The 61,803-nt window shown below is 43.3% G+C and overlaps 1 protein-coding gene across 1 annotated transcript; it reads right to left on the bottom strand.

Moving 5' to 3' along the window:
- Nucleotides 1-18,767: 18,767 nt before the first annotated feature.
- prr5l (proline rich 5 like) lies at nucleotides 18,768-38,271 on the bottom strand. Its single transcript, XM_020456994.2, has 9 exons — nucleotides 37,934-38,271; nucleotides 31,712-31,842; nucleotides 29,231-29,311; nucleotides 28,892-28,940; nucleotides 25,870-25,927; nucleotides 25,307-25,398; nucleotides 24,795-24,929; nucleotides 24,361-24,481; nucleotides 18,768-19,987 (listed from the first exon to the last, which is right to left on the bottom strand). Exons 2-9 carry the CDS (start codon nucleotides 31,831-31,833, stop codon nucleotides 19,608-19,610), a joined length of 1,038 nt encoding a protein of 345 aa, XP_020312583.1. The 5' UTR covers nucleotides 31,834-31,842; nucleotides 37,934-38,271; the 3' UTR covers nucleotides 18,768-19,607.
- Between the last annotated feature and the right edge of the window lie 23,532 nt (nucleotides 38,272-61,803).

Consider the following 61,803-nt stretch of genomic DNA (forward strand, 5'->3'; position numbering starts at 1 on the left):
GGGTTATGCCATGGCAGAAATCTTTGTGGGCTATACTCAGCCTTGTCTCAGGATGGTACGTTGGTGGTTGAAGATATCCCTCTAGTGGTGTGGGGGCTGTGCTTTGGCAAAGTGGGTGGGGTTATATCCTTCCTGTTTGGCCCTGTCCGGGGGTGTCCTCGGATGGGGCCACAGTGTCTCCTGACCCCTCCTGTCTCAGCCTCCAGTATTTATGCTGCAGTAGTTTATGTGTCGGGGGGCTAGGGTCAGTTTGTTATATCTGGAGTACTTCTCCTGTCCTATTCGGTGTCCTGTGTGAATCTAAGTGTGCGTTCTCTAATTCTCTCCTTCTCTCTCTCGGAGGACCTGAGCCCTAGGACCATGCCCCAGGACTACCTGACATGATGACTCCTTGCTGTCCCCAGTCCACCTGGCCGTGCTGCTGCTCCAGTTTCAACTGTTCTGCCTTATTATTATTCGACCATGCTGGTCATTTATGAACATTTGAACATCTTGGCCATGTTCTGTTATAATCTCCACCTGGCACAGCCAGAAGGGGACTGGCCACCCCACATATGCTCTCTCTAATTCTCTCTTTCTTTCTCTCTCTCGGAGGACCTGAGCCCTAGGACCATGCCCCAGGACTACCTGACATGATGACTCCTTGCTGTCCCCAGTCCACCTGACCGTGCTGTTGCTCCAGTTTGAACTGTTCTGCCTTATAATTATTCGACCATGCTGGTCATTTATGAACATTTGAACATCTTGGCCATGTTCTGTTATAATCTCCACCCGGCACAGCCAGAAGAGGACTGGCCACCCCACATAGCCTGGTTCCTCTCTAGGTTCCTTCCTAGGTTTTGGCCTTTCTCGGGAGTTTTTCCTAGCCACCGTGCTTCTACACCTGCATTGCTTGCTGTTTGGGGGTTTTAGGCTGGGTTTCTGTACAGCACTTTGAGATATCAGCTGATGTACGAAGGGCTATATAAATACATTTGATTTGATTTGATTTGCTGACTGGTGACTCTGGCGGCTCATGACAGACGGGAGACTCTGGCGGCTCATGACAGACGGGAGACTCTGGCGGCTCATGACAGACGGGAGACTCTGGCGGCTCATGACAGATGGGAGACTCTGGCAGCTCTGGACAGACGGGAGACTCTAGCAGTTCTGGACAGATGGGAGACTCTGCTAGCGCTGGAGAGGAGGAAGGCTCTGGCAGCGCTGGACAGGCGAAGCGCACTGTAGGCCTGGTGCGTGGTGCCGGCACTGGTGGTACTGGGCCGAGGACACGCACCTCAGGGCGAGTGCCTGGCTTCTCCTACCTGGCTTCGCCATACTCCCTGTGTGCCCCCCCAATACATTTTTGGGGCTGACTCTCAGGCTTCCTTGCCAGCCGTGTTCCCTCGTATCGCCGTCTCCTCTCTCTGGCTGCCTCTGCTCTCCTAACTGCCTCCACCGGTAACTGTATCGCAGGTGTGGCGAGGTCAGCTAGCGATCCATTCCCACCAGGATCTCCTACCATGTGTAGCAACCCTTGCCGTCCAACACATCATCCCATGTCCATTCCTCCTTGCGCTGCTCCTGCTGCCGCTGCCTGTCACCACGCCGCTTGGTCCTGTTGTGGTGGGTGATTCTGTAACGGTTTTCTTCCTTGATTCCCCCTGTTTATCGTAAGGAGCCAAGGAAGAAAACCGTTACAATAATATAGTACATAATGGAGGTCAGAATTATGACCAGCTGGTCAGATAGAGGTCACAATTGCCCTCATTGATTTCATTTTTGTTTTCATTACTACATGATAATATCTCTGGACATGTGTGCGTTTCTATCAAAGTAAGGTTATCCTTACTAAGTTATCAAGTTTCTGTGTGTCGTTTCCACTGTTGCTCACTGTATGTATGGAGCATCATATATTTGTGTGTATTCCTTATAACCACGGACATAGCCCTTATGGTCGTCAGTCGTCGTCACCGGCCTACTAGCTGCCCCTGATCCCTTTTTCCCCTTTCTGTTTATTGGTTTCACCTGTTTGTGTTTTAGGCTAATTAGTCAGGCTTTATTTACCAGTAGGCCCGCCTGCTCTATGTGCGGGATTGTTTTGTGTAACTTGTATGCACATCTGTGGGTTACCTGTTTCCCATTTTGTGGGTTTTGCTGGACTGTTTTAGTACCCGTGTTTGGGGCATTTGTTTTGTTGTGCGCCCTGTGTTTCGTGGGATTGGCATATGTTCGCCGTTTTGTGCATTAAATATAGCACTACCCTGCGCCTGACTTCTCACCCACTACACCCAGTACGTTACAGTGTATTTGTCACGTGCGCCGAATACAACGGGTGTAGACCTTACAGTGAAATGCTTACTTACAGGCTCTAACCAATAGTGCGGGGGAAAAAAGAAAAATAAAGTGTGTGTGTAGGTAAGTAAATCAATAAAACAACAGTAAAAAGACATTTAAAAAAGAGTAGCAAGGCTCTATACAGACACCTGCTAGTCAGGCTTATTGAGGTAGTATGTGCATGTAGGTATCGTTAAAGTGACTGTGCATATATGATGAACAGAGAGTGGCAGAAGCGTAAAAAGAGGGGTTGGCAGGTGTTGGGACACAATGCAGATAGCCCGGTTAGCCAATGTGCGGGAGCACTGGTTGGTCGGGCCAATTTAGGTAGTATGTACATGAATGTATAGTTAAAGTGACTATGCATGTAAGATAAACAGAGAGTAGCAACAGCGTAAAAGAAGGGTTGGGGTGGCACACAATGCAAATAGTCCGGGTAACCATTTGGTTACCTGTTCAGGAGTCTTATGGCTTGGGGGTAAAAACTGTTGAGATGCCTTTTTGTCCTAGACTTGGCACTCCGGTACCACTTGCCATGCGGTAGTAGAGAGAACAGTATACTGGTCTGGCTGGGGTCTTTGACAATTTTTAGGGCCTTCCTCTGACACCGCCTGGTGTAGAGGTCCTGGATGGCAGGCAGCTTTGCCCCAGTGATGTACTGGGCCGTACGCACTACCCTTTGAAGTGCCTTGCGGTCGGAGGCCAAGCAATTGCCGTATCAGGCAATGATGCAACCGGTCAGGATGCTCTCGATGTTGCAGCTGTAGAACCTTTTGAGGATCTCAGGACCCATGCCAAATCTTTTTAGTTTCCTGAGGGGGAATAGGCTTTGTCGTTCCCTCTTCATGACTGTCTTGGTGTGTTTGGACCAATGGGGACATGCTCGGTGCTCCTTTTCCTGTAGTCCACAATCATCTCCTTAGTCTTGGTTACGTTGAGGGATCGGGTGTTGTTCTGGCACCACCCGGCCAGGTCTCTGACCTCCTCCCTATAGGCTGTCTCGTCGTTGCCGGTGATCAGGCCTACCACTGTTGTGTCGTCTGCAAACTTAATGATGGTGTTGGAGTCGTGCCTGGCCATGCAGTCTTGGGTGAACAGGGAGTACGGGAGGGGACTGAGCACCCACCCCTGGGGAGCTCCAGTGTTGAGGATCAGCGTGGCAGATGTACTGGTCTGTAGTCATTTAGGCAGGTTGCCTTTGTGTTCTTGAGCACAGGGACTATGGTGGTCTGCTTGAAGCATGTTGGTATTACAGACTCAATCAGGGACATGTTGAAAATGTCAGTGAAGACACCTGCCTGGAGCACACGTCCTGGTAATCCGTCTGGCCCAGCAGCCTTGTGTATGTTGACCTGTTTAAAGGTCATGATCACACAGTCGTCCAGAACAGCTGATGCTCTCATGTATGCCTCAGTGTTGCTTGCCTCAAAGCGAGCACAGAAGTGATTTAGCTCGTCTGGTAGGCTCGTGTCACTGGGCAGCTCATGGCTGTGCTTCCCTTTGTCGTCTGTAATAGTTTTCAAGCCCTGCCACATCCGACGAGCGTCGGAGCCAGTGTAGTATGATTCAATCTTAGCCCTGTATTGATGCTTTGCCTGTTTGATGGTTCGTCGCAGGGCATAGCGAGATTTCTTGTAAGCTTCCGGGTTAGAGTCTCGCACCTTGAAATCGACAGCTCTACCCTTTAGCTCAGTGCGAATGTTGCCTGTAATCCATGACTTCTGGTTGGGGTATGTACGTACAGTCACTGTGGGGACGACGTCCTCAATGCACTTATTGATAAAGCCAGTGACTGATGTGGTGTATTCCTCCATGTCATCGGAAGAATCCCGGAACATGTTCCATTCTGTGATAGTAAAGCAGTCCTGTAGTTTAGCATCTGCTTCATCTGACCATTTTTTTATAGACCGAGTCACTGGTGCTTCCTGCTTTAATTTTTGCTTGTAAGCAGGAATCAGGAGGATAGAGTTGTGATCGGATTTATCAAATGGAGGGCGAGGGAGAGCTTTGTACGCGTCTCTGTGTGTGGAGTACAGGTGATCTAGAATTTTTTTCCCTCTGGTTGCACATTTACAATGTTGATAGAGATTTGGTAGAACTGATTTAAGTTTCCCTGCATTAAAGTCTCCGGCCACTAGGAGCGCCGCCTGTGGGTGAGTGGTTTCCTGTTTGCCTATTTCCTTATACAGCTGACTGAGTGCGGTCTTAGTGCCAGCTTCTGTCTGTGGTGGTAAATAAACAGCCACGAAAAGTATAGCTGAGAACTCTCTAGGCAAGTAGTGTGGCCTGCAGTTTATCACAATATACTCTACTTCAGGCAAGCAAAATCTAGGGACTTCCTTAGATTTCGTGCACCAGCTGTTGTTTACAAATGTGCACAGACCGCCACCCCTCATCTTACCGGAGTGTGCTGTTCTATCCTGCCGGTGCAATGTGTATCCCGCTAGCTGAATATCTATGTCGTCATTCAGCCACGATTCTGAGAAGCATAGGATACTACAGTTTTTTAATGTCCCGTTGGTAGGATATTCGTGATCTTACCTCGTCTAGTTTACTGTCCAATAATTCCACGTTGGCGAGTAATATTGACGGTAACGGCAGTTTTCCTAGTTGTCTTCTGCGGGTCCGGACGAGGCATCCGGCTCTTTGTCCTCTGCGTCGCTTCCTTTTGTGAATAATTTGGATGTCTGCCCTGTGGGGTGTTTGGAGAATATCGTTTGAGTCCTGCTTGTTGTTGTTGTTGTTGAAGAAATCTTCATCTAATCCGAGGTGCGTGATCGCTGTCCTGATGTCCAGAAGCTCTTTTCTTCCGTCAGATACGGTTGCAGAAACATTATATACAAAATAATTTACAAATATCGCGAAAAAACCCACATAGCACAATTGGTTAGGAGACCATAAAACGGCGTCCATCTCCTCCAGCGCCATTTTCAACAACCAATCTGGAAACATTCAGTGGCAGGCAGAAGGTCACACACAGGGGGTGCAAAAGGGCAACAGTACAGGCAGGGAAAAGGCTAGTAACATAGTCCGGGAGATCAGGCAATAGGTAGATAACAGGAAATCCAATATGCTGAAGTACAGGCAGGGAATAGGCAAAAAGCAAAGTTACTGAGGCAGGCAAAAAACTATCATACACGGGAGGAGTAAATCACAGGGAAACCAACGCTCTGCAAGACGTGTGTATATTTTATTGAAATATTGGCGGTGGTTGAACAACAAAAACTTGCTTTACTCAAGGAAAAAAAACTGCAAGAAAATACTGACAACTTATGAATATGCATAATCCATATTTCAATATTCATGCAGTGATTGAACAACAACTAAAGGCATAACATCATGGCAGGTCACCTGTCAAGTCAGTCAGTCAGTCAGTCATTTCTGCAGATGTGCTCAATAGTGCTTGAGCGTTTGGTACTCCCCAAAGCATGGTGAAACACACAGGAGTGTGTCACAAGCTAAACACATATACTTTGTCAACCTCCTTTGCTTCCTTCTCCTGGTTCCAGACAGGCAGACTTTGCAGTGTCTCTGTGTGTGACTGCCTTGAGCAGAAGTTTGAGGGACTTCACAGGGAAAATGTCGTACAGTGAGGCATAGGGAATTGTCTGCAGCAGGACGACCCCCAGTGGATCGACACTGAGGGGTGCGGTGCTCCTCCAGCAGCTCTCTCATGAGGTTCTCTCTGTACTTTTGGGAGGTAATTACTTTATATATGAGGGAGTGGGGAGGATGAGGGAGATGAGAGAATGATGAGGGAGTGGGTAGGTGGGTGAGATATTGTCACTATAATTGATTAATGCAACTTTATGTGATTTGTATGTGAACTGTATGTCCGATTACCAAAAACATATTGTACAGTAATCATCTCACCAGCTACAGTGCCTTGCGAAAGTATTCGGCCCCCTTGAACTTTGCGACCTTTTGCCACATTTCAGGCTTCAAACATAAAGATATAAAACTGTATTTTTTTGTGAAGAATCAACAACAAGTGGGACACAATCATGAAGTGGAACGACATTTATTGGATATTTCAAACTTTTTTAACAAATCAAAAACTGAAAAATTATAGCAAAATTATTCAGCCCCCTTAAGTTAATACTTTGTAGCGCCACCTTTTGCTGCGATTACAGCTGTAAGTCGCTTGGGGTATGTCTCTATCAGTTTTGCACATCGAGAGACTGAAATATTTTCCCATTCCTCCTTGCAAAACAGCTCGAGCTCAGTGAGGTTGGATGGAGAGCATTTGTGAACAGCAGTTTTCAGTTCTTTCCACAGATTCTCGATTGGATTCAGGTCTGGACTTTGACTTGGCCATTCTAACACCTGAATATGTTTATTTTTGAACCATTCCATTGTAGATTTTGCTTTATGTTTTGGATCATTGTCTTGTTGGAAGACAAATCTCCGTCCCAGTCTCAGGTCTTTTGCAGACTCCATCAGGTTTTCTTCCAGAATGGTCCTGTATTTGGCTCCATCCATCTTCCCATCAATTTTAACCATCTTCCCTGTCCCTGCTGAAGAAAAGCAGGCCCAAACCATGATGCTGCCACCACCATGTTTGACAGTGGGGATGGTGTGTTCAGGGTGATGAGCTGTGTTGCTTTTACGCCAAACATAACATTTTGCATTGTTGCCAAAAAGTTCCATTTTGGTTTCATCTGACCAGAGCACCTTCTTCCACATGTTTGATGTGTCTCCCAGGTGGCTTGTGGCAAACTTTAAATGACACTTTTTATGGATATCTTTAAGAAATGGCTTTCTTCTTGCCACTCTTCCATAAAGGCCAGATTTGTGCAATATACGACTGATTGTTGTCCTATGGACAGAGTCTCCCACCTCAGCTGTAGATCTCTGCAGTTCATCCAGAGTGATCATGGGCCTCTTGGCTGCATCTCTGATCAGTCTTCTCCTTGTATGAGCTGAAAGTTTAGAGGGACGGCCAGGTCTTGGTAGATTTGCAGTGGTATGATACTCCTTCCATTTCAATATTATCGCTTGCACAGTGCTCCTTGGGATGTTTAAAGCTTGGGAAATTTTTTTGTATCCAAATCCGGCTTTAAACTTCTTCACAACAGTATCTCGGACCTGCCTGGTGTGTTCCTTGTTCTTCATGATGCTCTCTGCGCTTTTAACGGACCTGTGAGACTATCACAGTGCAGGTGCATTTATACAGAGACTTGATTACACACAGGTGGATTGTATTTATCATCATTAGTCATTTAGGTCAACATTGGATCATTCAGAGATCCTCACTGAACTTCTGGAGAGAGTTTGCTGCACTGAAAGTAAAGGGGCTGAATAATTTTGCACGCCCAATTTTTCAGTTTTTGATTTGTTAAAAAAGTTTGAAATATCCAATAAATGTCGTTCCACTTCATGATTGTGTCCCACTTGTTGTTGATATAAAGTTTTATATCTTTATGTTTGAAGCCTGAAATGTGGCAAAAGGTCGCAAAGTTCAAGGGGGCCGAATACTTTCGCAAGGCACTGTAAATGGATGAGAGAGGTTCCTACTACCAGAGCTATGTTGTTGATGTAAATTGAGAAGAGCGTGGGGCCTAGGATCAAGCCTTGGGGTACACCCTTGGTGACAGGCAGTGGCTCAGACAGCAGATGTTCTGACTTTATACACTGCACTTGAGAGAGGTAGTTAGCAAACCAGGCCAAAACCCCTCAGAGACACCAATACTCCTTAGCCGGCCCACAAGAATGGAATGGTCTACCGTATCAAAAGCTTTGGCAAAATATATAAACATAGCAGCACAACATTGCTTAGACTCAAGGGCAATGGTGACATCATTGAGGACCTTTAAGGTTGCAGTGACACATCCATAACCTGAGCAGAAACCAGATTCCATACCAGAGAGAATACAACAGACATCAAGAAAGCTAGTCAGTTGATTATTGACAAGTTTTTCCAACACTTTTGATAAACAGGACAACATAGAAATAGGCCTATAACAGTTAGCATCAGCTTGATCTCCCCTTTAAATAAAGGATGAATCGTGACTGCCTTCCAAGCAATGGGAACCGCCCCAGAGAGGAGAGACAGGTTAAAAAGTTCAGAGATAGGCTTGGCGATTATAGGGGCAGCAACCTTAAAGAAGAAAGGGTCTAAACCATCTGCCCCAGATGTTTTTTTGGGGTCAAGTTTAAGGAGCTCCATTAGCACCTCGGACTCAGTTACCACCTGCAGGGAGAAACTTTGTAGCGGGGCAGGGTAAAAAGAGGGAGGAGCATGGGGGCTAGTCGCATTAGAAGGGGTGTGAGATGAGGAAATGTTGGATGGGCGAGGAGGCATGGCTGAGTCAAATAGGAATCCTGACTTAATGAAGTGGTGATTAAAGAGCTCAGCCATGTTCTTCTTGTCAGTAACAACCACATCATCAACTTTAAGGGACATGGGCAGCTGTGAGGAGGGTATAATCTCCAGGTCTTTAACTGTTTTCCAGACCTTCTTGGGGTTAGACCCACAGAGAGATAACTGCTCCTTAAAGTAACTAACTTTGAAAGATAGCCATAAAGAAAAAAAGGCATATTTATCTCTGTTTCAGAACCCATGCTTAGATGTCAAAACACTGATATATGACAATATGTACTGTATGTTTTAATGAACCCTGGCCTGTTGCCCGCACTGACCCTGGAACTGTGTGATAACACGGCAAAGTATTGCGTCATGCATCAAGACAAACTGTTGTGGGCTAAATATGGTCAACTATTAATGGTGATCCTCAGCAACAACCACATGGACGTTGTTTTTTGTTTAACCATCTTATGAAATGGAATGATAAGAACTTTATAACAACAATGGAACTAATTGGGAGTTAAATATGTGTGGTTATTACTGATGAATGGTCGATACTGATAGTGGCAAATATTTAAACCTCTTAAATGTAAAGTCCCCTTTTTAGGGAAACTGAGTGGTTCTGCTACCGGTTACGACAGACATTTTCGCTTATAAAACTATCTGTGTATACCGTGTATCAAAATAGCTTGCGTTGAACGGTAGCTCTGATTCTCATCGATACAGGAGTATTGCTGTGTTCGAACACTCATACTAACCGCAATAAGTGTATAGTCGTGCGTTTCAATGGACATAGTTAATTCTGGCTATCTACTCCGATTTCAGAGCACTCTTGTCTGAATGTGCCAGAGTGCAGAATAACTGATGAATTCACAAATGCTCAACACTCGTTGAATATGGCCTGTGTCAGTAAAGGTTAGCAAAAAAAACGTAATTAAAAAGTTGCCAACAGCACAGTTGCTTGCCGACCACACCGCTCGTGTCGTGTACATTGCAAAATAAATGTACACATTATTCAATTATTGCACACACTGCTCGGGTGCGCGTCTGCATAGCCTGCCGCTAAAATATAACCTGGTTCTATTTGTGACGCTTGATGCACTGCAAGTCCCGCCTCTCCCAACAACCGCCATATAAAGTCCAAAGAAGAAGAAACCTGAAGGAGAGATTATTAGAAACCAACTTGGTTTACCCTTTTATCTGTGGATTAATTGTCAGAGTAGAGGACCAAGCGCCACATCTGGAGGAACCCTGGCACCATCCCTATGGTGAAGCAAGGTGGTGGCAGCATCATGTTGTGATGTTTTTTAGCGGCAGGGACTGGGAGACTAGTCCAGATCAAGGGACAGATGAAGGGAGCAAAGTACAGTGAGATCCTTGATGAAAACATGCTCCAGAGCGCTCAGGACCTCAGACTGGGGCGAAGGTTCACCTTCCAACAGGACAACGACCCAAAGCACACAGCCAGACAACACAGGAGTGTTTTGATTTGTGTTAATTTTGCCCCAAAATATTAAAAACTATTTTTGCTCTGTCATTATGGGGTATTGTGTGTAGATTGAGGAGGGGAAAAAACTATTTAATCAATTTTACAATAAGGCTGTAACTTAACGAAATGTGGAAAAAGTCAAGGGGTCTGAATACTTTCAAAATGCACTGTAAAATGCATCTGATTTTTCTACACATCTCTTACCATTATCTTTATGAGTAACCTTGTACTATACTTTTCCAAAGGAACATTTACACCCACCGCTTGGGTTGGAAGCTTTCTCTGACCTTCAGCTATACAGGTCAAATACTCTCACCTTATTTTGAGAAGCTCAGGCCTACCAGTCTGCTCCTGAAAGCACATTACAACATGACTGGCATTCCCTGCAGAGGTTTGGCTCAGGTTTTCGCAGTAGGGGATTAAGAAAGGCTGCCAAAGCTCCTTATTTACTTTATGAACCCTGAATAGATCAGAGGTTGGTCCCAGTCCAGGCACAATGTCTGTTATACGCTTGCTTGCTCCTCTGTAGTGAAAATAAAGTAGACTTTTTATGACCGTGGATGATGTCAATTAAATGTGAACTTTTATCAACTCAGGGATGATGTACAGCAGGGTTCCCCAACTGGCAGCCCGAGGGCCAAATAGTTTTATTTAGCTCCCAAGTTTTGGCCAGCATCCCGGAGTCGTCTCTACTGTTGACGTTGAGACTGGTGTTTTGAGGGTACTATTTAATGATGCAGCCATTTGAGGACTTGTTAGGTGTCTATTTCTCAAACTAGACACTCTAATGTACTTGTCTTCTTGCTCAGTTGTGCACCGGGGCCTCCCACTCCTCTTTCTATTCTGGTTAGAGACAGTTTGCACTGTTCTGTGAAGGGAGTAGTACAAATCAAATCAAATGTATTTATATAGCCCTTCGTACATCAGCTGATATCTCAAAGTGCTGTACAGAAACCCAGCCTAAAACCCCAAACAGCAAGCAATGAAGGTAAAGAAGCACGGTGGCTAGGAAAAACTCCCTAGAAAGGCCAAAACCTAGGAAAAAACCTAGAGAGGAACCAGGCTATGAGGGGTGACCAGTCCTCTTCTGGCTGTGCCGGGTGGAGATTATAACAGAACATGGCCAAGATGTTCAAATGTTCATAAATGACCAGCATGGTCAAATAATAATAATCACAGTAGTTGTCGAGGGTGCAGCAAGTCAGCACCTCAGGAGTAAATGTCAGTTGGCTTTTCATAGCCGATTATTAAGAGTATCTCTACCACTCCTGCTGTCTCTAGAGAGTTGAAAAAAGCATGTCTGGGACAGGTAGCACGTCCGGTGAACAGGTCAGGATTCCATAGCCGCAGGCAGAACAGTTGAAACTGGAGCAGCAGCACGGCCAGTTGGACTGGGGACAGCAAGGAGTCCTCATGCCAGGTAGTCCTGAGGCATGGTCCTAGGGCTCAGGTCCTCCGAGAGAGAGAAAGAAAGAGAGAATTAGAGAGAGAATACTTCACACAGGACACCGGATAAGACAGGAGAAGTACTCCAGATATAACAAACTAACCCTAGCCCCCCGACACATAAACTACTGCAGCATAAATACTGGAGACTGAGACAGGAGGGGTCAGGAGACACTGTGGCCCCATCCGATGATACCCCCGGACAGGGCCAAACAGGAAGGATATAACCCCACCCACTTTGCCAAAGCACAGCCCCCACACCACTAGAGGGATATCTTCAACCACCAACTTACCATAATGAGACAAGGCCGAGTATAGCCCACAAAGATCTCCGCCACAGCACAACCCAAGGGGGGGCGCCAACCCAGACAGGAAGATCGCATCAGTGACTCAACCCACTCAAGTGACGCACCCCTCCTAGGGACGGCATGAAAAGGCACCAGTAAGCCAGTGACTCAGCCCCTGTAATAGGGTTAGAGGCAGAGAATCCCAGTGGAAAGAGGGGAACCGGCCAGGCAGAGACAGCTCCAGAGCCTTTCCGTTCACCTTCACACTCCTGGGCCAGACTACACTCAATCATATGATCCACTGAAGAGATGAGTGTTCAGTAAAGAGTTGAGACCGAATCTGCGTCTCTCACATGGGTAGGCAGACCATTCCATAACAATGGAGCTCTATAGGAGAAAGCCCTGCCTCTAGCTGTTTGCTTAGAAATGCTAGGGACAATTAGGAGGCCTGCGTCTTCTGACTGTAGCGTACGTGTAGGTATGTACGGCAGGACCAAATCAGAGAGATAGGTAGGAGCAAGCCCATGTAATGCTTTGTAGGTTAGCAGTAAAACCTTGAAATCAGACCTTGCCTTAACAGGAAGCCAGTGTAGGGAAGCTAGCATTAGAGTAATATGATCACATTTTTTGGTTCTAGTCAGGATTCTAGCAGCCGTATTTAACACTAACTGAAGTTTATTTAGTGCTTTATACGGGTAGCCGGAAAGTAGAGCATTGCAGTAGTCTAACCTAGAAGTAACAAAATCATGGATGAATATTTCTGCATCATTTTTGGACAGAAAGTTTCTGATTTTTGCAATGTTACGTAGATGGAAAAAAGCTGTGCTTGAAACAGTCTTGATATGTTCGTCAAAACAGAAATCAGGGTCCAGAGTAATGCCGAGGTCCTTCACAGTTTTATTTGAGACGACTGTACAACCATTAAGATTAATTGTCAGATTCAACAGAAGATCTCTTTGTTTCTTGGGACCTAGAACAAGCATCTCTGTTTTGTCCGAGTTTAAAAGTAGAACGTTTGCAGCCATCCACTTTCTTATGTCTGAAACACAGACTTCTAGCGAGGGCAATTTTGGGTCTTCACCATGTTTCATTGTACAGCTGTGTGTCATCCGCATAGCAGTGAAAGTTAACATTATGTTTTTGAATGACATCCCAAAGAGGTCAAATATATAGTGAAAACAATAGTGGTCCTAAAACGGAACCTTGAGGAACACTGAAATTTACAGTTGATTTGTCAGAGGACAAACCATTCACAGAGACAAACTGATATCTTTCTGACAGATAAGATCTAAACCAGGCCAGAACTTGTCCGTGTAGAACAATTTGGGTTTCCAATCTCTCCAAAAGAATGTGGTGATGGTATTGATCGATGGTAGTGAAAATAAAGTGGACTTTGTATGACCGTCGATGAGGTCAATTAAATGTGAACTTTTATCAACTCAGGGATGATGTACAGCAGGGTTCCCCAACTGGTACACAGCGTTGTATGAGATCTTCAGGAAATTTCTAAGTGACCCCAAACCTTTGAACGGTACTGTACATAGGTATGACTTTTATTAGTAAAAATCCATTTTTGATTAAACAAACAAATTGACACAAAATTGACTGAACAATGAGATGCCAGTTTTAAAACCTGAACTATCAAACTTGGTACCTTACAAAGCTGCTTCACTACAGGCGTATCGTAAGCATCACACCATTGTAGGCTTTGGAGCTTCTGCACTGTCATCGTATCACATGGCCACATTATCAAATGTTTGATGGGCAGGAGATGCATGCCGGTGTGTATAAAATAGACTGGAAGCATAATTTCACTCATAACTTCATTCATACACTGCTCATGCATCCAGCATAGCAGGCTGGATTCACAGTATGAGCGTACCAGTTCCACCTGACGCCTGGCTAAAGTATGTACTCTGTTAGGCCTTGCCACAAGAAAATACCACTGTTACTTCGTATGTAAAGTGTAGCTTGCTGGTAAAAATAGTCAATCACATTGTACATTGAACTTCGAATAGGCAGAAAGTAGTGTTGTGTTTGGAGACCACATAAAGTGAGACCGATTCAAGACCAGAGCAAATCGAGTCCAAGTCAAGACCAAGACCGTTAGGGGACAAGGGGTTCGAGACAGAGTCAAGTCCGAGACCAGAAAAAAGCAAGTCTAATTCAGGACAATGATTGTAATTTTGTCTAATCACCACCATAATATGAGTTAAAAATGTCCAGTAATTCTGTGTTCATATTTCAGACCAACATATGGATTATTTAGACATTCAGAAGCATTTCGCTACACATCAACATCTGCTAACCATGTGTATGTGACAAATAAAATGTGATTTGACTTGAATAATGAATAAAGGCATGTTGAGGGACAATAGAGCCACTCTACAAATTATTACTAACCCAAACACAGTAGGGAACAATGGGCCTTCTACAGCCTTCAAAGAAGGGTTATGGATTTATAAAATAATAATTAGAATTATGTTTTCAGTGATGATTAAATCACTTCAGTTTTGTTTGGAAAGAAAAGGGTTAATACTGAAGAGAAAAAAATATCTAATCAGGATTTTCCTTTGGTGGTCTCAGGGGAGATAAATCTCGAGACCACATACTCCAGACCACATAGAGTGTCTCGGTCTTGTTTCGGACACATTTTTACTCAGCCTTGACTCAGTCTTGGACAATGAGGACTCGTAATTTCTTCCTGAGACCAGCCAAGACCAGCTGAGTAAAAAACTAAATGATCAGCTTCCATTCAGTCAGCACATAAAACCGCTTTGCCAGGCCAAATATATACACTCCTTTCTTGAAACAAATATCTTATCGCCCATTGAAACCTAATCTAATCAAAGTTTATTTGTCACGTGCGCCAAATACAACAGGTGTAGATCTTACAGTGAAATGCTTACTTACAGGCTCTAACCAATAGTGCAAAAAAGGTATTAGGTGAACAATAGGTAAGTAAAGAAATAAAACAATGTTAATGTTAAGGACAGTAATGTTACGAGTAAAGTAGGAAGCTCAGGTTTCAATAGGTGTTAAGATTTTAATGTTTCAATAAAGGAGTGTATATATTTGGTCTGGCGAAGCGGTTTCATGCGCTGACTGAATGGAAGCTAATAATTGTTTTACTCAGCCGGTCTCAGGAAGAAATTACGAGTCTCCACTGTCCCAGACGGAGTGAAGACCGAGTAAAAATGTATCCGAGACAAGACCGAGACACTCAATATGTGGTCTGGAGTACGTGGTCTCCAGACAGGTTTGGAGTACTACATCACTGGCAGAAAGGGCTTTGCGGCTTCAGTCCCTAATCCCTTAGATCCCATGTTACCGAAGGGTTTGTGTCAAGACCGTTGAAAGAACTGGACCAAGGTGCAGCGTGGTGAGCGTACATATTCCTTTATTTAAAAAGATGCCGAACAAAACAATAAACACTACAAAACAAACCGTGAAGCTAAAGGCTATGTGCCCTAAACAAAGTCAACTTCCCACAAAGACAGGTGGGAAAGGGCTACCTAAGTATGGTTCTCAATCAGGGACAGATGTTTATCGTTGTCTCTGATTGAGAACCATACTTAGGTAGCCCTAACAAAACATAGAAATACAAATAATAGAACATAGAATACCCACCCCAAATCACACCCTGACCAAACCAAATAGAGATATAAAAAGGATCTCTAAGGTCAGGGTGTGACAGTTTGTCTTTTGTGTTAACTCAGCAGCACAGACATTCCTCGCAATGGTGACTCTTACACAGTGCAATTTTACTCGTTTCAGGAAACTAGGCGTTAAGTCACGCGTCACAACTTCACAGGAGAGGCGTTTGAACATATTTATTTTATTATAAAAATGCAGTTTTGGGCAGAAATGCCTTCTGGAACATGTGAACTTTCATGTGCCTTAACAATAAACTTGTATGCCATCTTTAAATACAAACAAAATTGTTATATTACGAGCATAGTTGTTAAAGCCATAACAAAAGAGAGGAACCTTCCTGTTAGCCATGATTGGCTGAGATAATGGATGTGCTGGACATGCCGAGAGATATGTTCAGAAAGGTCTGCCATGTAGTATGCTTATGTCTATATCATGAGTTGCGTAGTATGTGAAGGTAATCCTTTCTAAAGTGGCTTTTTTGAAAGGTGTCATGAAGAACTGCACAAATGTTGCTAAGGCTCTCCACGTTCTGGAGGATCGAGTTTTGAAATCAGTGGAATGACTGGTGGAAGCAGAGTATGATTGCTAAGGAGATTTAGGCGTATGATTGTAAATGCGGAGGCGGTCGAAAAGAGAACACATAAGGCTGTTGTTTAAAGCACCTGTCTGGATTACATCTTCAAACTAAACAACTCCTTTGCTCGCTTTGAGGACAATACAGTGCCACTGACATGGCCCGCTACCAAAACCTGCAGACTCTCCTTCACTGCAGCCGACGTGAGTAAAACATTTAAACGTGTTAACCCTCGCAAGGCTGCAGGCCCAGACAGAATCCCTAGCCACGTCCTCAGAGCATGCGCAGACCAGCTGGCTGGTGTGTTTATGGACATATTCAATCAACCCTTATCCCAGTCTGCTGTCCCCACATGCTTCAAGAGGGCCACCATTGTTCCTGTTCCCAAGAAAGCTAAGGTAACTGAGCTAAATGACTCACTTCCGTCATCATGAAGTGCTTTGAGAGACCATATCACCTCCGCCCTACCTGACACCCTAGACCCACTCCAATTTGCGTACCGCCCCAACAGGTCCACAGATGACGCAATCACAACCACACTGTACACTGCCCTAACCCATCTGGACAAGAGGAATACCTATGAATACCTATACCTATGTGAGAATGCTGTTCATCGACTACAGCTCAGCATTTAACACCATAGTGCCCTCCAGCCCCCAGGTGGTGAGGGTAGGAAACAACATCTCCACCCCGCTGATCCTCAACACTGGGGCCCCACAAGGGTGCGTTCTGAGCCCTCTCCTGTACTCCCTGTTCACCCACGACTGCATAGCCATGCACACCTCCATCTCGATCATCTAGTTTGCAGGCGACACTACAGTGGTAGGCTTGATTACCAACAACAACGAGGCGGCCTACAGGGAGGAGGTGAGTGCCCTCGGAGTGTGGTGTAAGGAAAATAACCTCACACTCAACGTCAACAAAACAAAGGAAATTATCGTGGACATCAGGAAACAGCAGAGGGAGCACCCCCCTATCCACATCGACGGGACAGTAGTGGAGAGGGTAGTAAGTTTTAAGTTCCTCGGTGTACACATCACGGACAAACTGAATTGGTCCACCCACACAGACAGCGTGGTAAAGAAGGTGCTGCAGCACCTCTTCAACCTCAGGAGGCTGAAGAAATTTGGCTCGTCACCAAAAGCACTCACAAACTTTTACAGATGCATAATCGTTCTGTATCACCGCCTGGTGAAAAAAGAAAAATGTGTCATAACCCTTGTTTTGTCACTGTAAAGTGTGCCGGTATAGTCAGTCTTCTGATTCAGAGGTAAACAAAACACAGACCCTGCTCAACTCCCACCTCAAAAAACAAGGACATTAAAGGAATAAAAACAGAACAATTATGTATCACCGCCTGGTACGGCAACTGCTCCACCCACAAGGCTCTCCAGAGGGTAGTGAGGTCTGCACAACGCATCACCGGGGGCAAACAACCTACCCTACAGGACACCTACACCACCCGATGTCACAGGAAGGCCATAAAGATCATCAAGGACATCAACCACCTGAGCCATTGCCTGTTCACCCTGCTATCATCCAGAAGGCGAGGTCAGTACAGGTGCATCAATGCAGGGAACGAGAGACTGAAAAACAGCTTCTATCTCAAGGCTATCAGACTGTTAAACAGCCACCACTGTACTGAGTGGCTGCTGCCAACATACTGACTCAACTCCAGCCACTTTAATAATGGAAAAATTTATGTAAAAAATGTATCACTAGCCACTTTAAACAATGCCACTTAATATAATATTTACATACCCTACATTACTCATCTCATATGTATATACTGTACTCTATACCATCTACTGCATCTTGCCATCTTTATGTAATACATGTATCACTAGCCACTTTAAACAATGCCACTTTTATATGTTTACATACCCTACATTACTCATCTCATATGTATATACTGTACTCGATACCATCTACTGCATCTTGCCTATGCCGTTCTGTACCATCACTAATTCATATATCTTTATGTACATATTCTTCATCCCTTTACACTTGTGTGTGTATAAGGTAGCTGTTGTGAAATTGTTAGGTTAGATTACTTGTTGGTTATTACTGCATTGTCGGAACTAGAAGGACAAGCATTTCGCTACACTCAAATTAATATCTGCTAACCATGTGTATGTAACAAATATTATTTATTTTTTTAACTAAGGGCAAGCATGGCATCCGTGACAGAGATGGAGAAACGTTCATCCATGTATCTTGCTACATTTTCAGATATATTTAGTCAGAAAGTAATTTTCATTGCAAGTTAAAGCTTACTGTTAGCTAGCTAACATTAGCTGTCTGGCTGGCTCGCAAGTTCATGTTACATGTATGATCTGTGTAGTAACGTTATGCATATCTCAGAGCCATTTGTATTGCTAGTTATAGCCTAATGTTAGCTAGCTAGCTAACATTGAACCCAGCTAGTTGGTTAGATTTATCTACCTGTAGATTCATGCAGGGTAGTAACGTTATGAGTTGGGATTATGGTTAATTGTTTAGCTAGCTAGCTAAAAGTCTAAACAAAAGACTCCACTATTCAAGTAACCATTTCACTGTACCGTTTACACCTAACAGGCTAGAAACTAACCAAAAACAATTGTTTAGAAAGTAGCTTTTAATTTTTAAATGGATGGGTTTAATGGTGTTAATACACACCAGTTATGCTATTTTAGACCCCCAGGCTGCTGATGTCATGCATGATGTCATTTTATTGTTAATAATTTTTCAGAACAACAACGACAAGTTTGATGTCGGACGACAATAGAATGTTCATGATGTCATTGTGACAACTGTTGATAGATGTAGTATAAACCAGCCTTTAGTCTTGAAATCTTTGGTTGTTCACTACCATACTCACTGTTTAGCACATTGCCTCACACGTGAAAGAGATGGGTGGGGCTAAGTCTTAAGAGGGTGTAAACGATGCTGAATGGGTGTAGAATAAGAAGAGCTCGTGTACCAAACATTCAAGGACCATTTTCTCAAAAGTGGGGTTACAAGTTTTTCAACGTTCAAAGCAGAATTACTTTCCCATTTGTTCCTCAACTGCAGTGTATGATATACAGTTTTTCTAGCTGTGAGTCTAGGGAGTCAACTTTTATCTAATGTAAAAACAAAATACTAAAACAATGTTACAAAACACCAAATCGAGGCGGTCAGTCACAAATATACTTTCTTTACATGAGGCTCAGATCTCACTGTCCCCTGTGTCCTTATGAGAGGGTAAAAACACGATAGGGTAAAAACACGAGCTGTTACGGTAGATGCCTGTCATCAATCAGTTCCGACCGAGGAATGCGTCCCAGGAATAAAATCATGTGAATAGATCTGACATGTTGGCAATTCGGGTAACAGAGCTGTACGGAAACAATCAACTGTTTCCACATTTTGGCCTCTGAGCACAGAGGAGGGAAAGCCCTTGGGTGACAGGGACTCCACCCAACCACCCTGCTCGCACTCAGAGATGTTTTTTATCCCCTCAGTTTCCAGGAATCAATAACAACAATGGTCTCCAGCTGCTATCACTGGTTAGCTGGGAGAATGGCAGCTGATTTCAGTCGATCTTTGCTTTCTAAAGGGCCCCACCACTCCCAGTGGGGATTCCAGGATGTCTGGATGGCTGGAGAAAGGCCTGGGCAGCATGCCGTTGCCTGCCATCCCGTTCCCACCACCGCCACCACTGTCCTCCTCCATCCCAGGCTGCATCCTGCCAGAAGCTGAGAGCAGCCGTATGTCAGAGTGTGCATTGGCCACTGTGTGGCGTCGGACTCCTCCCACCTTCTCCAGGTAGGATTCCCCCTCCTGCTCCACTAGGGGAGCCAGAGAGGAGGAGTCTGAGGCATGATGATGAGTAACAGTGATCTCTGGTTGTGCCACTCCTCTTAACCTGGAAAGTGGTGCACGGCATTCTAGGGATAGAAGAAGAGGAAAACACCTGTTTAAGTATTTCTCTTGCTATTGTTTGAAAGTAATACAGTCGACTCCTGATGAGTATGCATTGGATAAATGCAATGCAATGTAGTTCACCAGTCCTAATTCAAGAACAATTGTTAAAGGCCCAGTAGTCAAAATCATGTTTATTTCCAGTTTTGTTCTATCATATTGTATAACAGCTGATGAAACTAACAGTGCAAAATACAAAAAATTATAAGTGATATTTCCTGTGCCTTAAAGAATTACTCCTGAATTCATCTCCCAGTGTATGGTGGAAAGCAGACTCAACCAGATTTTCCTCTAGGATTTTGCCTGTGCTAGCTCTATTCTATTTATTTTTCATCTGGAAAAACATAACAATTTCAAGCACACCCATAACATGATTCAGCTACTGTACGCTTGAAAATATGTAGAGTGGTACTCAATAATGTGTTGTATTGGATTTGCCTCAAACATAACACTTTGTATTCAGGACAGAAAGTGCTTCATCACATTTTTTAGCAGTATTACTTTAGTGCCTTGTATCGAACAGTATGCATGTTTTGTAATATTTTTTATCCTGTATAAGCTCCAATCTTTTCAATCTGTCAATTAGGTTAGTTTTGTGAAGTATGTACTGTTGTTGTTGATTCACTTAGTCTTGCCATAACAAAGGGGTTGAATACTTATTGACTCAAGACATTTCAGCTTTCATTTTTAATTCATTTGTAAAAATGTAAAAAAAACATTATTCCACTTAGACAAAATCTCAATTTAAATGTAGGCTGTAACAACAACAAATGTGGAAAAAGTCAAGGGGTGTGAATACTGTAGTTGCTGGCACTGTAGTTGCTGATTGAAAATACAATTTACACAGGACCTTTTAATCAGCATGTTTGCATGGGCGGGATGCATTGGCATTACATTGTGACATCACCATGCTGTAAATTGGTTAATCGACCAATAACAAAGAGAACTCCAAACCTCTCTGCCAATAACAGCCAAATGATCAATGAACCTACCAGGTACAACACCAAATCAGTAAACACGGGCACCCTCATAGATGTCATCCTAACTAATTCGCCCTCCAAATACACCTCTGCTGTTTTCAATCAAGATCTCAGCGATCACATTGCCTGCATCCGTAATGGCTCTGCAACCAAACGACCACCCCTCATCACAGTCAAACGCTCCCTGAAACACTTCTGCGAGCAGGCCTTTCTAATCGACCTGGCCGGGGTATCCTGGAATGACATTGACCTCATCCCGTCAGTAGATGATGCCTGGCTATTCTTTAAAAGTGCCTTCCTCACTATCTTAAATAAGCATGCCCCTCTCAAAAAATTTAGAACTAGGAAAAGATATAGTCCTTGGTTCACGCCAGACCTGCCTGCCCTTGACCAGCACAAAAACATCCTGTGGCGTTCTGCATTAGCATCGAATAGCCCCCGTGTTATGCAACTCTTCAGGGAAGTTAGGAACAAATATACACAGGCAGTTAGAAAAGCTAAGGAAAGCTTTTTCAAACATAAATTTGCATCCTGTAGTACAAACTAAAAAAAAAGTTATGGGACACTGTAAAGTCCATGGAAAATAAGAGCACCTCCTCCCAGCTGACCACTGCTCTGAGGCAAGGAAACATTATGACCACCGATAAATCCGCTATAATTGAGAATTTCAATAAGCATTTCTCTACGGCTGGCCATGCTTTCCACATCGCTACCCCTACCCCGGTCAACTGCCCGGCACCCTCCACAGCAACCCGCCAAAGCCCCCACCATTTCTCCTTTACCCAAATCCAGATAGCCGATGTTCTGAAAGAGCTGCAAAATCTGGACCCCTACAAATCAGCCGGGCTAGACAATCTGGACCCTCTCTTTCTAAAATGATCTGCCGAAATTGTTGCAACCCCTATTACTAGCCTGTTCAACCTCTCTTTCGTATTGTCTGAGATTCCCAAAAATTGGAAATCTGCCACGATCATCCCCCTCTTCAAAGGGGGTGACACTCTAGACCCAAACTGCTACAGACCTATATCTATCCTACCCTGTCTTTCTAAGGTCTTCGAAAGCCAAGTTAACAAACAGATTACTGACCATTTCGAATCCCACCATACATTCTCCGCTATGCAGTCTGGTTTCAGAGCTGGTCATGGGTGCACCTCAGCCACGCTCAAGGTTCTAAACGACATCATAACCGCCATCGATAAGAGACATTACTGTACAGCCGTATTCATCGACCTGGCCAAGGCTTTCGACTCTGTCAATCACAACATTCTTATTGGCAGACTCGACAGCCTTGGTTTCTCAAATGATTTCCTCGCCTGGTTTACCAACTACTTCCCTGATAGAGTTCAGTGTGTCAAATCGGAGGGCCTGTTGTCTGGACCTCTGACAGTCTCTATGGGTGTGCCACAGGGTTCAATTCTCGTGCTGACTCTCTTTTCTGTACACATCAATGATGTTGCTCTTGCTGCTGGTGATTCTCTGATCCACCTCTACGCAGACGACACCATTCTGTATACTTCTGGCCCCTCCTTGGACACTGTGTTAACTAACCTCCAGACAAGCTTCAATGCCATACAACTCTCCTTCCGTGGCCTCCAACTGCTCTTAAACGCAAGTAAAACTAAATGCATGCTTTTCAATCGATCGCTGCCCACACCTGCTCGCCCATCCAGCATCACTACTCTGGACGGCTCTGACTTAGAATACGTGGACAACTACAAATACCTGGTTGTCTGGTTAGACTGTAAACTCTCCTTCCAGACTCACATTAAGAATCTCCAATCCAAAATTAAATCTAGAATCGGCTTCCTATATCGCAACAAAGAATCCTTCACTCATGCTGCCAAACATACCCTCGTAAAACTGACCATCCTACCGATCCTCGACTTCGGTGATGTCATCTATAAAATAGCCTCCAACACTCTACTCAACAAACTGGATGCAGTCTATCACAGTGCCATCCGTTTTGTCACCAAAGCCCCATACACTACCCACCATTGCGACCTGTACGCTCTCGTTGGTTGGCCCTCGCTTCATGCTCGTCGCCAAACCCACTGGCTACAGGTTATCTACAAGTCTCTGCTAGGTAAAGCCCCGCCTTATCTCAGCTCACTGATCACCATAGCAGCACCCACACGTAGCACGCGCTCCAGCAGGTATATCTCACTGGTCACCCCCAAAGCCAATTCCTCCTTTGGTCGTCTTTCCTTCCAGTTCTCTGCTGCCCATGACTGGAACGAATTGCAAAAATCTCTGAAGCTGGAGACTCACATCTCCCTCACTAGCTTTAAGCACCAGCTGTCAGAGCATTTTACAGATCACTGCACCTGTACTTAGCCTATCTGTAAACAGCCCATCTATCTACCTACCTCATCCCCATACTGGTATTTATCTATTTATTTTGCTCCTTTGTACCCCAGTATCTCTACCTGCACATTCATCTTCTGCCGATCTACCATTCCAGTGTTTAATTGCTATATTGTAATTACTTCGCCACCATGGCCTATTTATTTCCTTAAATTACCTAATTTGCACTCACTGTATATATACTTTTTGTTTTCTTTTGTTCTACTGTATTATTGACTGTATGTTTTGTTTATTCCATGTGTAACTCTGTGTTGTTGTATGTGTCGAATTGCTACGCTTTATCTTGGCCAAGTCGCAGTTGCAAATGAGAACTACCTGGTTAAATAAATAAAGGTGAAAACAGCTGGTTTTCCCTTCCCCACTCAGACCACTCCCAAAAGCTAGTTTTGCCCATTTTAATGGAAATGTATTACAGTAAGGTACTTAATTGTTACCCTGAAATGATTTGATATTGATATAAAAACTGCTGCATTGGACCTTTAATTACTCTGGGATATCTGCATGCTCTAGTTTAGTGCATGATGTCACGACCATCCCAAGCCATTGAATTGGTCAGGTTGACTGTAATGGCAATCGTAGAAACAACTACACTGGGGAAGGGGAGTAAAAGTGCAATAAAGAAAGTGTGTGTGCTAGCCAGTTCCAGGCCAGTGGGATAAGAAATGTGATCAAATGCAGATTTGTAGGCTCTGGTGATGTTTTTTTATGTGATTTGTCATGCCATAGAAGCCTAGTTAGGGCTTTCAAGGCTTATTTCCCCTCATAGAGCCTGGGGGCCACAGTAAAGGGATCACACATTCTCCTTCTTATTAAAAAAACTGGTCAAATTGCTGTTAATGCTTCTTTTGAAAACAAGTACTATTTTACTCTTTTATTAACTGTTCATTATTGTTCAAAATACAATATGATTAGGGAAAGAAAAAAATCACTTAATCTTACTACAAAAAGTGGGACCAAAGCTTATACTATGTTCTGTTGTGACCCAGGCCACTCACCTACGAAGCAGTTGGTGTTGCTAACGTGGAGGACATTCCCCAGGTAAGGAGAGATGACTGTCTCGACCAATCCCTCTAGCTGATAGTACTCTTGACTGGGCCCGTTAGACTCATGGATGCCCTGTGGATAGATACAATGACAGAAACATCGTGAGTAAGCATGGGATGGTGCTCAACACAGACAGTTGACACAGAGGCCTCACTTTGAACCATATTGCATTAACTTCATATTACGATGTGAGATAATGTTATGTTCATTTGCCACAGAGCCAGGCTCTGATTTGCCATGTAGTACTGCCATGTAGTACAACTGACCCAAAGGGGTTTAGAAGCTACATGTACTAACTATTATTATTCTACTATATGTGGTGACAATTGTCACATAATGTGTCTACATGTCCAGATTACAATGACTGGTGTAGAAGTAAGCTTACCTGCAGAATCAGCAGCATTTGTGTGATGGCTGGGGGGACTGTGGCAATGGGCAGTAGGTCTTCTAGGGAGAGCTTCAACAGGACCAGGTCTCTGAAGCCCAGTAGAGCCATCTGTCTGACGGTAAGCTCCTGACCCTGCACTCACACAGGAAAAAACACACATAAATGAATGATGTTCATGAGGGATGAAATTAGATGGCAACATTGCAGTAAAGGGCTGGGAGGACTTCAAGATGCCAAATAAATGAAAGAGTATGGCAAAAAGCAGAGACTGTAATTGAGAGAGGGAAGGAGAGAGATTTCTGACCCTACACTGACAGGGGCAGGAGAGGATTGTCCCTATCTGGCTGTGTGCAGTAGAATGAGCAGCCAGTTTCAGAATTAAGCCAGGAGGGCAGGATTAATAACACCCCTACTGTATAAACCAAGTGCCATGGGATTGTACTGATTACTGAGGGTCAGGCAGTCGGTTTAAAGTCTCAGCGAAAGGACGGGCTGTATGTTGGCAGTACCTGAACAGGATAGAATATAGCCTGGAGCGTGGGCAAAATCCCAGTGAAGAACCTGACCCACATCTCAGACAGGATAAGGAGTTGACTGTCACCTGAGGAGAAAGGGAGGGACAAATGAACCACCATTAGATGACACTGTGACAAATGACACAGATCTAAGTTCTTTCACAGAGCCTTCGTTCCCTGAGTCTGAATGCATTGGACAGGTGGAAAGCAATATGGCACTTGGATAAGGATTTTTACTATTGAATTGCTATTACACATAATGCTTTATGCTACACAAGACTGAATTGAGGTGGTCAATCACAAATAAACTCTCTTTACATGAGGCTCAGATCTCACTCTCATTTCTGTGTCCTTATGAGAGGTTAAATAGGGTAAAAACACAAGCGGTTACAGTAGATACCTGTCATCAATCAGTTCCAACCGAAGAATGCGTCCCAAGAATAAGACCTTGGGGAAATACCCTGACCATCTCGCTGTGAACAAAGTAGCTTCCTTAAACGTAAATGCAAACTATCCAAATTGTTTTCAATGTTTCATGGCGCAGATGGTACACTTACCCTCATAAAGTCTAATCTTCTCCAGAATATGTGACAGGCCTTTGGTCAAGAGTTGATTCTAGGACAAATTGTAAGAAAGAAAGAGTAAATGTTAGAAACGTATGTTTTTAAATTCAAGGAAACAGTAACAGTTTCAAGTTCTCTTACATGGCTGTTACCAATGACTCTATTAACATCTACATGAGAGACATCTGGTGTGCAAATGAAATGCATCTCACATGCCAGTTGGTGTAAGGTTGCTGAAAGGAGGTGTTCATTTGTGTCCTATCCAAAACACGTAGAAAAGGGGATATTTATAACCAACGTTCAGAATGAACAGGTTTCAACCCCTTCAAAAAAATCAGTTCTCTGCTGACTGAATAATTGATCAACAAATGCACAGAAAGGCACTAAGCAAAAGAAAATCTGCTCATTGCATATAGAGGAGCTGGTGGGACATCCAGTGGAAAATACGGAGCATAGTGGTTGGTAATGTTCCCTAGTTGCGCCTTGATTTGCTCAGTGTTCTTTATTGGGAGAGCTCGAAAATTCAAGCCCCTTTGGTGCTGCCATAGAGTTACATTAGAAGTGTCCATCCAAGAAGGCTCAAGGTCATTGGCCACAGAAAAAAAAGAAATCAAATCATGTTATATCTACCGTAGCTTTGATTGGACTGATGTCAACATCCTCTTTCAAAATCTTAGCTAGCAAGTTAGCAGTCATCATCATGAATGAAGTCGACAATCTACTGGCAAATCCTTTTCAATCCTTGCCATGTGAAGAGAAATTATGAAGATAATTTATAGATTAAACATATTGGTGCTCATCGGCCATTAGACATAAACATTACAGAACACATTGGAAATTGCAAGTTCAACAATGAGTGGTTTGGAAGAAATCAGTGGCTAACTGCAAGCATTGCAAAGCAATCACTAGCATGCTATTCAGTGGAGTGGGTGTGTGGTCCAAGTCTGGGTTTAAGGATCTCTTTTCCAAGCTTAAAAGGATAAACATTCAACATTTGCAATGCTGTCAATCCAGCATGGCTTCTGCAGCGTTCAAAACAACTGGAAACTCGGAACTGGGAAATCTCAGACTTCAGTGAGTTCAAGACAACTGTGACCTCGGGGAAAAAAAACTAGCTCTGACTGGGAAAATACGTTTTGAATGGTCTTCCAACTCGGAATTCAGAGTCGGGAACTCAAGCCTCTTTCTAGAGCTTTGAACTGAAGATCACTGACGTCATGATTCAACGTTTACAGAGTTCCCAGTTGTCTTGAAAGCACCATAAATCCAGAGAATGCCAGACTTTGATGACAAACTTTGCCCACGAAGGTCCGCGACGCCACTTCCTGTTCAAGTGAGCACAGCACAACAAGTTGAGTCAAAAAATGTATTGTATGCTGCTTCAGAAATGATGTAATATGCCAGGGAGATATGTATACTGTAGCTAAGAAAGTAATACTGAGTTGTTGTGTTGTAATTTGAAATACTTGCTACACCAGAAGTTAATGGTTATATGTAGGAGGAATGTTTATGGTGGGGTCAATTGAGGGCGGATAAGAGCCATGGGCCTGGGAAGTTACTAAGTAAGGGAAAAAGGCAATCACATGGTTGCGGTCACTGATAACGGTGGAGAGCTGTGTTTTAGTGAGGAATGGGGGCCGAGGTCAGGTCAGGTCACATGAAGGGAGAAGGAACAGTTTACTACCCACATCACTTAACTTCCTGCCTAGCAACAAAGATGTAGGGTTTAGAAAAAAGGAGGAGACTCCGCCTAAAGGGAGGTTTAAATACTTGTGCTGTTGGAACCATGTCTTTGTCGCTGTTTGACCCGTTGGGTGAATAAACTTCGTTTGAGCATTGACTAGTTGTCTGTTAGTTTTTCACTCTGTTTGTCAGAACCTAACAAAGTTTATGTTGTGTAGTAAGCCATTACTTGCCCATGTGCCTCACCCTAATATTTTGGTCCCTTTTCCCCTCATAATATAGCCTACTGTTCTGACTTGGTGGTGCATGTAGCCTATAGCCTGTTTTAAAGAAATGTAATCATTGAATATTGTAAGAGCTTTCATTGTCTGCATATGCGCCCCCCTTATTTATCCTATGGTTCTGACTTGGTGTACAGTGAGAATACCGTAAGAATGCCCCATGTTCTGAATTCTATCGCTGTACATTTCAAAAGTGTTTAACAAATAGTTATATTGACTACGTCCGTCCTAGTTCGCTCGTTAATGTCTTAATCGAAATTACGGATTGCCTCTCATCCACTCGTTGTCCCAGTATGCCATAATTTATACATCTCAATTGTCAGTAGAAACCACATATGTGCAAGTCAGCCATATCAGCTATGTTTTTTTTAAAGGCAGTAAATGAGGCTGAATGAACTGTTTCTCTGCCAGACAAAGCTCCGTTGAGTGATAAGGTGTTGGGACTGCTGTTGGGACTCCGTTGTTGAGAAAGCTTTAAGTAGACCCTAACAGTTTGTGGGCACCGTTTGTCACCGTTATAGTACACTTCATGTATTGTTTAGTGTTGTGTTGTGTAGTGTAGTGGCTTTGCTGGCATGCATCTCCATTTTGGGGGGGAGTTTGCCCCACCTAGATTTACATGCTAAAATTGCCACTGGCTCAACTGCTATTTCAGGACAAATAATTAAGACAGCAATCTATATGTAGTTTATTAAAACACCAAAACACCTTTCACTTCAATTGAAAAATAAATAAATATATGAATTACTTCATTTTTATTACGACATTTGACACATGTATATGATTTTCCAGGTACCTTGGCTCTTGTCAACTCACCCAGACTGTTTTTAAATTGTTCTTATTGAGGCATTTTCCTAAAACACCTTACAAACACATTTGACTGGAAAGTTTGTAAAGGGTCTTTTGGAATGATTGGGGCAAAAATCCTTACAAATCTGATATGGCTATTAAATACACTACATATGTAGCTACATGTGCATTATATTAATAAACTACTCCTTTGATCATTTTGGATGGTGAATCTACAGTACATGCAAGGGGAAAGGGCATACCTGGAAGTACTCTGTGATGAACGAGCCCAACTCGGTCTTGAGGAGCCATCTAAAAGGACACAGAACAATGGGACACTAGCTAATAACGTGAAAGAAAAACATTGATTTGAAACGTACTTTATAAAAGTATTGACATACAGTGGTTCCTTAAATCAAAGGTGGTGTAAACATTTTGATGTCTCCTTTCCTTTATGTTGATTCCACTAAGGCCTTATCTGTCAAAGCCTTACGGGTTACAAGAACAAAACAAGGAGGACCGTATCCCCAAAGCTTCCTGCAGTGTGCGGTGAAGTCACAAAGCTCTTAGTATGTCTATCTAGACTGTCAATTCAACATTACCTGATGCTCTCATTGAGGGTGTAAAGCTCATTCGCTTGCAACCCTCCACCCTGGAACACTTTGATCACGGCTGTTTGGACGCTAAGGGAAAGAAACACAGGGTCAGGTCAGAGCTCATAGGTCAGAGGGCATAGGTGAGGGAGCCTCAACTGCCTGGCAAATGGGAAGCTCTGGCTGAGATCAACAGGACAGTATTTCAACTTTTCTGAAAGATGGCTGATTGTGATAGATGGTGATTAGGTTGCCTCATTTTGTCTAATAAGTCAATCATACACTGAGTATACCAAACATTCGGGAACACCTTCCTAATTTTGAGTTGCATCCCTATGCCTTTAGAAAAGCCTCAATTCGTCGGAGCATGGACTCTACAAGGTGTCAAAAGTGTTCCACAGGGATTCTGGCCTATGTTGACTCTATACTTCCCACAGTTGTGTCAAGTTGGCTGGATGTACTTTGGGTGGTGGACCATTCTTGATACACATGGGAAACTTTTGAGCGTGAAAAACCCAGCAGCGTTGCAGTTCTTGACATAAACTGGTGCACTTGGCACCTCCTACCATACCCCGTTCAAAGGCACTTAAATATTATGTCTTGCCTAGGGTTGCAAAGGGTCGGAAACTTTCTGGTAAATTTCCAGAGTTTTTCCATGGGAGGTTAAGCCCGGGAATTAGGGGAATTTTGCTTACATTTTTTTTATTTTCTGTTTGTTTTGTCTGTGATTCTTTTCACACCTGGTTTCATTTGCGTTTATTTCTGTGTGTATATAGGGTACCTGTTGCCTGCCTTAGTTCGTGCGAGATTAGACTTGTGTGTATTGCGCTCGATTGTATTTTGATGTTTGTTGTTTCACGGTTACGCACGTGTATGTAAAGTGTCGGAACTGTGTTTGTTCCTCCTTGTTTTGAAACACACATCAAAGCACGCAACAGGCTAACCAATACAAGGGTTGAAAAATTGGGGGCCACCATTTTGGCTTTTTGAGCCTGACAACGAGCCATCCTCAACAAGGTTGAAAAGTGACAGTGAAGATGAGGCCTCAGAGTCAGATGTTCAAGGGGTGGACATTGAGGAGATCTAGGGAGAAGACATGGAAGACAAACAAAGCTTTAGTTTCTGGACTATCATTTTACAGATGTATGTTGAAAATGTTTTTGGGAGATCTGATGGATCATTGGGGATCATTCAATATCCCTTTCCTTTGTTGTTCAGTGAAATCATCCCATGTGAAGAGTCAACTTGTTTAATTAAAGTTCAATTCGTAACTAAATCGTTTTTAAAAATGTCTATTGGAAGACATTTTATGATTTGCAATTATGTCTACTTATGATAAGGTAAAAGGATTATGTTTTGATAACAACCCACCATGGACAATTAGTGCCCTGCAACATTTTCTGAATATAAAAAAAGAGGTGTGAAGTATGGGAGGGGAGGCATGGACATACTGTAAACAGTGAAAACCAGAGATCCATTTAAATCCCCTCTGCAGATATTGTCATAACATGACATAACATATTGTCATAACATGGCCTTGGGGGTTTTCTTAAACCTTTTCATTGTGTAGCAAAGCTGTGTAAAGGTACTGTCCAGAATCAACCCCTAGCCCATACCCCCTGGGCACTTTTGTAGAGCTGAAGGAATTAGAAAGGAAAATAGGGCTTGTGAAAACTTGGCATTGGCCTTTTGTCCTAGTTTAGGGACGGTCCGCTATCAGATCAAAACAGTGCAGCGTACCATTGTGACTTCGGCCCTTTGCTGTGGAGGACTGTGCCGTTCAAGCAGTGGCGGCGGCCGGTGACCATGTGACCAAGGACACAAACTCCACACCTATGGAAAGACCCTCTGCTTTCGGTGGACAAAGAGCATGCCAAGCGCCTCAGTGGCACCTCTGGGGTTTAGCAGAAGGGACCTCTTAGCAGCCGAAGCACCCGCTGCCCCATCCGCTTCCCACAAAACATCCTGTCAAATGCTCTATTCACTTCCTGAGAGAAGGGGGGAGAGCTGTCTGACACATTTCCATACCGAAATAAAGGGTTAGCTTCCGTTTCCGTAGTGAATATGTTCAAAACCGCCAGCTCAACAGTACTATCCACACTTTTTGCAGATAAAGAGTGATGGGGTGTTCAGAGAGGAAAGAGACCATCGCAGGTCTTCCTGCTCCAACCCGGACACTTACTAATATACACATATCCCAAATCCTCTAAAAACTTCCTGGTGGGATTACAACATTATTTATCCTGTAATTTCCTATCATGTTCTCTTTGGACATTTTAGGGAAATAAAGTGAGGCACAAAGAAATATGATATGTATCAAATCTAGTTGCTTCCCATTTGAAAGCAAACCAAAGTCAGTTCAGTATCTAATGACTGATATAGACCCTCTGTCAGAGATGTATGAAAAGAGAAACGTGTTTCACACACTCAAACACACACATTTAAAAGCAGTGTTGGATGTGGTTCACATAGATGAGGAGGCCCACCCACCTATTCCAGACGCTGGTGTTGGACAGCTGCTGGCCGACCGAGCTGGCGTGGAAGCAGGCGAGGTCCGTCAGCACGGGCGAGCTCATGAAGCGAGGGCGGGGCCGCCGAAAAGATCCCATCATGCACCAGGCCTGCAGAAAACACAAGTCAGTGGTTAATAATGGCTATTCAATTGGGTGCAACTAAAAGTTCATGATAAATAAATTATCATGCAGTATAGAAGTCTGTGTATGAGCTATTCAGTGCATTTCTGCCTCCAATGCTAAAGCCGTTCATTCTACTGAATAGACCGCATGGAAGAAAGGAAGACTTGGTGTGACATTGTGAAAGTTTCAGAATCAACAGCCGCTGGCATAGACGAAGACTGAAACCAAAATACTTTGGCTACAACACTCACACAAAAGTGTTTGTGTGTGTACAGTAAACCACTACAGTGAGCGAGTAAGTTCACTAAGCGAAACTGTGTCTGAGGGGGAAGACAGACACTCGCTCTCACAGCAGGTATGCATGCTTATGTTGTCTCAATACGAGAGAGCCTGTATCATTCCGAAAGCAGAGAGGTGGTGAACCCCCGCTGTGCAGTCATGTCAACTTCCTCTCGTCCATTAGCTTCCTGCCTTACTGCTCTAATCCAAACCTCAGTACTGTTTACAGCACAAACTGTGCCCTAATGAAAGGGCCAACCGCCAAAAGCCTGGGTTGGTTAGGTAAGAGAAGAGTGGCTAAGCTAGGCTACACTAGGATATAATAAGAGCCTGAGAACAGCATGGGATTTGGCGTCCCGCACAGATATATGGATAGCTTGTGAGCCAGGCCCCAAAAATAACGCTGTGTCGAGAACTTGGTAAACTAAAATGAGATAAGGGACAAGGTGACAGGAGGTGGGCCATCGCACAGCTTTTAGTCTCAAGTCACCCACTGACAGAGAGAGCAGGAAGCCCACATGAAGGGGAAGGGAGGGTGGTGAATGCCACCAAATGTTGTAAACAACGCACATGCGCTCTTTCCCACGCATTGAAAAGGCACTCATGCACAAGCTGGCCTGGTACATAAACAATCACACACAGACTTGCACAAACACAAGCTTGCAAACACCTACGGTACACACTTGAGACATGCACACACAAGCTGGTGAACACACACACCGCCGCCCCGCCTGTACCCACCACGTCACCCCATCCCACACACATCTGGGTGTCAGAAAGTATCCCTACCTCCCCAATCTACTCTGTAGAATGAGAGCAGATACAACAGCACCCACCACTCATTTAAAGAGGTGCAATGCCTAATATGCGTGACTTATGTACATGTGTGCGTGTGCCCTCATCAAGTGCAGATCCTAAATTAGAAAGAACATCGAAAAGCTGTAAATGAAAGATTATTCTGCACCTCCTTTTTTTTCTCTCGCCTTCGTGCTCTGCTCTGCGTCCCCTCTAATGCTGTCCCTTTGTGCACTCCACTGAGGGTAGCCTGGCAACGCTAAATAAGTATTTAGCAATCACCTCTCTCTCTGTTCTCTGTTTGGCAGACCAGATGAAAATAAACAATAGCATGCTTGTGTGCACCCACCCCGGGTGCTTCCATTTGCCCTGATCCAAGAAGAAATCAGAGTGAGGGTTTGTGGGGCACTCTGCAACATGAGGGCTGGACTATTAGCCACCTGGGTCGCCCTAATTGAGACTAGGGTAGTGGGCACTATGAATGTATACTTTGAAAATGCATCCATAAATACAATGTTTATCACAGATCTGTAGATGACTGGATAGGGGATGGTAGTAGTAGGGTATGGTAACAGAATGACACTGAAATAAATTTAAATTGAAAACAAATTATGCCAAACAAAAACCTTTGACTCCAAAGTCAAAGAAACCAGACAACTCTATGCACAAGGAATCGTGCTATACGGTACTATACCAAACTCCATTCTACTGTATTGTACTGACCTATACTCCACATTTCCTTACCGTACTGTACTGTACCAAACTCTACTCTACTCTATTATATTGTACTGACCTATACATTTCTTTACCGTACTGTACCAAACTCTAATGCGAGTGTAGCAATTCAAGATGTAGCGTCATTGCTTGTAGACACAGTTTTTTGTTAGGCTGGGTGAATGTTAGGGACTACTATTTTAGATCAACACATTAGAGATTTTCTATTTCTCCATCTCTCATTCTCTTTGAATCAGCACCTGTGCTCTATTTCCACAGGCTTGGTATCACCAACACTGGCTGTTACCTTGCCTCTTTGACTAAGTACTTACAACCTTCAGTGACATTCTAAAGATCTAATGCCTTCCCTAATCAGCAGTAGGAGTTACTAGTAAGGTAATTATTTTCAGCGAGGAGTGTCACACACACAAGCAGGCCTTAGGCTGCAATGACTGTCAGCTTAGCGTCACCCATCTTTACTGTACTTTCCTATAAAGGTGCATCAAACTGATGCAACTTGGACTCATGGGTAGACGTAACATGGTAAACGTAAATATGTCTCCCTCCACTTGGTATGATATGTTACATTTCGTATGGTATGTATACATTTGTGGAGGTCCATCTTCCATCTCGTATAATATAATATGTCTTCTAGGCAGAGTTGCAAAGAAAAAGTCATATCTCAGACTGGCCAATAAAAAGAAAAGACTAAGATGGACAAAAGAACACAGACACTGGACAGAGGAACTCTGCCTAGTCGGCCAGCATCCCAGAGTCGCCTCTTAACTGTTGACGTTGAGACGGGTGTTTGTGGGTACTAATTAATGAAGCTGCAAGTTGAGGACTTGTTAGGCGTCTGTTTCTCAAACTAGACACTCTAATGTACTTGTCCTCTTGCTCAGTTGTGCACCAGGGCCCTCCACTCCTCTTTATATTCTGGTTAGAGACAGAAGTACACAGCATTGTACGAGATCTTGTACGAGATCTTCAGTTCCTGGGCAATTTCTTGCCTTCATTTCTCAGAACAAGAACAGACTGACGAGTTTCAGAAGAAAGGTCTTTGTTTCCGGCCATTTTGAGCCTGTAATTGAACCCACAAATGCTGATGCTCCAGATACTCAACTAGACTAAAGGCCAGTTTTATTGCTTCTCTAATCAGCAGAACAGTTTTCAGCTGTGCTAACATAATTGCAAAAGGGTTTTCTAATGATCAATTAGCCTTTTAAAATAATACACTTGGATTAGCTAACACAACGTGCCATTGGAACACAGGAATGATGGTTGCTGATAATGGGCCTGTGTACGCATATGTAGATATTCCATAAACAATCTGCCATTTCAAGCTACAATAGTCATTTACAACATTAACGATGTCTACACTGTATTTCTGATCAATTTGATATTATTTTAATGGACAAAAAATATATACTTTTCTTTCAAAACAAGGACATTTCTAAGTGACCCCAAACTTTTGAAAGGTAGTGTATTTGTTAATAATTCCAATTTGTTGTGGCTAACATTAGTTAGGTTCCTAACATTAGTTGGTGGCTAATGTTAAATACGCTAGGGGTTACGGGTTAAGGCTAGGAGTTAGGTTAAAGGGTAAAGGTTAGGGGAAGGGTTGGCTAACAGAGGTCGACCGATTAATTGCCATGGCCGAATAATTAGGGCTGATTTTTCATAACAATCAGTAATCAGCATTTTTGGACGCCGATTATGGCCGATTACATTGCAATCCATGAGGAGACTGCATGGCAGGCTGACCACCTGTTGCACGAGTGCAGCATCAAAATAACCTTGTGGCTACAAGGAGCCAAGGTAAGTTGCTAGCTAGCATTAAACTTATGTTATAAAAAACAATCAATCTTAACATAATCACTTGTGAACTGCACATGGTTGATGATATTACTAGGTTAACTAGTTTGTCCTGCGTTGCATATAATCATTGCAGTGCCTTTATTTAGTTAAAAGAAATTCATGTTAGCAGGCAATATTAACTAGGGAAATTGTGTCACTCCTCTTGCGTTCAGTGCAAGCAGAGTCAGGGTATATGCAGCAGTTTGGGCCACCTGGCTCGTTGCGAACTGTGTGAAGACAATTTCTTCCAAACAAAGACCGTAATTAATTTGCCAGAATTTTACATAATTATGACGTAACATTGAAGGTTGTGTAATGTAACAGCAATATTTAGACTTAGGGTTGCCACCCATTCGATAAAATACAGAACGGTTCGGTATTTCACTGAAAGAATAAACGTTTTGTTTTCAAAATGATAGTTTCCAGATTTTACCATATTAATGACCTAAAGCTCGTATTTCTGTGTGTTATTATATTATAATTAAGTCTATGATTTGATATTTGATAGAGCAGTCTGACTGAGCGGTGGTAAGCAGCAGCAGGCTCGTAAGCATTCATTCAAACAGCACTTTACTGCGTTTACCAGCAGCTCTTAGCAATGCTTAAAGCACAGCACTGTTTATGACTTCAAGCCTATCAACCCCCGAGATTAAGCTGGCAATACTATAGTCCCTATAAGAACATCCAATAGTCAAAGGTATATGAAATACAAAATAGTCCTATAAAATCTACAACCTAAAACTTCTTATCTGGGAATATTGAAGACTCATGCTAAAAGGAACCACCAGCTTTCATATGTTCTCATGTTCTGAGCAAGGAACTTAAACGTTAGCTTTTTTACATGGCACATATTGCACTTTTCAACACTGTGTTTTTGCATTATCTAAACCAAATTGAACATGTTTCAATTTATTTGAGACTAAATTGATTTTATTTATGTATTATATTAAGATAAAATAAGTGTTCATTGTTCATTCAGTATTGTTGTAATTGTCATATACATACATATATATATATATAAATATATATATATATATATATATACACATACATACATACATACATACATACATACATACATACATACATACATACATACATACATACATACATACATACATACATACATACATACATACAATACATACATACATACATACATACACATATATATATATATAATTAAAAATCGGCCCAATAATCAGTATCGGTGTTGAAAAATCATAATCGGTCGACCTCTAGCTAACATGCTAAGTTCCAAAAATATAAATGCAACTTGCAACAATTTTCCTGAGTTACGGTTCATATAAGGAAATTAGTCAATTGAAATAAATTCATTAGGCCCAAATCTATGGATTTCACGACTGGGCAATTTGTGCACACAATTTGAGCCATGGGAGGGCATAGGCCCACCCACATGGGAGCCAGGCCCACACACTGGGGAGCCAGATCCGGCCAATCAGAATTCATTTTTCCCACAAAAGGGCTTTATTAAAAACAGAAATAGTCCTCAGTTTCTCAAGATCTCAGACGATCCTGCAGGTGAAGAATCTGGATGTGAAGGTCCTGGGCTGACATGGTTACACGTGGTCTGTGTTTGTGAGGCCGGTTGAACGTACTGCCAAATTCTCTAAAATTATGTTGGAGGTGGCTTATGGTAGAGAAATTAACATTAAATTAATTTCAGTCTTGCTGTCAGTATGCCAATTGCACATTCCTTCAAAAGGAGGAGACATCTGTGGCATTGTATTATGTGACATAACTGCACATTTTAGAGTGGGCTTTTATTGTACCCAGCACAAGGAGAACCTGTGTAATGATCATGCTGTTTAATCAGCTTCTTGATATGCCACACCTGTCAGGTGGAAAGGAAAATTTCTTACAAACAGGGATGTAATGATATTTGTGCACACAATGAGAGAAATACGTTTTGTATGCATATGGCACATTTCTGTGATCTTTTACTACAGTTCATGAAACATGGGACCAACATTTTACATTTATATTTTTCTTTAGTATAGTTGCAAAGTAGCTCCAAAGTTGTTAATAAGCTAAAATACTAAAGTTGTCCGTGGTTGTCCGGGATTTACATTTACTATGTCACTATTAGTCTATGAGGACAGGCTGAACCACCAAGTAGTAACAGGCAGCATGCTCAGTCCTGCAAAATTCAGTTTGGAGATGTTATTCAATGGTTTGAGTTCATTTTCTACATATGTATGCAGTTTTTTACTGCCGTCTAGACGTTCACTGACACTGACACACACTCATTTAGGAAGAAACTTCAAGATGGCAAATCAGAATCTCACGAAGTTGAAAGGCAGAAAACATATTAGAAGTGTGACTGTCAACGTGAATATTTATCTTTAGAAGTTAGCTGGGCTAATTTGAATACATTTTGTAAACAAACATATTTTAAAGCGTATCTTACCTTTTACTCAGCTCACTTCAACTACTCTTCAATTGCCGTGTGTCTTGCGCACAGCGGCGTCCTTGTGGCGACAATTTCAAATTCGTGTATAAAGCATGTGTAGCCTTCACCTCTTTGAACTAGCGAATTATGAAATTCAACCAATTGAAAGGTCCTTGGGTTTTAGTCTCGTCGTCTAATAATTCAGCCCATAAAGAGTTGCATTAGCTTGAAGGCTATTTGCTACATCTGCTACTTTGTACTGCGAAGTATCGGACGACGCTTGCGTTTACAAGTGTGACTTTCATCAATACACATCTATAGAGTCCGTTCATTCTCTGGTGGTGCCTGCCCCTCCTTCCCGACACCGATTGTTACGGAATACTTAACCGTTTCAATATTCATGAAGTGATCACCACTCTCTGTAAGCGGAAGCAGTGTAACGGTTTATTATAGCCTATAATACAGTTATGAGAGTTGTCGCAGAATTGATAGGGAGTTTTTAGGAAATGGTCGTCTTTAATACAATATTGACTTTCACTAAATTCAACATTAAAAGCATAGGCCTAGATGATTCACAATAACTGTGTTGGAACTATTGCACACTGCACAGTATACTATTTTGTACCTAACTACTAGCATTGTAATTTGTATAATATATTATATCAAATTATACTATTCATTACACAAGCCAACTGCAGGCTTCGTCTAGGATTAACGAAGTCAGGTACTGACTTGTCACACATTTAGTGTGAAGAAATGCAATTTCGCCTACCAATATCATTTCAATGTATAGTCCTACAAACACACAGTTCTAAACCCTCTACTATCACCATACATGTTGATGCAACTAGGCCTGCACATATCGTATTTTTTCAATCCATTATTATTGTGCAATCCTAAAAGGTAAACATTTAAACTTCAAAGTGTTGTGATTTTGATAAGAGTAAAATGAAACCGGGTTATATAAGATCAATCCATTTTTCCACCCTGACCAAACAATACATCCCTTGATTCTCTCAAAATAACCTTCTACCTAACAGCTACTTGACAGTTTAACATGTAAACGTGAAGTTCGAGACTCATGAACGTGCTCAAGAAAGTCAAAAACCCCACTGAGGGAATCATCATGTTGATTGTCAATCAAGAAAAAGGATCAGGCTAAAATGAATTGGACAGTGCTGATCCTTTATAATCACTTAAGCAAGAGCCTTATTTGGTCTACAGAGGGTCAAACCAGTGCCACATTTTCATAGTTAAGGTAGAGCACAAAAATGGTCAACACAACATCAAATCAAATTTTATTTGTTACATGCGCCGAATATAAACAGGTGTAGACCTTACAGTGAAAAGTAACCAATAATTAAAGAGCAGCAGTAAAATAACTATAGCGAGGCTATATACAGGGGATACGGGTACAGGGTAAATTAAATGTGCGGGGGCACTGGTTAGTTGAGGTAGTATGGACATGTACAGTCATAGACAAAAGTTTTGAGAATGACACAGATATTAATATCCACAGTTTGCTGCCTCAGTGTCTTTAGATATTTTTTGTCAGATGTTACTATGGAATACTGAGGTGTAATTACAAGCATTTCATAAGTGTCAAAGGCAATTACATGAAGTTGATGCAAAGAGTCCATATTTGCAGTGTTGACACTTCTTTTTTCAAGACCTCTGCAATCCGCCCTGGCATGCTGTCAATTAACTTCTGGGCCACATCCTGACTGATTTCAGCCCATTCTTGCATAATCAATGCTTGGAGTTTGTCAGAAGTTGTGGGTTTTTGTTTGTCCACCCGCCTCTTGAGGATTGACCACAAGTTCTCAATGGGATTAAGGTCTGGGGAGTTTCCTGGCCATGGACCCAAAATATCGATGTTTTGTTCCCAGAGCCATTTAGTTATCACTTTTGCCTTATGGCAAGGTGCTCCACTATGCTGGAAAAGGTATTGTTCGTCACCAAACTGTTCCTGGATGGTTGGGAGAAGTTTCTCTCAGAGGATGTGTTGGTACCATTCTTTATTCATGGTTGTGTTCTTTGGCAAAATTGTGAGTGAGCCCACTCACTTGGCTGAGAAGCAACCCCACAAATGAATGGTCTCAGGATGCTTCACTGATTGCATGACACAGGACTGATGGTAGCGCTCACCTTGTCTTCTCCGGACAAGCTTTTGTCCGGGTGACCCAAAAAAATCAGAAAGGGGATTCATCAGAGAAAATGACTGTAACCCAGTCCTCAGCAGTCCAATCCCTGTACCTTTTGCAGAATATCAGTCTGTCCCTGATGTTTTCCTGGAGAGAAGTGGCTTCTTTGCTGCCCTTCTTGACACCAGGCCATCCTCCAAAAGACTTCGCCTCACTGTGCGTGCAGAGGCACTCACACCTGCCTGCTGCCATTCCTGCGCAAGCTCTGTACTGGTGGTGCCCCGATCCCGCAGCTGAATCAACTTTAGGAGATGGTCCTGGCACTTGCTATAATTTCTTGGGCGCCCTGAAGCATTCTTCACAACAATTGAACCGCTCTCCTTGCAGTTCTTGATGATCCGATAAATGGTTGATTTAGGTGCAATCTTACTGGCAGCAATATCCTTGCCAATATCCATGCTTGTGAAGCCCTTTTTTGTGCAAAGCAATGATGACGGCACGTGTTTCCTTGCAGTTAACCATGATTGACAGAGGAAGAACAATGATTCCAAGAACCACCCTCCTTTTGAAGCTTCCAGTCTGTTATTCGAACTCAATCAGCATGACAGAGTGATCTCCAGCCTTGTCCTCGTCAACACTCACATCTGTGTTAATGAGAGAATCCTTTTGTGGCAGGGTTGAAATGCAGTGGAAATGTTTTTGGGGGATTCAGTTCATTTGCATGGCAAAGAGGGACTTTGCAATTAATTGCAATTCATCTGATCGCTCTTCATAACATTCTGGAGTATACGCAAATTGCCATCATACAAACTAATATGTGTCATTCTTAAAAATATTGGCCCCGACTGTAGGTAAAGTTATTAAAGTGTCTATGCATAGATAATAACAAAGTAGCGGGAGCGTAAGGGGGGGGGGGCAGTGCAAGTAGTCCGGGTAGCCATTTGATAGATATAGATATTCAGAAGTCTTATGGCTTGGGGCTAGAAGTTGTTTAGAAGTCTCTTGGACCTAGACATGGCGCTCCAGTACCGCTTGCTGTGCAGTAGCCGAGAGAACAGTCTATGACTAGGGTGGCTGGAGTCTTCGACAATTTTTAGGGCCTTCCTCTGACACCGCCTGGTATAGAGGTCCTGGATGGCAGGAAGTTTGGCCCCAGTGATGTACTGGGCCGTACGCACTACCTTCTGTAGTGCCTTGCGGTCGGTGGCCGAGCAGTTGCCATACCAGGCAGTGATGCAACCCTCCAGGATGCTCTCAATGGTGCAGCTGTATAACCTTTTGAGGATCTGAGGTCAGTAGTCATATTGGCAGGTTAGCTTAGTGTTCTTGGACACAGGGACTATGGTGGTTTTCTTGAAACATGTTGTTATTACAGACTCAGACAGGGCGAGGTTAAAAATGCCAGTGAAGACAGTTGCCAATTGGTCAGCGCATGCTCGGAGTACACACCCTGGTAATCTGTCTGCCTTCTGAATGTTGACCTGTTTAAAGGTCTTACTCACAATCGGCTGCGGAGAGCGTGATCACCCAGTCGTCCGGAACAGCTGATGCTCTCATGCTTGTTTCAGTGTTACTTGCATCGAAGAGGGCATAGAAGTAATTTAGCTCGTCTGGTAGGCTCATGTCACTGGGCAGTTCTAGGTTGTGCTTCCCTTTTTAGTCTGTAATAGTTTGCAAGCCCGGTCACATCCGACAAGCATTGGAGCAGTGTAGTACGATTCAATCTTAGTCCTGTGTTGACGTTTTGCCTGTTTGATGGTTCATTGGAGGGCATAGCGGGATTTCTTATAAGCTTCTGGGTTAGAGTCCCGTTCCTTGAAAGCGGCAGCTCTACCCTTTGGATCAGTGCGGATATTGCCTGTAATCCATGGCTTCTGGTTGGGATATGTACTTACAGTCACTGTGGGGACGACGTCATCGCTGCACTTATTGATGAAGCCAGTGACTGATGTGGTGTACTCCTCAATGCCATCGGAAGAATCCCTGAACATATTCCAGTCTGTGCTAACAAAACAGTCCCGTTGCTTAGCATCTGCTTCAACTGACCACTTTTTTATTGACCAAGTGACATAGGCCTAATGCCTGCACTCTGTTCTCTAAAATGTTTTGAACCAAAACATATTCTGACCTACCACCCTTCAAACACATATCCCAACCAACCAAAATTATTTTAATTGCAAGATACTGTATCTGTCACGTGTGCTCCCTATTTCCTCTCATTAGCGCATAATGACACTCACCAGGACTCCATCACCTCCTTGATTACCTGCCCAATACATGTCACTCCCCTTGGTTCCTTCCCCAGGCATCATTGTTTCTGTGCTTGTGTATCGGCGTACTGCCATGTGCTCTAGTGTCGTGTTCTTGGTTTTGTTATTTTATTAAAACGTTTCACCTGCACCTGCTTCCGACTCACCGCCCAGTCATTGCAGTATCTAAGACTTTATACAATTTTCCCAAATGTATCATATCTGTAATAATTTTCAAATGATTTATCTGTATAAGAAACAAAACATAATTTCAATAGATATCCTTACATGGTATGTTATATACATCCTCCTATGTCTGATCGAAAATGGGCTAAATCCGACTCATAAATGGTCCAGCTGCCAAATAATTTGACCCTGTTCAGATGCCAAAAATCATTGTGCTTCTTCACATGCAGGTGACATATCTGAGCATACATTTGCACCATATTCAATAGTAGGCTATACAAGGCACGGAAAGGCAAACATTGTCATATTTAATCCAAGTTGCTATTTCCAAAGCACATCTCTGCTATTTCTGTTTTAAAAATTCAGAATAGCAAATCCAGAGCTCCAATCACAATACGTTTTCTGTAAAGATGCTAACATAGGCCAATCCTGGTAAAAAAAAATTAAAAAAGTATTTTATTTCATTAACAGAACATAAAAGTTGCACACCCTCAATATCCCTGCCTGTCCTGTTTGTTAAGCTGGATGGGTGTTGATTGGCTCTTTAGCGGCGGTCCCTCGCAGTCCAGACCCAATGTAGTCTGTGAGCCACTCCAAACTGTCAATGCATGAATTAAGAATAAAACAAGTGTATATATTGCAAGAAAATATTGTAATTTCACCTAACCATACCACAAGGTACCCACTCTAACTGCTTCACTCATGATGAGGAAACTGGAACAAGCTAGCTAGCTAGCTAGCTAGCTAGCTAGCTAGATAGATAGATAGATAGATAGATAGATAGATAGCCAAGTTGCAAGTTATCTATCTTATATCAAGGAGTAATTCAAAACACGCCTAAACTTTTTAAAACTGTATTTCATATTGAGCATGTGCTGAAAACATATCAAGATCTGGATTTGGACCTCAGCCAAGAGAAGCATTTCTGGAATCAATAGTGCTTATCTTGAATGTACTGAGAAAACACAGATATTGTCACATCCTGACCTTAGTTCCTGTTTTATGTCTCTATTTTAGGTTGGTCAGGGCGTGAGTTGGGGTGGGCATTCTATGTTTTGTTCTTGTGTTTATATTTCTATGTGTTTGGTCTGGTATGGTTCCCAATCAGAAGCAGCTGTCAATCGTTGTCTCTGATTGAGAACCATACTTAGGTAGCCTATTTTCCCACTTTTGAGTTGTGGGTGGTTATTTTCCGTTTCAGTGTTTTCACCATACGGGACTGTTTTGGTTTTCCTTTATCCTCTTGTTCTTTGTTTTCTGTGTTCAGTGTAATAAATATGACGAACACTTACCACGCTGCATATTGGTCCAATATTTCATACTCCTCCTCAGATGAAGAGGAGAATCGTTACAGATATGCAATGAATACAGTCAGTATTTGTCAACGTGAAGAGAGAAAATAGGATGTCGCATATCTCAAGTCCATATCCAGCCATAGGAAATGTCTACGTGTGATATTTGGAATAATCCCAATTGAAATCAAATAATGGCAGGGGAAAAATGTCCACGTTAGCTACCCCCTGCGAAACTGTGATACAGCTGCCCAGTGGGAAGCACCCATAGAGAATGATAGAGGCCTCTAGTTGCCAAAAGTCAATTTTAGCATGGGCAGCTCTATTGACAGCTTCCACCACGCTTCCATGCTGTCACAGACGCTATAATGGCACAGACACCTACAGCACCCGATGTCACAGGAACGCCAAAAAGAACAACAACCACCCGAGCCACTGCCTGTTTACCCCGCTATCATCCAGAAGGGGAGATCAGTACAGGTGCATCAAAGCTGGGACAGATACTGAAAAAACAAATGCTTTCTCAAGGCCATCAGACTGTTAAATAGCCATGACTACCACCTTACAGGCTGCCCTATATACATAGACTTGACTTACTGGCCACTTTAATAAATGGAACACTAGTCACTTTAATAACGTCCATATTTTGCATTACTCATGTCATATGTAAATACTGTATTCTATTCTAATGTATTTTAGTCTATGAGGCTCCGAAATTGCTTGTCCAAATATCTATATATTCTTAATTCCATTCCTTTACTTTAGATGTGTGTAATGTTGTGAAATTGTTAGATATTACTTGTTAGGCACTGTTGGAGCTAGAAACAAGCACTTCGTTACACCCGCAATAACATCTGCTAAAAATGTTTATGTGACCAATACAATATTATTTTATATAAAGTTGAGCTTTCTATCTATCTCTCCAGTCGGCACCCAGCTCCATACAACACCAGTGCACTAGTCATTCGCACTCATTGAGCAGCCCAATCAGCCACACAAAACGGTCTTGAGTGGCAACAAATCTGCCCAATTAGCAGATTTTCTTTCCATACACCCACTCCTTTCAACACCTCGACTCGCCAAAACTCAGATCGCCATATTGGGCAGTTACCCATACCAAAGATGGTGAATAAATGAAGATAGTTCACTCATGCGTTTTACCATTAAAAAAAAGGTCACTTCCAGTCTACATATCCACCAATGTATAAGTGTCTGTGTCTGGTCTGGTCTTCTTCGACTTTCATTGAACCAGAAAAAAACTGATTGGAGTGTCTCATTTCCTTTTTCATCTCTGATAGCAGGTATCACTGAATATGTAATTTTCCTGAATAATGTAGGTTATGTTCCTTTGCTCAGTCAGTGGATTGCATATTTTGTCGCAATTGCCCCTCGCTCACATGCCTGCCTCACAGGGGTCAACTTTAGAGATTCCTGTTTTTCTTCAGTCAAAAGACTACAACACCCACAAGTCTGTTGACAACCAAAGCAGCCATGACTGCAGTTATTTAACATAGAAGTCAACCTATTTCCTGTAGTTTCAAAATGATTAAACGTTTTGTTTCATGCAATAAAGTTTATTTTCATAAACACAACCAGTCATAATCTTCCCTTTCAGTCAGTCAACTTCAGTACAACATACTATAGGGAGACGCACTGTTGTGACTTCGGTTGAAGGATGTACAATCAGGCCAATGAAATCCGCGCCTCGCTCGAAGTCCAGCCTTCCATGGGTGATAAGGGTGAAGCTCTGATTCATTCCTGCAATTATTCCACACTTCACCATGGTGTGAACAGGAACGATTCACACTTCTAAAACAAACTGTTGTTTGTGCTGAAGTTTGTACTTTTTCTCATACGTTTTCATTTTTTTTTTCAAATTCATTAAATTTTTTATTTCACCTTTATTTAACCAGGTGGACCAGTTGAGAACAAGTTCTCATTTACAACTGTGACCTGGCCAAGATAAAGCAAAGCAGTGCGACACAAACAACAACACAAAGTTACACATGGAATAAACAAGCCTACAGTCAATAACACAATAGAAAAAATAAATAATAATAAGTCTATATACTGTACAGTGTGTGCAAATGGCGTGAGGATGTAAGGCAATAAATAGGCCATAGTAGCAAAGTAATTACAGATAGCTCAGATAGCTGATGTTTAAAGTTAGTGAGGGAAATATTAGTCTCCAACTTCAGCGATTTTTGCAATTCGTTCCAGTCATTGGCAGCAGAGAACTGGATGGCGGCCAAAGGAGGTGTTCACATTGGAGATGACCAGTGAGATATATACCTGCTGGAGCGCGTGCTATGGGTGGGTGTTGTTATCTTAACCAGTGAGCTGAGATAAGGCGGAGCTTTACCTAGCAAAGACTTATAGATGACCTGGAGCCAGTGGGTCTGGTGATGAATATGAAGCGAGGGCCAGCCGACGAGAGCATACAGGTCGCAGTGTTATGTGGTATATGTTTCGGCCTGGCCGGTTCCCCTCTCTCCACTGGGATTCTCTGCCTCTAACCCTGTTGCAGGGGTTGAGTCACTGGCTTACTGGTGCTCTTCCATGCCGTCCCTGGGAGGGGTGCATCCCTTGAGTGGGTTGAGTCATTGACATTCCTGTTCCTATATTCCTTGATATTCCTGTCTGGGTTGGTGCCCCCCCTTGGGTTGTGCTGTGGCGGAGATCTTTGTGGGCTATACTCAACCTTGTCTCAGGATGGTAAGTTGGTGGTTGAAGATTTCCCTTTAGTGGTGTGGGGGCTGTGCTTTGGAAAAGTGGGTGGGGTTATATCCTGCCTGTTTGGCCCTGTCCGGGGGTATCGTCGGATGGGGCCACAGTGTCTCCCGACCACTCCTGTCTCAGCCTCTGGTATTTATGCTGCAGTAGTTTATGTATCGGGGGGCTAGGGCCAGTCTGTTATTTCTGGAGTATTTCTCCTATCTTATGGGTGGGGTTCTCTCTTTCTCTCTTTCTTTCTCTCTCTCGGAGGACCTGAGCCCTAGGACCATGCCTCAGGACTATCTGACCTGATGACTCCTTGCTGCCCCCAGTCCACCTGGCTGTACTGCTAATCCAGTTTCAACTGTTCTGTCTGCGTCTATGGAACTCTGACCTGTTCACCGGACGTGCTACCTGTCCCAGACCTACTGTTTTCAACTCTCTAGAGACAGCAGGAGCGGTAGAGATACTCTGAATGATCGGCTATGAAAAGCCAACTGACATTAACTCCTGAGGTGCTGACCTGTGGCACCCTCGACATCCACTGTGATTAGTATTATTTGACCCTGTTGGTCACCTCTGAACATTTGAACATCTTGGCCATGTTCTGTTATAATCTCCACCCGGCACAGCCAGAAGAGGACTGGCCACCCCTCAGAGCCTGGTTCCTCTTTAGGTTTCTTCCTAGGTTCTGGCCTTCCTAGCCACCGTGCTTCTACAACTGCATTGCTTGCTGTTTGGTGTTTTAGGCTGGGTTTCTGTACAGCACTTTGAGATATCAGCTGATGTAAGGGCCGAGACGACCGAGACGATGATGGCTAAGCCGAGTTCGGGGTCAAGTTCATGCCCCAGTCATGCGGTTATAGCATTTCTCACGGTTTACTCACGATTTACTCATGATTTATGTGTAGTTTGTCTCGGATTGGAACAGAAGTTACCTAAGGCAACTTCCTTTTCTCGGATGCCGGTACCTCGGTTGGGACCGAGGGGCAGGAAGCGGAGAGAGACTTGGGGCTGTGGTCGGAACAGGTGGAACTAGCATCACAACAGGGGGAGACTTCTGGTTACATATATGGCCCAAGTTCGGATGACGACTTGGGGTGCAATTCAAACTCAAAGTAGACAGCCTTCGGCCCTAAACCCTCAGCCCTTGAATGACGTTTCACATCGTCACATTCGATTGTACCTTAAATGTCCCTTGCCCAAGCGAGGGAGAGTGATGATCGGGGAGGAATCATCCTGAGTGGAAATCTTGAAGTTGAGCTTAAAAACAACCAACCTAAAGCTATTAATGTACCTACGAAGCTAACGTATCTATGCAGCACTCCTCTCAGGTAGCTAGCTACAGTTACCCATAGCTGGCTAGCTATTTTTATAGTTTGGTCATTTATTCCAATAAACTTCAGAATACCCCAAAATATGTTTATAAATCTAGCTACGTTTTATAGGCTTCTAAATTGACTAAGCCAATTTGCCAACGCTTAAACCAATGTTTAAATCTTTTTTTAGCAACCTAGCTCCATACTTTTTCCTGACATGCTGAAAATGCAGCATTGTTGTTGATTAAATTTGGCACTTCGCGGCCAGCAGAGTTTGACATATGACTGCAGTTTGTATTGAATTGTGGGTCATATCAACCCCGCAAGTCAAAGTTGTTCACTTGCTCCCTCAAGCTAATTCGAGGGGGTGTCACGATCGTTAGAATAACTGGACCAAAGCGCAGCGTGATCTGGGTTCCACATCTTTTATTTCTAAGTGAAACTCACAGCAAAACAAAAACATTAAATCTCAAAACGAAATGTGAAGCTAACAATGGTGCTAACAGGCAACTATCCATAGACAAGATCCCACAAAGCACAAAGGGGAATGGCTGCCTAAATATGATCTCCAATCAGAGACAACGACAACCAGCTGCCTCTGATTGGGAACTATACCTGGCCAATATAGAAACATAATCCCCTAGATGACCCACCCTAGTCACACCCCGACCTAACCAACACAGAGAATAAAAAAACTCTCTATGTTCAGGGCGTGACAGTACCCCTACCCACCCAAACGTGCAGACTTCAAATCACCTGAATCAATAGGGGAGGATCCGGATAGGCATCTACTGTCGGGGGCGGCTCCAGTGCGGGGCGAACCTGATAGGTTATCCTCAATGGCGGCTCTGGTGCAGAGATCGTCGCCGGGGGCTCCGGACCGTGGATCGTTGCCGGAGGAACCGGACCATGAGTCATCGTAGGAGGAACCGGACCGTAGATCGTCGCCGGAGGCTCTAGACCGTGGATTGTCGCAGGAGGCACTGGACCGTGGATCGTCGCCAGAGGCACCGGACCGTAGATCGTCACCGGGGACTCTGAACCGTAGATTGCCGCCGGGGACTCCGGACTGTAGATCGTCGCCGGAGGCTCCGGACTGGGAACCCTCACAGGAGGCTCTGGACCGCAAACCGTCGCGGGAGGCTCTGGACCGCAGACCATCGCTGGAAGCTCTGGACCGCAGACCGTCGCTGGAGGCTCCGGACCGCGGACCGTCTCAGGAGGTTCCAGACCGTGGACCATCGACAGGAGGTTCCATACCGTGAAACGTCGGCGGAAGCTCCGAACTGGGAACTGTCGCCGGAAGCTCTGGACTGGGAACTGTCGCCAGAAGCTTGGTGCGTGGGGCCGGCACTGGTGGTACCGGTCTGGTGACACGCACCTCAGGACGAGCTCGAGGAGCACAGGACATACTGGACTGTGGAGGCGCACTGGAGGGCTGATTGGTGGGACCGGTACAGGTGGCACCGGGCTGGTGACACGCACCTCAGGGCGAGTGCGGGGAGGAGGCACAGGACGTACTGGACTGTGATGGCGCACTGGATGCCTGATGCGTGGAGCCAGCACTGGTGGTAACGGGCTGGTGACACGCACCTCAGGGCGAGTGCGGGGAGGAGGCACAGGACGCCCTGGGCTGTGAAGGCGCACTGGGGATACAGCGTGTAGAGCCGGCGCAGGGTATCCTGGACCAAGGAGGCACACTGGAGACCAGGCGCGCTAAACCGGCACAACCCGTCCTGGACAGCTGGCACAGAACGTGCACAGTGCGTATCACCGCAAAACATGGTGCCTGACCGGTCACACGCTCCCCGCGGTGAGTATGGGGGAGTTGGCTCTGGTTCTCTCCCCTCAACTTTCGCTGCCCACTCCTCGCTCAATCTGTCCCAATATTCCTCCTCGGTCTCTGACTCAACCTCAGCATCGCCAACCACTCCGTGTGCCCACTCCCCCAAAAACATTTTCTGGCTGTCTTTGGGGCTTGCGTCGTGGCCGCGAACCCCGGTGTCGTCGCTGTTGTTCCCTCGCTGCCTCTGCCTGCTTCCATGGCAGGCTTCTGTCTCCTGCCATAATCTCTTCCCACGTCCAGGATGTCCTCCTCTCCTGGCTTTCCTCATGGGCACGGTGCTTGGTCCGTTGTTGGTGGGATCTTCTGTCACGATCGTTAGAATAACTGGACCAAAACTCACAGCAAAACCAAAACAATACATCTCAAAACAAAATGTGATGCTAACCATAGTGCTAACAGGCAACTATCCATAGACAAGATCCCACAAAGCACAAAGGGGAAATGGCTGCCTAAATATGATCCCCAATCAGAGACAACGACAAACAGCCTGGTATGGTTCTCAATCAGAGGCAGCTGCAGCTGGGTGATTATTTTCTGTGTCTGTGTTTTCCACACGGAACTGTTTCGTTTTCATTTTGTGTAGTGTTCAGTTTTAATAAAAAATATGACGAACACCATGCTGCGTATTGGTCCGATCCTTCTTACTCCTCCTCAGAAGAGGAGGACGAAAACCGTTACAGAATCACCCAACCCAACTCACGCCCTGACCAAACTAACACAAAGAAATAATAACGGAACTAAGGTCAGAACGTGACAACTCTGTTACTTGTGATTTCTATCCTTAGTTTTGCAAGCCTATTTCAGAATTTAATTTAGTTAACACTATCTCAAATGGTGGCTCACAATGTTTAGAATTTTTGGTTTAGGTTGATGGCGTTTAGGTTCACAGCTAGCTAGCTAACATCAGCAAATGTGCGAATCTCTCTTCACCCACCATCTTCACCAACAACCACTCCTTACCCTCCTCCACACCATTGCATGCCTGTTTTTATCAATGATGTATAGAAACCCTGGATTGCTGATACTATGTATTGGCTATTGAGAGGTTTGAAGAACTCTGCAGTAGGAGCAGTTCTCCATGGGAATGAATGGAATTCAACAGTATTTCAATTAAATGTTAAGGACAACATTACATGTATTTAATTGTGTTTTTTTGTGGGGACAGTAACATTAGTAATCTCTAAATATGATACTTTTTTATTTGTATGTTGAGCTCACATAATCTAATTTAAAAAGTATGCATTAAGGTGTCTGTAATAAAACACGTGGCAAAAACAAATGCTTTTTAAAGTGCAATATGTAACTTTTTGGGCAACCCGACCAAATTCACATAGAAATATGAGTTATAGATCTATTATTCTACTTAAAAGCATGTCTAATAAGCGGTAGATATGTTCTATCAACCAATCAAATGTATTTATAAAGCCCTTTTTACATCAGCAGATGTCACAAAGTGTTATACAGAAACCCAGCCTAAAACCCCAAACAACAAGCAAGGCAGATGTAGAAGCCCGGTGGTTAGGAAAAACTCCCTAGAAAGGCCAGAACCTAGGAAGAAACCTAGAGAGGAACCAGGCTCTGAGGGGTGGCCAGTCCTGTTCTGGCTGTGCCGGGTGGAGATTATAAGAGTACATGGCCATAGGCCAGATTGTTCTTCAAGATGTTCAAACGTTAATAGATGACCAGCAGGGACAAATAATAATCACAGTGGTTGTAGAGGGTGCAACAGGTCAGTACCTCAGGAGTAAATGTCAGTTGGCTTTTCATAGCCGAGCAATCAGAGGTTGAGACAGCAGATGCGGTAGAGAGCGAGTCGAAAACAGCAGGTCCGGGACAAAGTAGCTTGTCCGGTGAACAGGTCAGGGTTCCATAGCCGCAGGCAGAGCAGTTGAAACTAGAGCAGCAGCACGGAAGGTGGAAATGGGGGCAGCAATGAGTCATCAGGCCAGATAGTTCTAGGGCTCAGGTCCTCTGGGAGGGGAGAGAGGGAGTTAGAGGGAGCATTCTTAAATTCACACAGGACACCAGATTAGACAGGAGAATTACACCAGATATAACAGACTGACCCTAGGCCCCCAGCGCATAGACTATTGCAGAATAGATACTGGAGGCTGAGTCAGGGGTGGGTCGGGGGACACTGTGCCCCCGTCCAACGATACCCCCGGATAGGGCCAACCAGGCAGGATATAACCCCACCCACTTAGCCAAAGCACAGCTCCCACACCCCTAGAGAGATATCAACACACCACCAACTTACTACTGTAGTGACTCCCATTAATGTGATGACTGTTAATTAAGTATTTGTAATTGTTACTCAATTAAATTAATCATGTAACAACTAACTCATTAGGAATTTAGGGCACCACGGGAAAGTTTTTTTAACAAGTTACTATCTCCCGACTTAAACTCCAAAGATATCTATATATCTCTTACATCAATAACAGTCAATTATTAATTATTACCTCATCAGTCTCATTCTGAACGTCGTGTAAGCCTTGGATCTGCAAGAACCCTAGCCCTTCTGAATATTCAGTACTACACAAATTGATTTAATAATTTATTGACTAACTAAATAATAACACAATACACATACATGAAATAAAAGTCCCTTGGGGACAGAGAAGATATGATGGCTTGTTACACATATGGACAGGGAGGGGTAGGTAAAGAGAGGGAGAGACAAAGAGAGGCAACACTTTAATATATTTGGAAGCTACGCTCACAGAAATATGAATACTTAGCACCCTAACCACCGCTCATTTGGATTAGAAATGCAATATATATTTACGCATAGCTGCTCCTGATCGTCCGATCCGTCTATGGGTAGGCTCTGGTTGTCCACCAAAGGTCACACCATTTTCCGTTGTGTAGCCACCGCTCCACGCTGTCTGGTCTTGTAGTTTTAACCATTTGCAACGTTTAGCTCGCGCTGTACATTGACTGGTCCATAGAGTTTAAATCATTTCGTAACATTCAGCTCACGCTGTCCGTCAGGCTGGTCTGTAGAGTTTAAACCATTTCGTAACATTCAGCTCATGCTGTCGGTCAGGCTGGTCTGGATCTTAAATCTTAATGAGTCCTTTTAAGCTCTGTCATGTTCCGTCATGCTGACACGAACTCTGAGCTCACTTGGGCGTGGCTACTGACTGCATAGTTTGTTTGAAAACTAAAATCATATTTCTATCTTATCAAAAATACTCTGATACTTAATAATTTATTACATTTAGATGTAATCTTGACATATAGAATGTGCTTCCTTCCTAACTTACAGTTACTTTGTTATACCATCCTTAATGACATCAAAATAATAAACAATGTGACAGGATTATTCTTTAGATCCCCCCCCGGACCATTCTTAACATTCCTATCTTATAAATATTGTTCCAAAGTTCATTCTCTTGGAGAAAAAGGATTTTGGCAGCAAAAGTCTCTGGAACAAAGAGGTTTCCGTCTTCTCATACTAGAGAGCCAGAGGGTGGTTTCTGCAAACTATTAATGACCGGCTGTTATGTCATAAAACCAGCCCAACTCACAGCTCTCCTCTCCTGTCAGCCATTGCCAGTTGATCTGGCACCTTTGAGCCTCACCAAGGAGAGAGTCATGACACTACCCTGAGACTGAGTATAGCCCACCAAGATCCCAAGATCTCATCCACCTCACGAGCCCTAAGATCACGACTGTGACTCAACCCACCCAAGTGACACATCCCTTCTAGGGACGGCATGGAAGAGCACTAGTAAGCCAGTGACCCAGCCCCCATAATACAGTCAGAGGCAGAGAATCCCAGTGGAGAGAGGGGAGCCGGCCAGCAGAGACAGCAAGGGCGGTTAGTTGCTCCAGTGCCTTGCCGTTCACCTTCGCACCCCTGGGCCAGACTACACTCAATCATAGGACCTACTGAAGAGATGAGTCTTCAGTAAAGACTTAAAGGTTGAGAGCGTCTGCGTCTCTCACATGGATAAACAGACCATTCCATAAAAATGTAGCTCTATTAGGAGAAAGAACTGCCTCCAGCTTTTTGCTTAGAAATTCTAGGGACAATAAGGAGGCCTGAGTCTTGTGACAGTAGCATACTTGTAGGTGTGTACAGCAGGACTAAATTGGAGAGATAGGTAGGAGCTAGCCCATGTAATGCTTTGTAGGTAAGCAGTAAAACCTCAAAATTAGCCCTAGCCTTAACGGGCCCTAGCCAGTGTAGAGAAGCAGCACTGGAGTAATATGATCAAATTTATGGGTTCTAGTCAAGATTCTAGCAACCGTGTTTAGCACTAACTGAAGTTTATTTAGAGCTTTATCTGGGTAGCCGGAGAGTAGAGCATTTCAGTAGTCTAATCCAGAAGTGACAAAAGCATGGATAAGCTTTTCTGCATCATTTTGTGGATGAAAAGTTTGATTTTTGCAAGGTTACAAAGACAGAAAAAGTCTGTCCTTGAAATATTCTTGATATGTTCATCAAAAGAGAGAACAGGGTCCAGAGTAACGCTGGGGTCCTTCACAGTTTTATTTGAGAAGACTGTACAACCATCAAGATTCATTGTCAGATCCAACAGCAGATGTCTTTGTTTCTTGGAACCTAGAACTAGCATCTCTGTTTTGTCCGAGTTTAAAAGTAAAACATTTTCCGCCATCCACCTCCTTATGTCTGAAACACAGGCTTCCAGGGTAGGCAATTTAGATTTGTTTGATCGAAATGTACAGCTGTGTGTCGTCCACATAGCAGTGAAAGTTGACATTGTGTTTTTCGAATGACATCACCAAGAGGTAGAATATATCAAGAAAACAATAGTGGTCCTAAAATGGAACCTTGAGGAACGCCAAACCTTACAATTGATGTGTCAGATGACAAACCATCAGAGACGAACTGATATATTTATGACAGATAGGAACTAAACCAGACCAGAACTTCTCCGTGTAGACCAATTTGGGTATCTGGTATCGTGGTGCGCCATTTCCATGCGGCCCATTCTTAAATTTAGTTTTTTGCATCTTTTACTTTAGTTTCAAACAGCTGAAACAACAATATTTTTGGTTAAGGAAAATATATTTCACAGCGGTTTAGATGGTATAGTGTAGAGAGTCATTGTACCATCTTATTTAATCACAAACTGAAATTAGGCGAACTATTATAGTTTTAGCAACCAGGAAATGGCGGAGCGATTTCGTCATAGTGCAACTTTAATAAATACATTTCTATATTTTTTACAATGGTGGGGGAGTGCCAAAATGGATGCACGGCAGCTTCAACACAGCGCACCCAATTAGTAATCTAGTGGATGAAGCAAGGTTTTAACTGGATAACTTGTAACCACTGAGGTATAATAAGGAGATTTTGTCCAAGATGTCCAACCGGTGTACTCCGTCCTCAATACAGAATGGGCGGTGCCATAGCATTTTGATTGATGCGTATTATCAACAAATGGAAGAGGACAAAGATTTAGGCAGCTAACTAGGATGTTTGCTAGCTAGCTAGGAACTTGGAGGGTGAAGGAAGCGAGACAGTGGATGGTGGACAGTGGACAGCTTTGCACACTCTTGGCATTCTCACAACCAGCTTCACGAGGAATGCTTTTCCAACAGTATTGAAGGAGTTCCCACATATGCTGAACACTTGTTGGCTGCTTTTCCCTTCACTTTGCAGTCCAACTCATCCAAATTCTACTGCAACCCTCACCCTCCACCTGTTGTGCCATGCACCTTCTGTTAAAGGGCCCCAGAGCACACACATCCCTGGGTCTCTCGTGTTTTCAGTTCGCTGCAGCTAGCGACTGGAACGAGCTGCAACAAACACTCAAACTGGACAGTTTTATCTCCATCTCTTCATTCAAAGACTCAATCATGGACACTCTTACTGACAGTTGTGGTTGCTTTGCATGATGCATTGTTGTCTCTGCTTTCTTGCCTTTTGTGCTGTTTGTGCCCAATAATGTTTGTAGCATGTTGTGTTGCTACCATGTTGTTGTCTTAGGTCTCTCTTCATGTAGTGCTGTGTTGCCTCTTGTCATGATGTGTTTTGTCCTATATTTATATTTTATTTATTTTTAATCCCAGCCACTGTCCCCACAGGAGGCCTTTTGGTAGGACATCATTGTAAATAAGAATTTGTTCTTAACTGACTTGCCTAGTTAAATAAAGGTTCAATAAAAATAACAAAATGGGTTGAGGTAGGGTGATTATGGAGGCCAGGTCACCTTACACAGCCTGGAGGTGTTTTGGGTCATTGTTCTGTTGAAAAACAAACCAGATGGGATGGCGTATCACTGCAGAATGCTGTGGTAGCCATGCTGATTAAGTGTGCCTTGAATTCGAAATAAATCACAGACAGTGTCACCAGCAAAGCACCCCCACACCATAACACCTTCTCCTTCACACTTCACGGTGGAACTACACTTGCGTAGATCATCCATTCACCCACACCGCGTCTCACAAAGACACGAGGGTTGGATCCAAAAATCTCCAATTTGGACTCTAGACCACAGGACAGATTTCCACCTAATGTCCATTGCTCGTGCTTCTTGGCCCAAGCAAGTCTCTTCTTCTTATTGGTGTCCTTTAGTAGTGTTTTTTGCAGCAATTTGACCATGAAGGCCTGATTCACAGTCTCCTCTGAACAGTTGATGTAGAGATGTGTCTGTTTCTTGAACTCTGAAGCATTTATTTGGGCTGCAATTTCTGAGGCTGGTAACTCTATTGAACTTGTTCTCTGCAGCAGAGGTAACTCTGGGTCTTCCTTTCCTGTGGCGGTCCTCAGGAGAGACAGTTTCATCATAGCACTTGATGGTTTTTACGACTGCAAATGTTCTTGAAATTTCCCGTATTGACTAAACTTATTGTCTTAAAGTAATGATGGACTGTAATTTCTCTTTGCTTATTTGAGCTGTTGCCATAATATGGACTTGGTATTTTACCAAATTTACCAAATCTTCTGTATACCCCCCTACCTTGTCACAACACAACTGATTGGCTCAAATGCATTAAGAAGGAAAGAAATTCCACAACATTTAACAAGGCACACCTGTTGATTGACATGCATTCCAGGTGACTACCTCATGAAGCTGGTTGAGAGAATGTCAAGCATGTGAAAAGCTGTCATCAAGGCAAAGGGTGGCTACTTTGAAGAATCACAAATACAAAATAATTGTTATAATATAAAATACATTTAGATTTGTTTAACACTTTTTTGGTTGCTACATGATTCCATATGTGTTATTTCATAGTTTTGATGTCTTCACTATTATGCTACAATGTAGAAATAGTACAAATACAGAAAAACCCTTGAATGAGTAGGTGTTCTAATACTTTTGATGAAATGGACATCCATATTGAACGAATCGCAATTCATAACATATTGTGTAAACTGCCACTTGTGTCAAGAACAGAGAGAATATATACTTTATTGTCCATTGGTTAGAATGGAAATTGTGTCTTCTGATTTTCCCAACACCCTGCAGTGCAGCACTCATGGGCAATGGAAGGAGATCGTACATAGGAGCCTCCCAGCTACCAGTTTAAATGCATAGGTTGATACGTTGATTATTTGAATCAGCTGGACAGATTTGTTAGGAAAAGCAGTGTTAGGAAAAAATAAGGCTTGATTGAGAAACAGGATTAGGAAACAGAGGTTGGAGAGGCAGACCAGCAGCTGGAGCAACATAAAAATGGGAACTGAACTTAACTGGCAGCTGGAACACTGCTGGTCATTGATCCCATGGACCATCTCCAGTCATTGAGCAAGGCACTAAACCCCCCACAATTGCTCTCAATCCAGGGGCTCTGCACTGCTGCTGATCCTGTGTCAACTTGTGTGTATTTGTTGGTGTTGGGAAAGGGATAAGACACATTTTCAATTCTAACCAATGGATTATAATGTTGTATTAAATTCCTATTTGGAGTCACCCACGTCTTTATGTAGCCAGGTGGTAAAAGGGACGTTTCTTTTTTTGCTGAGTTTATATGGACGGGCAATGTCAGAGCGGCATAGACTGAGATACAGTATATAGTATAGAACACAGAAACTCAGCAAAAAAAGAAAGGTCTCTTTTTAGGACCCTGTCTTTCAAAGATAATTCGAAAAAATCCAAATAACTTCACAGATCTTCATTGTAAAGGGTTTAAACACATGTTTCCCATGCTTGTTCAATGAACCATGAACCATAAACAATTACTGAATATGCACCTGTGGAACGGTCATTAAGACATTAACAGCTTACAGACAGTAGGCAATTAAGGTCACAGTTATGAAAACTTAGGACACTAAAGAGGCCTTTCTACTGACTCTGAAAAACACCAAAAGAAAGATGCCCAGGGTCCCTGCTCATCTGCGTGAATGTGCCTTATGCATGCTGCAAGGAGGCATGAGGACTACAGATGTGGCCAGGGCAATAAATTGCAATGTCCGTACTGTGAGAAGCCTAAGACAGCGCTACAGGGAGACAGGACGAACAGCTGATCGTCCTCGCAGTGGCAGACCACGTGTAATACCTGCACAGGATCGGTACCTCCGGACATCACACCTGCGGAACAGGTACAGGATGACAACTGCCCGAGTTACAACAGGAACGCACAACCCCTCCATCAGTTCTCAGACTGTCCGCAATAGGCTGAGAGAGGCTGGACTGAGTGCTTGTAGGCCTGTTGTAAGGCAGGTCCTCACCAGACATCACCGGCAACAACGCCGCCTATGGGCACAAACCCACCGTTGCTGGACCAGACAGGACTGGCAAAAAGTGCTCTTCACTGACGAGTCGCAGTTTTGTCTCACCAGGGTTGATGGTCGGATTCACATTTATCATCGATGGGAATGAGTGTTAAAACGAGTTCTGTACTCTGGAGCGGGATCGATTTGGAGGTGGAGGGTCCGTCATGGTCTGGGGCGGTGTGTCACAGTATCATCGGACGGATCCTGTTGTCATTGCAGGCAATCTCAACACTGTGCGTTACATGAAGACATCTTCCTCCTCCCTCATGTGGTACCCTTCCTGCAGGCTCATCCTGACATGACCCTCCAGCATGACAATGCCACCAACCATTCTGCTCGTTCTGTGTGTGATTTCCTGCAAGACAGGAATGTCAGTGTTCTGCCATGGCTAGCAAAGAGCCTGGATCTCAATCCCATTGAACACGTCTGGGACCTGTTGGATCGGAGGATGGGGGCTAGGGCCAATCCCCCCAGAAATGTCCGGAAACTTGCAGGTGCCTTGGTGGAAGAGTGGGATAACATCTCACAGCAAGAACTGGCAAATCTGGTACAGTCCATGAGGAGGAGATGCACTGCAGTACTTAATGCAGCTGGTGTCCACACCAGATACTGACTGTTACTTTTGATTTTTATCCCCCCCTTTGTTCAGAGACACATTATTCAATTTCTGTTAGTTACATGTCTGTGGAACTTGTTCAGTTTATGTCTCAATTGTTGAATATTTACACATGTTAAGTTTGCTGAAAATAACCGCAGTTGACAGTGAGAGGACATTTATGTTTTTGCTGAGTTGATATACATACAAGTGACATTATTTAAAGTGACTAGTGTTCCATTTATTAAAGTGGCCAATGATTTTAACTCTGTGTATGTAGGCTTCAGGCTTTCTGTGCTAGTGATGGCTATTTAACAGTCTGATGGCCTTGAGATAGAAGCTTTCCCACCTGGACAAAAGGAACACCTATGTGAGAATGCTATTCATTGACTACAGCTCAGCGTTCAATACCATAGTGCCCACAAAGCTAATCACTAAGCTAAGGACCCTGGGACAAAATACCCCCTCTGCAACTGGATCCTGGACTTCCTGATGGGCCGCCCCCTGGTGGTAACGGTAGACAACAACACATCTGCCACGCTAATCCTCAACATGTGGGCCCCTCAGGGGTGCCTGCTTAGTCCCCTCAGATCCTCAAAAAGTAGGCTGTTCTATCTGCTACCACACGGCAAGAGGTAGCAGAGCGCCAAGTCTAGGTCCAAAAGGCTCCTTAACAGCTTCTACCCCCAAGCCATAAGACTGATGAACAATTAATCAAATGGCCACCTGGACTATGTGCATTGACCCCCACCCCTTGTTTTAACACTGCTGCTACTCGCTGTTTATTATCTATGCATAGTCACTTTACCCCTATATGTACAAATTACCTTGACTAACCTGTACTCCCGCACACTGACTCTGTACCGGTACCCCCTGTACATAGCCTCATTATTATTATTATTTTATTTATTTTTATGTGTTACTTTATTATTCTCTTCTTTTGTTTATTTAGTAAATATTTTCTGAACTTGCATTTTTGGTTAAGGCCTTGTAAGTAAGCATTTCACGCTAAAGCTACACCTATTGTATTCGGCGCATGTGACAATTACAATTTGATTGGGGGAGAGCAAGATGCAAAAATTTATTTGGCCTACCTGTAATGATTGATAGACTGGCAAATTGTTCTTCAGAGGATTGGTGGAATGACCCACTATTTTCTTACTGTATCCATAAACTGAAAAAAAATGGGTCACGCAAAACATGACAAGCTTTCCGTTTTGGTGAACATGCAGTTTATGACCAATGTACTTTGTGTTGTATGGTACAGCATTAAGATTCCGTGCACCCTAATAAAAAGCCCCCCCCAAAAAAATCCTTTATCAAATACACTGGAAACCTGCTATGTTTTGACATAGCCTTTTATCTATAATCAGAGGGATTCTTCACTTTCAGCTAGATCATTAACGTGCAGTTAATTATAATTATAAATATTCCATAAGCTTTTCTGACTTTTTCCATCATAAAAACAAACTGGTTGGTAAAGCGGCTCTGTTTCATTGTGCTACAGGTTTCTTGGCAAAGGAGTAGGGTAGAACCCTTAGAAGATAGAATGATTCTATGTATAACCCTTCACAGAGGGTTCTAGGTATCAGACTGTTAAACAGCCATCACTAACATTGAGTGGCTGCTGACTCAACTCTAGCCACTTTAATAATGGAAAAATTGATGTAATTAAATGTATCACTAGCCATTTTAAACAATGCCACTTTATATAATGTTTACATAGCCTACATTACTCATCTCATATGTATATACTGTACTCGATACCATCTACTGCATCTTGCCATCTTGATGTAATTAAATGTGTCACTAGCCACTTTATCTGATAACCATGTGTATGTGACAAATAACATTTTATTTGGGTTCTAGGTAGAACCTTTAACAGAGGGTTCTACATAGAACTCTTCATATACCTAGAACCATAAAGGGTTCTCCTACAGGGACAAGCCGAATAACCCTACATGGTTTTAGTTGGAACCCTTTTCTCTATACGTGTATGTTTTGAGACTACATTGCTGGGTTTACCTGGCATCGTGCCTGATGATAGGGTTGACGCATAGATCTCAGCAGCCTTCCCACTCGACCGGCCGATGCAGGGACCCTTTCGAAGACAGATAGCCAGTCATGAACTTCCGTCCATATGTCGGTCCCGTCTGTTGATGAAAGAGATTAGCAAAGACTTAAGTAGAAGACGAGTAACTAAACGTCTGGTGAAAGTCATTGATGTTGTCTGGCAGCCTGGGATTGGTGCCAACAAAAAAGCAACTTCCCCTAATGTATCCTGGAGAGAAAGAGAGAAACCATGTGGCAGTGGAGGGATCATTCAAATTATGTGAAAGGGATGCAGTATTCTAATAATCAGGTAACAAGTAAAATGCCTGATGTGGACACCAATTCAGAAGCAAACTATGTTAGGAGTCATCAGTAGGTAATACCACACAACATGAAAGAGACACCTTGAAAGCATCATGCACAACAGGAAGTGTAAAGAAGGTACTTTCCTTAAAAGATTGAGAAAAGAGGAATGAGAAGAGAGTCTCAGCTGCAGTCCAAGCATTCTGATACAGTAGGTTCAGTTCAGTTGCCCCTTAAACAGGCCTGCAGATGCCTTCAACCACCCTAAATACAGTTGAAGTCGGAAGTTTACATACACCTTAGCCAAATACATTTAAGCTCAGTTTTTCACAATTCCTGACATTTAATCCAAGTAAAAATTCCCTGTTTTAGGTCAGTTAGGATCACCACTTTATTTTATGAATGTGAAATGTCAGAATAATAGTAGATCGAATTATTTATTTCAGTTTTTATTTCTTTCATCACATTCCCAGTGGGTCAGAAGTTTGCATA

Source organism: Oncorhynchus kisutch, linkage group LG22 (genome assembly GCF_002021735.2).
Source record: "Oncorhynchus kisutch isolate 150728-3 linkage group LG22, Okis_V2, whole genome shotgun sequence".
Lineage (NCBI taxonomy): Eukaryota > Metazoa > Chordata > Actinopteri > Salmoniformes > Salmonidae > Oncorhynchus > Oncorhynchus kisutch.

Bases quoted from the DNA above. Each gene is read 5' to 3' on its own strand.
- prr5l (XM_020456994.2), bottom strand. From the start codon at position 31,833: ATGATGGGATCTTTTCGGCGGCCCCGCCCTCGCTTCATGAGCTCGCCC. The intron at 29,312-31,711 runs GTGGGTGGGCCT...TCTTTCCCTTAG, and splicing joins AACACCAGCGTCTGGAATAG to CGTCCAAACAGCCGTGATCA. The intron at 25,928-28,891 runs GTATGCCCTTTC...AATTTGTCCTAG, and splicing joins TCATCACAGAGTACTTCCAG to AATCAACTCTTGACCAAAGG.